The 72,089-nt window shown below is 37.5% G+C and overlaps 4 protein-coding genes and 1 pseudogene across 5 annotated transcripts in view; all 5 read right to left on the bottom strand.

Moving 5' to 3' along the window:
* Positions 1 to 4,514, bottom strand: part of lsp1a (lymphocyte specific protein 1 a) — a 40,605-nt gene extending 36,091 nt beyond the window's left edge. Inside the window, exon 1 of the mRNA XM_042505356.1 lies at positions 4,447 to 4,514. Within this exon, the coding sequence (XP_042361290.1) occupies positions 4,447 to 4,505 (59 nt within the window). The 5' untranslated portion in view covers positions 4,506 to 4,514. The remainder of the gene's footprint in view (positions 1 to 4,446) is intronic.
* Positions 4,515 to 24,364: 19,850 nt separating this feature from the next.
* On the bottom strand, positions 24,365 to 29,845 carry LOC121956914 (troponin I, fast skeletal muscle-like). The gene is made up of 7 exons (XM_042505353.1): positions 29,718 to 29,845; positions 28,481 to 28,511; positions 28,068 to 28,104; positions 27,025 to 27,153; positions 26,024 to 26,113; positions 25,770 to 25,943; positions 24,365 to 24,756 (listed from the first exon to the last, which is right to left on the bottom strand). Exons 2-7 carry the CDS (start codon positions 28,486 to 28,488, stop codon positions 24,679 to 24,681), a joined length of 516 nt encoding a protein of 171 aa, XP_042361287.1. The 5' UTR covers positions 28,489 to 28,511; positions 29,718 to 29,845; the 3' UTR covers positions 24,365 to 24,678.
* A 1,975-nt stretch (positions 29,846 to 31,820) lies between these two features.
* On the bottom strand, positions 31,821 to 41,682 carry LOC121956910 (troponin I, fast skeletal muscle-like). Its single transcript, XM_042505349.1, has 7 exons — positions 41,498 to 41,682; positions 39,952 to 39,984; positions 37,343 to 37,382; positions 37,114 to 37,242; positions 34,011 to 34,100; positions 32,858 to 33,031; positions 31,821 to 32,110 (listed from the first exon to the last, which is right to left on the bottom strand). Exons 2-7 carry the CDS (start codon positions 39,957 to 39,959, stop codon positions 32,033 to 32,035), a joined length of 519 nt encoding a protein of 172 aa, XP_042361283.1. The 5' UTR covers positions 39,960 to 39,984; positions 41,498 to 41,682; the 3' UTR covers positions 31,821 to 32,032.
* A 1,701-nt stretch (positions 41,683 to 43,383) lies between these two features.
* LOC121956909 (troponin I, fast skeletal muscle-like) lies at positions 43,384 to 49,942 on the bottom strand. 2 transcript variants are annotated; one of them, XM_042505347.1, is made up of 8 exons: positions 49,783 to 49,942; positions 48,538 to 48,602; positions 45,870 to 45,902; positions 45,640 to 45,679; positions 45,109 to 45,237; positions 44,907 to 44,996; positions 43,969 to 44,142; positions 43,384 to 43,523 (listed from the first exon to the last, which is right to left on the bottom strand). In XM_042505347.1, exons 3-8 carry the CDS (start codon positions 45,875 to 45,877, stop codon positions 43,446 to 43,448), a joined length of 519 nt encoding a protein of 172 aa, XP_042361281.1. In that variant the 5' UTR covers positions 45,878 to 45,902; positions 48,538 to 48,602; positions 49,783 to 49,942; the 3' UTR covers positions 43,384 to 43,445. The 2 variants fall into 2 exon arrangements, with proteins under 2 accessions (XP_042361281.1, XP_042361282.1); XM_042505348.1 differs by lacking the exons at positions 48,538 to 48,602; positions 49,783 to 49,942 and adding an exon at positions 48,354 to 48,373.
* A 3,665-nt stretch (positions 49,943 to 53,607) lies between these two features.
* LOC121956905 lies at positions 53,608 to 62,081 on the bottom strand (annotated as a pseudogene).
* Positions 62,082 to 72,089: the final 10,008 nt, after the last annotated feature.

Below are 72,089 nucleotides of genomic sequence, written 5' to 3'. Positions count from 1 at the left end.
CTTTCCCTCCGTCCGTTTAATGCAGACAACCTGCGGAGAGAGGGAGAGTTCAGCGCCCCATCACTCATCAGCTAACTCCAGCCCGAAAACATTCCTCAGTCCCTTATCTCTCCGTATCGTAAACAGCGAGGACACCCACCCATGTGTGGGGGATTTGGGGGTCAGAGGTCGCAGCAGTTGGTTTGTTTTGAAGCAGGTATGCCTCCTGGATGACATCACCCGGAGAGAGCTGATTAAAAACAGCCGCGCTGCATGCCTGCCTCGACCCGGCACACAATCTGATAACGGCGTGTTTCTGATGCTGTGATACTGTGAAGATCTGCAGACGGTTATTTCCTCCTCACTGAAAACAGCAGCGTCCGTGCGGAACAAAGTCACAACGCTGCCGTCCGTTAACAAGACCATCTCATGTTACCTGGCAACAATATCTCTTCAAAGCTAAAGGAGAGTCCTGAGACTCTCGAGAAAGCCAGACAGCGTTTTAATGTCAGTATAAAGAGACAAAAGAGATAAATAAACAGGTGCAAACTGAGCACAAATAAAGGAATCAACCACAAACGCTAAGAGCGAAAATCCTGCTGAGCTCAATGATCGATGAGGAGCAGATGGAAACGATACTATTGGCACGGAGGGACTACTGAACAGGCCTACCAGGCACAGGTCCAGGGCCCCAGAGTTTCAGGAGGCCCCCTGACCTTCACCAGCAAAATGTCAAATTAACATGTACCGGGACGAGACTGAGAATGACCACAAACAGACACAAAACCACAAAACCAAAACACCTTAAAGACACAAAACCATAAAACGCATAAGAGACACGACTGTATCGAAAATCCAGATTGTTTAAAAATCCCAGAAACGTGCCAAAATTCTAGAAATGTCCTGAAATCCTAGAAACGTCCTAAGATCTGACAAACTTCATAAAATCTGATAAACATCCTAAAACCCTAGAAATGTCCCAAAACCCGAGAATCGTCCTAAAATTCAAAGGATTTCATAAAATCTGAAAAATGTCCTAAAGTCCAATAAATGTCCTAAATTCCAAAAAACATCCTCAAATCCTAGAAATGTCCTAAAATCTGAAAAAGGTCCTAAAATCCCAGAAACATACTAAAACCCTAGACCTTCCCTTAAATTCTAGGAACATCCCCAAACTCTTGACATGTCCTAAAATCTCAGATATGTCCCCAAATCCGAGAGAAGTCATCATAAAATATCATAAAACCTGTAGGGAGCTGCTGTGACTGGCCCCTGGCCCCTGGCCCCTGGCCCCTGGCCCCTGGCCCCTGGCCCCTGGCCTCCTGTCATTCTGCTAAAGCGGCCCCTTTAGCAGTTCAGGTTGAGTATCACCGTTTAAACCATTTGAACATTTCTGAATCCTTAACTTTGGACTTTTCTGTGGAGAATAAACCAAAATAAACGGGATCGCAGGCAGCGTCCCTCGACCTAAACACGCAGCACGAATCAGTCGGCCTGACGTGGATGATGGATGTAAAACCGTCGAGCTCAGATGCTTACGTCGTTCGTGCGAGTGTTTTCAGGGTGATGTCACCGCCGCTGCTCCTCCACACTGATGCCATCTGCTGAGTGGACTGAATCACAGCTGGACGCCGCCTCCTCCAGCTGTTATCTGCTCCATAAACATCCAGCCCGGCTTCTCCTCTCCTCGCTGTGACTCAGACGTTTACGGCGAGCTCACCGATTACGACACCTCCAGAGACACGAAGACGAGGCGAACTGCTCCATAAGTCAGAGGCTTTATGACAAATCCTGCATCAGCTTTGTACAGAAACCCCTGAGCTGATGGAAAGTCACCACAGAGGGAAAATTTCCTAATTTAACAGTGAAGATTCACACGCTCGCCTCATGAATCGCTCTGACGGGAATTTTGTCTGTGAACTAAATAATCTTTTGATGAGAAAGTTTAGAAGAAAAACAAAGTCATAAATTAATCTCAAAACAAGAGAAACCTGAGGAGACCTGAGGCAAAACACGACCGACCGAAACAAATGGTGACCAGGACTCAAACGTTAAAAAAAAGACAGAATAAAACCACAAAATTAATCAATCAATCTATCAATACATACATGGAGACAAAAATAATGTAGCACAAAACTGACAAACTGAGGAAACACTATCTTAAATCCCTAATGAGGAAACATTGGAGCTTTAGGGTAAAATGTTAAAAATGAAATAAAATGAAAATAATAAAAGATAACTCAGTAAAATGTGCTAAAAAAAAGACTAACACACTAACGAATAAAACTGTAAAATTAGATAAAACACTAAAAGATAAATTAGTTCAATAGATAGCAACACGTAAGTAATTCTAAAACTAAAATAGAATGAGATAATATATTAATTAATTAAAAAGATTAAGAGGAAAAAATAAAATCCAGACTATGAAGGTTAGTCGTGAGTTTTCTTTGCTCAGCCGAAGTATTACAAGTGTCCTGAAGCCCCGACGTGAGAAGTTGTTTTGAAAAACGTCACTGGCGTCGTGTTTTTAGCCTTGTTGTAGCCTGCAGCCCCTAACGGTGGAGCCGCAACAACTTCAGGACACTTTGAGTATTTCTGCTGAGCAGCACGGAGACATTTTGTGATTTTATTATGTATTTTTTTAACATTTGAATATTGGGCACCATTTGCTTCGACTGATTGAGAGACGACTGCAGCGCCTTTTCCCCGTGAACCTTCGGCAGCGTTTAACGGACTATAAAACTTCACCCGACTTTCCATCGGCGTGAGGCTGAGCAGATAATGACTGAATTTTCATTTTGGGGTGAACTATCCTTTCAACCGCGAATGGTGCGTGCCTGTCAAAAAAATAAATAAATAAAAAATAAAGAGCGCATTTTGGTCAAAATCAGTTGCAAGTCTTTTTTTATTTCTTAAGTTGGAAAACTTTTGATTCATGACTCAAGTTTACTTGAGGCAAAGTGACAGTCCGCTCCTGTAGTTGTTGCTGACTCATGCTGGGACCGACTGTATGACATCAGCCCAAAAACGATCCAACTTAACAGACGTGACGTATGTCATGTATGTATGATCCTTTCGTCTGTGCGAGCTCGACGTGTTGAATGATGATGACACAGAAAGCCGAAAAAGCACTGATGTCACGCTGAGACTTAATGACTCTTTAATCGACTGATCTGACACCATCTGACGCCGTCTCTGCAGACAGAAAAATCCCCCGTTACAGCCCGCGCTCATCAGCAGGACGAGCTCTTATCTCCTCCATTAACAACCAACTGGAACCCGACACAGGATGAAAAAGAAGACAGGACGCGTCGCCACCCGAAAAACACAAAAGACTGACTCAGGCGACTTTTCACCTCTGACCCCGGCCACCGACACCACTTCCCCTTTTTCTGTGAGTCAGCCTCGGGCGTCCAGCTCGTCTCAAACCTCCCGGTTAGTCTGAACTCACCAGTTAAATGTGCTGCTGAAAGTGTTTTAAGAGGAAAATAATAAAGATTACTGAGCTGGAACATTTCTAACGCTGTTATTTTGTTGTGATTATTTAATGAGAGTGGAGGTAAGTCGATCCAAAAAACCCCAAATCCCCCCAAAACCCCGCATGACCCAAAACACTCCAATTAATCCCACTGTTCCCATTTAGAGAGACAGACACACACACACACACACACACACACACACACACACACACACACACACACACACAGTTTTAAAGTGGTTCACACATATTTTTTACCAATAAATGACTTTTCCATGACTTTGAGTCAAAGTATCATGACAATACATTTTCAGAAACAACCATCAATACTCCTTGCTGTTTTTGTTGCTTTAAGAAATAATGGCTTTTTAAATATATATATTATTTTAAAAATATAAGGGACAGTTCATCATTTATTAGAGGGGGGTGTGGACTAAGGGGGAGGCAAGATAAAATATCTTTTTAAGAGGGACGGCTCATTCTCAAATTCTAAAGAAGACATGCCAAATGAAAATGTGTTTTCATAAAAAAAAAAATATTTTTTTTCATTTAAAAATACTCAGTAATTTTTTTAAAGAAACCATTTGGGTGATTTTGTTTTCTGTAAAAAAAAATAATAATAATAATAATAATAATAAGTTGGCCATTCTATTTTTTAAAAAAAAATCTGTGGCGATTTTTATTTTGTCTTTAAATAATTTTTCAGCTTTTTTTTCCCTTTAAATTTCACTTTTTGTTTTTTTTCTTTTAAAGGTTTTGGGCAATTTCTTTTTGACACTTTTCAAAGAAAACATTTCAGAATATTTTTTCTTTTAAAAGTTTTTGTGAGTTTTTTCATGAAACTGTAAATTCCATGACTTTTCCAGGTTTTTTAAGAGCATTCACAGTGAGCATGCAGTGGGCATTTTTAAATATTAAACTGAGCTGTTTGTTTCTGTGAGCTCAACAGAAACAAACAAACCAGACACAGAGAGACATCGACCACATACCTCATCAGGTTCTGTAAACCCTGTTTGCTGGAGTTTCTCCTCAGCAGAGCGTTGGACATGTTGGTTGGCTTCTTCTTCTTCTTCTTCTTTCTTCTTCTTCTTCTCTTCTTCTCTCTTTCTGGTAGAAACAAACAGATCACTCAGAAAAACGTCTTCCTTTCAGTTTCCACCTCGACACTGAAGGCAGCTTTCTGTCCTGCAGCCGCAGCGAAGCCCAGAGCTCAGAATGATGTGAGTGTGTGTGTTACACTGTTAAGACTCCTCTGGTGGTTTCACACACACTCTTTCTTGTTGTATGTCACACACACACACTCACTCACACACAGAGTTTTCTCCCCTGCAATACTTGTTGGGAATGTCAGCGGTGCTCAGAGTGACTCCCTCCTCTCTTGGAGGCTGGGTTTTAGTCATTACACCCCCCCTCCCATTCCCTCCCCTAAAGACAGACAGAGACACACACACACACACACACACACACACACACACACACACACACACACACACTTCACCCCCCTTCCTCTGTCCTACATGTGGTTTTCATTGAAGAGCTCAGAGCAGCGGGGCCCAACATCTCTCTCTTTTTTCTTTGCAGCTTCTCTCTGTTATGCCGGGTCATGTGGTCTTCCCTGAGGGGGAATGAAAGAAGATAGCCCCCCCCCCCCCCCCCCCCCCCCCAAAAAATCCACTACTGAACCATCCCCGTCCCCGACTCAACATGTCAACCCACCTCTGACTGCCAACAGTTTATCTCTCTATCTCTCTTTCTCGATATAGGAGGTCCTCTAGAGCGCCTCATGCTGGAGGGGCGATGCTGCTCGCGCTAAAAAAGCAAAAAACCCGACGATAATTTCCCGTTAGCGCCCTTTCTTTGTTCTCGTGCCTGTCCCTGACCAGCCCACACGTGACGGCGCTGCGTGTTTAAAGTGAAAGTCGGGGATGAGTTACTGATGCCGACTGATCCACTCCGGTCTCATTTTCCGCTGGTGTCCCACCAGTGTCTCCTTGCTGATTTCCCTGTCCCTGCTAGTGTGCGTCTCTGCGGTGTCTCCGCCGATGTCTGTAAATCCACTCCGCTCTCATTTTCCGCTGGTGTCCCCGCCTTGCTGTTTCCCCGCCAGTGTCTCTGCTGGTGTCTGCTCAACTCTTTCCCTGCTGGTGTCCCCGCCGGTGTCTCCACCAGTGTCCGCTGCGCTCTCAATTTCTGCCGGTGTCCCCGCTAGTTTGCGCTCCAGTCTCATTCTCTGCCAGTGTCTCCGCCGATGTCTCAGTAAATGAGCGCTCCACTCTCATTCTCTGCCAGTGTCTCCGCTGATGTCTCAGTGAATGTCCGCTCCACTCTCATTCTCCGCTGGTCTCCACCTGTGTCTGCTCCACTCTCATTCTCCACTGGTGTCCCCGCCTGTGTCTCCGCCAGTGTCTGCTCTAATTTCCGCTGGTGTCCCCGCCCAGTGTCTCCGTCGGTGTCTCCGCTCTCAATCTCCGCTGGTGTAACTCCTGGTGTTAACTCCGGTGTCCGCTCCGCTCTCATTCTCCTCTGGTGTCTCTAAATGTCCGCTCTGCTGTCATTGCCCGACAGGTGTCTCAGCAGGTATTTGTCCTACACTGTCTGCTACAGGTTCATGTCTTTGCTTGTGCAGTAATTGGCTAATGTATATTTCTGTCAATTTCATTATATAAATATATTTTATTCTTGGTGGGTTTTTTCTTGTGTTAAATTTCAGGTAATTTTCTTGTAACTCTCAACTTGTGACTTACTTTAATGTTTTTTACGGACCACGAAGGTGGTTTTCTCGTGATAATGGATTAATTTATCTGGTTAACGACATAATTTTCTGGTTATTAAGAAAACTAAAAAAATCAGGCTGGTAAAAAGTTTTGTCGTTATCTCGTCAAAAAGGGCTTTGGTGTGAAACAGATTATTTTTTAACCCTTCAAAACCTGAGCAAACTGGCTTAATTTCTGTCATGAGTAGAAGGACATCTTTCTATACATTTTATTTTCTCTGTTTGTTTCCTGATAACAACACACTTCTGGTTGTTTTCTCATGATAACGATTGATTTTTCTTGTTATTTCTAATAACAAAGCTGGTTTTCTCGTGACTATAAACCCATTTATTATTATTTTTTTACTAGCCTGATGTTTTGTTTTCTTAATCAACAGAAAATTATGTCGTTATCGCGACAAAGTGAGTAAATTAAATTAAATAAATTCAATGTTTTCGCGAGAGAACCAGCTTTGTTTTCCAGAGATAACGGGAAAAATAGGTCCTTTTTATGAGAAAAGGAGCGTCATAATCTCGCGATAACGGCATAAATAAATCATATTCTCGAGAAAACACCGGAAATGTTACAGAAAGATGTCCTTTTACGGCTTCCGTATCTTTGAAAGAAATAAAGCCAGTTTGCTTAGATTTCAAAGAGTTTTAAAAAAACATCTGTGTTTACAGTCACGGAGGGGCTGCTATCAAAGGCGGCTGATGTGAATGTCCCGATCTAGAGAAAATTTTTGGTTTGGCCATTCTGGGCTACCGTAGAAACATGGCGACGTAGAGAGGGGGAGCTGCTCCCTGTGTGGATATAGACGGCTCATTCGGAGGTGACAAAAACACAACGATTATTATCTTCAGGTGATTTTACTCTAAAGAAAACAGATTGATTATATTCTAAATATTATAAATAAATCCAACACACTGGGCCTTTAAGTTTCCAGTGAGGTAAAATATGTCCGACTCAGTTATGTGGACGAATATTTAAAATAATACACAAAAGGAATTTAATGTTTTTCCTTGATGGGGCTGTGAAGCCTCAGTTTTTTCTTGTTTTTTTTTTCTTTTTCTGCAGCACAAATTTATCTTTTAAAAGTTGTAAAAAGACTCATAAAAATCCAGATTTTAAAGTCAACTTTTGTAACTCTGTGATAGTAAAAATCCTCTTTAACTCGTACGTGCAGGTGATATAAGCACGCCTCTCTGCCGCTCACACCAGCAAACTCTGCGTCTTTGATCGCCCACCCCTCCCCAGCACGCTCACTCTCTGCCGCTCACACCAGCAAACTCTGCGTCTTTGTCCTCGCCCACCCCTAACCCACCAAAAAACCCTCACGCTCACATTATCAACACACAACGGTCGCCACGGTAACCCACTCATCACCATTCACCCCTGGAGTGTTGGTAAGTGTTGCTGGGTGGCACGTCAGACAAAAGGGCATTCTGGGAAGTGAATTCACGGCTTGGACGGCGAACCCCTTCATCTCTCGCGCTCATAAAACAGAGCTGCGGTTTCCAACAAAGGCTGGCTGACCTGAACACAACCCCGACACGCAGACGCTCAAAAACAAACAGACGTTAAAGGCTGAGCAGCTTTTTACAGCTCACAAAATACACTGACTGATTCCATCTCATCCACATCCATCTGCAGTCACAGCTCACCTGCCGACAGGTGAAAACTGAAGAGCTGCAAAAAGGATTTTAAGAGTGAAGAAAACAAAAACACTACGAGGGCGTCGCTTTTGGCATTGTGTCATTTCTATTTTCACAATTTTTTTTACAAACACAAAAAAGATTTTAAAAAATAATAAAATAACATTTAAAAAACTTTTAATTTAATTTAATTTTAATTATTTCAAAAATATTAATAAAAATTTTTTAAAAATAAAAATGGATAATCAGCAGATTAATCCATTAAAAAAAAACCAGTTCAAAATTAGCTCCACCTAAACCAACTATAACAGTAAAATCCTGCTTTTACATTAATGCACGAATCAGAATCATACCTCTCTGTCACCTTTGACCTCTTTGACTCCAGGTCGTATCTCTCTTCATCCACTTTGTCGATGAGGGTGTGCAGCTTTTTGCAGGTTTCTTTAAAGACATAAACATCCGTGATGTTATAATTCAAAAATCTTCACTGATGGATATTATACTTCAAGATACTGCTAATATTATATATAAACAATTTTATTTTTGCCATGTTTTCGATGCAGCATAAAGATGGAGAAAGTCTGCCTACTGAAGCCGGAAAAAGAGGAGAACAGGTGAAACAAGCATAGGACTTTGAACCAGGAGACTGGTGTGTGTGTCCCACACTAAGGACACATTTAGATGAGAACAGTCCTACTAAAAAAGTCTTTCCTTTGCCTAAAAAAACTGCATTTGTAGGATAACATTGTGAACACAATTCTCATGCTGGGCCTGTAGTTGGTGATGCCGTTCTCACAGGATCCGGGCATTGCCAGTTTACACGGTGACAGAAGAAAAGGCAAAAGATTTCGCTCTGGAACCCGATTTCAAAAGTTTGCATTTTCAGGCCCCCAAAACGCAGTTTTCGTACGAACGGAACGCCGAATTATAACAAAAAGTTTGACATTTCATGCAAGAACTGTTGCCATGTAAATGACCCTTAAAAGCCAACGCACGTCAGTCATCAGTCACATGAGTACATTTTCGTTCTAACATCAACCACAACTGGCGGGAATTTCTCCAAAAACAAGATAAAATACTGCTGCATGTCAAACAGCTCAGAGCCGACAGCAGCTGAGCCTATTGGAGGAAGGAAAGTCCGTACGAATTCAGTGTGTTTTCCCAACATGACGCAGAGGATTTCCACCTCAGTTTAAAGCGAGACGCATGTTCTCTGCGCTTGTATGTTAGTGCTGGACTGCAGAGTGATGGGGTTTTGTGGTCAGGGCTGCAGATTAACTCTCCCTGTGGTGGAGAAACATGTTAGTCGACCATTTTTCAGTTTTGGCGGAGAAAAAGACGTCTGGCAGGAGGACAAATGTGTTCGCCTCACAGCAGGACGACCGGCTCGACTCTCGAGGTTCCTGTAGATGTAAAAGCTGCTCGTTTGAATGATTTAAAGTGCTGTGGACATCCAGCCACGACGCAGACATTTGCTCTGCAGGTCCGGCTCTGATTAAAGCTCAGCGGGGTGGACCGAACTTAATGACCGGGATCCTCAACTCGCTTTGATTTGGGGGCCACTTTTACAAAATGTCAGGCCAGGGGCCAGTCACAGCAGCCCCATACATGTTTCTGGGTTTTGGGGACATTTCTAGGCTTTTTGGACATTTCTAGGATTTTAACACATTTCTAATGTTTCTAGGATTTAAGGATTTTAAGACGTTTTTAGGATCTTAAGACATTTTTTCTGATTTTAGCACATTTCTAGGATTTTATGAAAGTTTCTATGACTTTAGGAGGTTTTAGGACATTTCTTGGATTTTAGGATGTTTCTAAGATTTCCTTGATTTTTGGACGTTTGTAGGATTTCTGGACATGTCTAGGATAGTGCATATTTCTAAAATTTTAAGACATTTCTAGGAATTTAGGACATTTTTAGGATTTTCTCGTATTTTAGCACATTGCTAGGATTTTAGGATGTTTCTCTGATTTTAAGACGTTCCTGGGATTTTAGGACATTTCTAGGATTTCAACACATTTCTCAGATGTTAAGACATTTCTCAGATATTAGAACACTTTGTGGATTTTAGGACATTAGGGGTCTATCTAGGACCTCTGTCAGGGGGTGCAGCGATTCTCCAGTGGCACATTTTATTGTGAAGCAGAAAATGGTTGGATACCTAAGAAAATAATTGTCTAAAAGTATTTGTATACATGTGGACAAAGCCAAGACATTTCTGTGGACATTTTAATATTTCTTTCTGTGCTGTAACTAGGTTTCATGCGTAACTTATACTTTACGAAAAATGCTGTAATATTATGAAAATAGTCCTAATTTAGCAAAAATTGAACTGAATTGTAATTGCAAAGAGGAAAAAAAAACACATTATAACAATAAAGTCAATAAAGTTTTAGTCAGAAAATAATCATATTTAAATGACAAAAAATCTAAAAATATGTTAGGACTTAGATTACATGTTGAAAACTTATCCTCAAAATAATGGCCTTTTTCTAAAATAATGGGTTCAATCAAAATGTTTCACTATCTATACTCACCACTTATCAGTCACCTAAACAAACACATTCATAGACTTGTTAAAAATCAAAATAATAATTAGTTGCTGCCGCTGAATTTGAAAACACCACAGACATCTGTTTTATCTCGTCCGCCGTCCCTGCTGGAGAACAAACGCGTCCATCCATCAGCAGAGAAACAACACTCACTCTCAGCTCCAAGCAAACAGCCTGTTTGGTGTTCCCGTTTATCTGCTGTCGCCAGGTATCGACGGAAAACACTCGGCGTCCATCACTCCGCTGCTGCTGAAGATTTAAGAGGTTCAAGAGTCTCTTTTTTAACGTCTTTCAGCATTCAGAAGCTGCTTTCACAGCTGTGTTTACAGAGTTCAGCTCACAGCTCGTTCACCCTGAAAGCTTTTGTGGGTTTTACTGCATAATGACGGCGTTTATACATATGTTCTGGTGTTTGCCCTTCTTACACAACTCTTTTAAAAACCCTTCTGAGCTGTTTACATGACTGATGAAAATTAATATCCCACTAATATTCCTGTTTTCATGCAGCCGCACATACTCTGATTAATGTGCCTTTTTATGTTCAACGTTAAGCCTCGTACAGACACCGAGCCTGCCGTCTGTTCATTTCATCTGTATTTTTGCACATTTTCTGAAAGCTTACAGATAAGGATGAAACAGAGCAGTACCATCAGAGACCATGAAGGAAGCGTAGCACGGTTTAAGCGTGATATGAAGTTTTTTAAACGGTGGAACTACACAAATTGATAAAAAAGTGAAAATATTCTCTGTCCACGTTGCCTCAGAGATTTCCGCCATCTAAAACTGTCCTTCATCAAAAGGTACATTATTATAATAACCTCCCCCGTCACACACGTCTGTTGTTGTCAGAAAAGGATGAAGTATGAGGGCTGCGACATTTACAGCTTTAGACACAGACACACGTATGTTTAACACATTTTCATCCTAAGTTTCGCTTTGCAGAGAACGTCCGCGTCTACATATTACGCGTGCGGTATCCTTCTGCATCTGCTGTTGACGTTACGGGATTCTGCTCCCGTGATGTCAACACAAGCACATGGCAACCAACACCAGGACATCAACAAAATCACATGCTAGCACGGCAAAAGAGGCACATGGTAAGGAGTTGAAGAAACAAAACACAATTTAGATCGGAAGTGAACACCGTTCCTGTCCTAAAATCCTAAACATGTCCCAAAATGCTGAAAATGTCCTAAAATCACCATGACGATGACAGTGCAAGCAGATGCAGCATCCAGTAGTGCCTCAAATCCTTGTTTCTTTTTCGCAATATTTTCCTATTTTTTTGACTCCATGGTCCCTTTGGCTGAAGCACGATTTTTCTACGATAGAGAAGCACTTATCAACATTGGGATATCCGCACTTACGGCATACACCGAGCGGCCAGTCAGACCAGAGGAGAGAAACGAAACCGAAAGACGAAGAGAGGGAGGAGAGCTGGCATCAGGGTGAGGCTGACCTGACTTGGACCGAGAGCTGTTCCTCTTCTGAGCCTTCTTCTGGCTAATGTCCAGTTTCAGCAGAATAAAACGGATGAGATGTGATTGAGGCTCACTCAACAAATCAGAGACTGCTCTGTGCACATCTTCACACAGACATGGTTAACCCCAAACATCCCGGATCACGCTGTTGCACTGAATGCTTGGACCTTGTTCAGAGCCGACAGGACACAAGACTCTGATGCAAACTCAAAAAATTTACTGCAGGAATTGTATGATGCCACCAGCAGCAAAATGCCCAAACAACCGGATGGGGATCTTCACAGTAGCTGCTGATTTTAATCAATTCATCCTTCAACTCTAAAGATGTAGCAGGATGTTTAAAAAATGAGTAATAAATCTACCTTGTACCTTAAAATCCAAGAAATGTCCTAAAGTCCAAGAAACCAACTGTACAATCTCTCCATTGCACCTTTTGTACATACATGTTGTGTTCTTTATGTTCTATTTTTTCATTATATATTCTTAAATTGCTTCTATATTTTTACCTTATGTCTTAAACTACTTAAATTCAATATTTTTATTCTTCCTTTATGTTAATTGTTTTGCACCAAAACACCAACTCAAATTCCTTGTATATGTACGTACATGCACACCCACAAAAAAAAAAAACAGATTCTGATTCTGATTCTAAAATGTCAAAAAAAACCATCTGACAAACTTCCTAAAATCTCAGAAACCCTTCTGTCATTTCGTAAAAGCGGCCCCTTTCTCAAAACAACATTCTTGCTTTAAAGCAACAACTGATTGCAAACTTTTCAACGGTTGCCTTGAATGTAATCATGGCGGCTCAGCTTTTCCTGATGAAGTTTTAAAAAAGTCAGTTGTGCTTATTTGGCAGAAGCAGGATTAAAGTTCTTCTGAAACAAAAGAGCGGCTGATCCCGCAGATCTCCTCCCGCCCTGACTCAGAGCGAGGAGTGCTGCTGATCCATTAGAGAGCTCGGGAGCGCTGACCCGCCTCTCCTCTGCTCCATACCAGAGCTGCTCTCATCACCTCCCACTCAGAGAGGCTCCCTCTCAGGGATCTCCTCGCCTGACACCGAGAGCCCGACAACACCGCGCTCTGCCCGGCGGATGAGTTTACACGCTGGCATTCGGTCGCAACTTAGTCCACATTAGGAATTAACCCGTCAGCAGGAGCTTTGGAAGCGATATCGTCACATCTGTCAGTGTTGTATCTTTTAGGGAAGAAAGTAGAACGGCGAACAAGATCCGAACAAAAAAATGTCAAATTTATATTTCGGATTTCACGAGTGGTTCACGTTCAATCTACTTTTTTTTGTATTTGGGGGTAAAAAAACACAAAATTACACTGAACTGCAGAAAAGCTTTTAAAATAACAGACAACAGATGGAGGGTTAAGTGTCTACCTTCAGAGGTCAAAGGTCAAGAGGTTTTCCAGGTTACCTCGCTGTGGAGAAGACAGCGGTGGAAGAAGTTTTAAAATGTCCATCTTACTGTTATTCTTATGTGTATCTCTGCTGTTCACTGTAGCATTGCACACATTTTTATTTTTATTTTTTAAATATATTTTGAACTTACATACATACTTTTATACATTGCAGCATTGCAGCATAAAGCAGCAGCACATTATCCATATTATAATTTAAATGTTTTCACACACATACGCAGCACATTTTCACAAAGTTCAGGGACGAAGCTTTGACAGTCAGGGCTACTGTTTAAACTATTTATTATTTATTTTTTCCTGCTTTATCTTTTTGAGTATGTGGATGTATATTTAATTACGTATAATATAGGTTTGAGTTAATGATTAAAATTCAGTGACTTATGGGGAAGGGTTGGGATCAAATACATTTTTACTTCTCACTTTTTTAAATATGTAAAATAAGTCATTATGTACTTTATCATTTATTTTGCTTTATATTTTTCGTCGTCTGTAATTATTCCATACCACAAGAAGAAATTAAGAGAAGGTGACAAGAAAATGACCTGAAAATTAGTTTTAAAACACAGAGGGAGAGGGAAATTATTCTAAGTTAATAATAGTAATAAAATGGGAAAAGTGTTGAGAAAACAATATTCATTATTATTATTATTATTATATATTTGTTTTAGTTTAATTGTATTTTTATTGGATTTTATTTCTTTAGGTTTTTTTGTTAAATTTTGGGTAATTTTCTTGTAACATCATTTAGTATTTAAAAGAAATTGAGCCACTTTGCTCCGGATTCTAAAGATGCAGGCCGACCCAAAAACATGAATGATTCATTCGATTTATCAACTCATAATCAGTGCGACTATAATGAACCACAATTTCCCTCCCAGGGATCAATAAAGTTTTTCTGATTCTGACTCTGCAACTCACACCAAAAAAAAAAAAAAAAAAAAAAAAAATCTGTGTTTTTGATTTTGGAGTTAACGTCCCTGTAAGTACTGAACTTGGGATTTTATTTGACCTTTTTTGGGTCATGCTGTAACAATGATCTGCTCACTGATTTACTGCAAAACACTGAGGACCAAACGGCCTCACAGAGCATAAATATTCAGCGGGAATCGAACCCGCGACGCTGGCAGAGGAACACACACGCAGCGGCCGCAGCGTCTCATTGTGCGGCTGCATATCTTTCAGAGGGATTCAGTTTCAGATCCTTCAGCTGATTAAAATGTGGAAAAGAAGCTGACGAGGGAAAAGATGATCCGCGTGTGCTGTAAACACAGCGACATTAAGGCTTTTCTCCAGAACATGATCGCATTGTTGTTTTCTGCCTGTGGCGGTAAATAAAGACGGGTCACCATGCCGACGCGGATCTGCTGACACCCATGAAATCTTCCTCAGTTTTTGCATCTGTATTCGCAGTATTACAGTACTTTAACAGTCAGAAATGCTTAAATGTTGTTGAGTTTTTGCTTGAGTAAAAGTACCACAGTGTAGAATAATATAATATATAACATAAGTCTAAAAAGAAAAAGATTGCATAAAATCTACTTCGGTGTGTGAGATTTAGGGGGATTTAGTGGCATCTAGCGGCCACGCTTCTTGCACATAATGTAAACTTTTGTTGCATTTGCAGCGTTTCGGGGCCTTGCAGCTGCTCCCCTGCAGTCCAGCCATAAAGACGAGGCGTTTATCTGGTTAGAGAAACTTTATTATACCAGCGTCCTCATTCAAAACGTGAAGAATAAAAACACACTAAATCAAAGATAAAATGATCGACGCAAAACATCTCACAAAAAACTCCCAACAAATGCGGCGACCTTATTAAGCAGCGTAAATAATGACCCTAAAATCTCTGTAGCTCATTGTGCTGAATCGTTTCAGATTCATGTTTCAGTCAGAATTTAAGGGCGGAAACACCGATTCACATACGAATCTCGATTCTCGTTTTAACGATTCAGAAACGATTCCAAAATCCTAAACATCGATTATAGACTATATTTACTAAACTTACTTAACCGTCTAAAACTTTTATCATTTAGAAAAGTGTTGATAATTTGGAGAGCGTTTGTCGGATCGTCTTACTTTTTTCGGCGGTGAAAGCTGCCGGATGATCCGTCAGAGGGAAACTCCGCTGAATCGTCGCTCTTTTAGGAGCCTCAGCATCCAGACTGGGAACTTTGTTCAATAAATCCATAATGATCGATCCGATATCGGGTGTCTTCCGTCCATATTTTATCCATTTTTCGATGATAGAAGTACATTAGCATCGATGCTAAACGCCATATTGGTTTCCCATGGTTCCTTTGGAGAGGTCAGAGGTTTGTTTTGGTCTTGTCGTCCAATCGGAAGACGAGCCGACGCTTTGTATCCGCTTACGTAGGCTATACGTCATCTAGTGCAAACTGCACTGTGATTGGCCGAATCCTGCTGCATCTATCGCTCAATAATAAATAATAATAATACAATAATAATAATAATAATAAATAATAATAATAATAATAATAAATAATAATAATAACAATAACAATAACAATAATAATAATAATAATAATAATAATAATAATAATAATAATGATGATGAGACACGGGTAGATCAGGAGACAGTGTAACAGGCAGCAGGGCCTCATATGGACGTTAACCCTGTGTTGACTGCAGGCAGAGCAGGCAGGAGGATCGGGGCCCTCTCTGAGGTGTCAGGAGTGTGTTGTGGCCCTCTGCAGCAGCACAGAGAGGAGCTGCTGTGCAGAATGGCACAGATAATGGGACACACAAACAACTGCAAAAAACAATGGGACTTTTTTTGGAAAAGTGTCCACTTTTTGAACTAAAATAATTACAATGTTTATTTTTTCACTTCCTGATTCCCAACACTTGGGAGAAGATCTATTCTGCTCATTTTTAGATTCATACTCGTATTTTGGGATTATACAATAACACATTTACATGTTTTATGTAAAAAAAACACAACCTATTTTTTGCAGCACAAAATGGTGAGGAACTGTGCATTATTTATCAGAGTGGGGTAAAATGCATGACCCTCCCTTCACCATAAATTATAACATTTTACAGTTTCTGCCTGTGATAAATGGTGTGATTTGGGATTTAAAAAAAAAAAAAAAAAAAAAAACACACACACACACACACACACACACACACACACACACCACCAGAAGTTTCCCAGCATGCAGGAGGCGTGATGAGCGTCCTGATGGCGTAATGCAGCCGTGATCCTGCGTTCAGGTGGAGGAATACAGACTCAAACGCAAGAGAGTTTTTGGAACTTAAAAAACTAATGATAATAATAGAGTTTTTTTTGGAACTTAAAAAACTAATGATTAATAATAAGAATTTTCAGGTAATTATTTATTTTTTTTAGTTGTTTTTGTAATTTCTTGGAAATTTTGGGGTCATTTCTTCCTTTGTTGCTCAAACAGCTTTCACACTCTGAACTCCAGATGAAGTCATGACGACTGTGAGACACTCAAATAAAAGTAAAGAAAGAAAAAAGTAAAGAAAAAGAAAAAAATAAGCACACAGAGGCTTTCAGTGCAGAGATAAATTCCCACAATTCACATCAACTCCCCTCGCCCATCCCAGAGGTCAAAGGGCAAATTCCAATGAGAGGAATCCTCTAAATATTAGCTCACATCTTTAATTTATTGAGAGGCTGAAACATTTGTTTTGGAGAGCTCGGTGCTTTTTCTGCCTCTTTGATCCGGAGGATTACATTTTTATCTCTGTCCGAGGTCAGCGCGGTCGCATCATTCACACACCGAAAAAATCTAAAACAAACAAACACGTTTTTGTTTGAGTTTTTAATCTGTGAGAGAGAAACCGCAGAGGAGAGACGCATCATCGGACAACATGAATTCATGATTGTGCTTTATGCTGTAAAAGCAAATGTATTATTGTGTATCAATCAAAGAGATTCTGAAGTTAATGCGAATATTTCTGGTTAAAAAAATAATTTAAAATATATCAATAAATTAATAAAAAATATTTATTTCTTTAAATAAAATAAAATTAAAATAATGCATTCATGGTTGAACTCAGGTTTAAGCTGACATTAAGACGTAGAGGGATTTCTCTTTGTAGACGTCTTTTCCCCTCTCACTTTTTAACCAAATTCAGACGTGGAGGGACCTCATCATTTAGACGTCTTTTCTGCGTTTTCTTTATTTTTTCTGGGTGCGAGCTGGAAGAAAACAGTGTGGAGGGATTCAGACTGTCCCAGATGTTTCCTCACAGCTCCTGGTTCCATAAATAGCTCCAGTTTGTCTTCCAGCTGCAGCACAAATGACTTAAATGACTCTGACACCTACAGACGCGCAGGTTTCACGCTGCTCTGTGTCTGCAGACACCCAGCAGGCGTCCTCAGCGGTTTAGGACGTGAATTCATCTGCAGGTAACCGGATCGGCATTTACCAAGAAAAAGACGACTGACGGTGTGGATTTTGTGGAATCTAATGCAGAAAATTTTCTGTTATTAAATTCATTTAGAAGATTTGTATGAACCCTGACTTCTTTTTTCATCTCGTTCTCATTCCGATATCGTCAAATATCAACGGTTTCGCAGTCATTTTGGCGTAAGATCCCGACGCCGAAAGCCGCCTTTGTGCATCGGCATGATGAGCTGCTGGACGTCGTCAGCTGAGACGCGGCCGTACAGATCAGTTGGTTGTGTTATTATATACTGGCGGACCGCTGGACGGCAGCTGTCGCAGCAGCACGATTTCTGTCGGCGTCAGTTGAGGACGCAGATGAACCGCACCCATCATGTCCTCATGATACGCCACTGAACAGAGTCATGTTAAAACGCTGCAGAAAATTACATTAAATAGGAACACGAATGTACTCATGATGGGCCAAAAGCCACCTTCTGTGTCAAACCCGTAAGCGTCTGGATGGCGTCAGATGAGAGCCAGCGGCGTTGTTATTTTGTGCAGACTGCTTGAAGGCACCGGGCACGTCCACATGCACCGTGCACGAGTGTCACGTGAGAATGCAGCCAGACGAAACCGGCTGCGTGCATATGAAAAATAAACAAAGAAATGACCCAAAAATTTCCAAGAAATATTAAAGTAAATGAAAAAGTTCTAAAAAAATAACAAAGGAAAAGGCCTGTCAAAAGACCTTAGAATTATAATCAAAAATAATAATTCATATTTAATTGATCATTTAATTAGCTAAAATAATTAATAATGTCATAATTTAATCTGCTCTCATTATCCGCCGGTGTCTACTAAAAACTAAAAACTGTAAATATTGAGCAGAAAGTTGGAAGATGAAGAAGAAGAAAAAAATGGGCGTTAACTTGGACCTAATATTTGACTTTTGGTTGAAACTGAGGATAATCAGACCTTAGCTTTTAGCTTTTAGCTTTTTTTTGCAGAAATCTGCAGCTGCACCTCTGTGTTGGAGTCAGTATTGTTTAAAAAAACCTGATGCAGAACCTGCAGGAACCAGATGGGCTGCAGGTCGGGCTGCGGGTCGGGCTGCGGGTCGGGCTGCAGGGCGCCTGGCAGACGGCCGAATCCAAAAAAGAAACAAATCACCATCCAGAGATGACAACAGCCGCCTCTGCGCTCAGAGCGAAACCATCTGCGACAAACGGGAGAAAGTTAATGAGATTTTGAGCAGGCTCTGAATGTAACAGCACTCCCTGAACTTTTACGATGACCTCCGGCAGCCTGGACATAATAACCCTAAACGACTTTACAGCCTGCGCGGTTATTAGACGCGCTCCGGTTACAGTCATGAGGTCTGCGGGGGGACGGAGGACGGAGGACGGAGGGACGGACGCTCTGTCTCTGAGTCAGCATGAGTGAGGACATGGAAAATGAGCCGCGCAGGAAATAAAGAGACAGAAAAGATGAAAAGTACAGCGAGGAGCTTTGGACCATGAAACTGAAATAGATGAAAACGAGAAAAACAATAAGAAAGTTCAGAAAAACTCCCGAATCTGCACAAAAACGCACCACATGTTCCACCCAAACTTTCCCAAAAAACAGGAAGACGTCCACCTTTGTCTCAGGTGTTTCACTCGTGTGCTGCACGTGCACGAGTCATAGTGGGGAAAAATACAAGGAAAAGAATTTAGATAAAATAGATGAAGTTAACCCTTTGAAACCGGGATCGACATCACTTTTGTGATGCTTTCAGATGCCTTTTTCACCCTGTGAACCCTGAGCTTATTAGTTTGATTTCTTTTAAAACACCAAAAAAATAATGAAAAATGTAATGAGCAACTTGGCAAGAAATCATTTAAGGATATTTGGAAATATATTATTTTTAAAAAACTAACAGAAATGTCCCCCAAAACAGCATTTATAATTATTTAAAATTATTGTTATTATTTTTAGGCTTTTTTTCCCAGGCCTTTTCTAAAAAAAAAATTTTAAAAAACCTTTTTCCTTTATTTTGTTTCTAATTTTGGATGATGTTCTTATACTTTTTTTTTTTTTTACTTCTTCTAATGTTTTTCAAAGAAATCACGCCAGAGTTAAAGAGCCAAAATTAGCTTGATTTCTCTCACAAACACGAGAAGAAGGTAATGAGCAACTTAACAAGAAGTGACCAAAAATAATCAAGAAATTGGTTAAACAGCTACAAATTACATTTACATAGTACTTAAAAATAAAATGTATATATATTCTGTATTTTTTTATGTAGCATAATTTTAAATACATATCATGATAAGAATTATAAATACAATTTTTCTTTTTTATAACATCTAATAACATACTGATAGTCACCTTTTTGAGAATTTAGTTTTTCCTTATAAACTAAATATTGAAAAAGTATTTACTTTTTTCTCATAATCTGCTTGGAGGAAAAAATTAATTAATATAAATAAGGAAATAAAAAAATAACGTAAAATTTAACAAAATCATTGAAAAAAAGTGTAAATAGTAAAACATATAAATGACAATTTCATTTATTTTTGGTTTGTTTGTTTTTGTTTTTAAGTTTGCCAGATGGAAGTGAATAACTGAATGAACAGATGACCTGTTTTCTATTTCTTTTTAAGTTTGCGGGACATTTCTTGCCAAGTCGATTATTATGTTTTTTTTTTTTTTTTTTTGAGAAATCAATCCAGTTTTCACAGGTTTGAATTCTAGCCAAAGGTGTAGAAAACTGATGTCAGTCCAGGTATGAGAGGGTTAATTTGCTTGCAGAAAATCATCAGAACTCAAGAGTTTCTGCTCCGAAAACAGACAACAGATCAAACACTCCCCCTACTGACCGAGAATCAGCAGGACGACGTCCGACAGCTGATCTGAGGTCTGTTTCAGCTCTGCAGGAACATCACAAGGCTTCATTTTTTTATTTTTATTTTATTTTATTTTTTTTTTGTTTTATTTTATTTCAATTTTAATTTTTGGATTTAGTTTTTAATTTTTAATTTTTAATTTTTAATTTTTAATTTTTAATTTTTAATTTTTAATTTTTAATTTAAGCATCCCCTGTATTAACTGTGTGTTTGACCTGAAAGTTCCAAACTGGATTTATTTCAAAAACAAAAAAAAATTCCTTCACGATTTGCTTCGAGCGCCACCACAAAATATCATCTTGCAGCATTTTTCATCCAAAAATAACCAGGATCAGTTTTCAGGGAACCAAACTGGTGGCAGTGGGACACCCCTGACCTCTGACCTCTGAGAGCCAACGTCAGCCTGCAGCTCCCTCTGTCTGTCTGCAGGTGTCCTCTGCTGCTGCAGCTACACACCTTTACTGCAGTACAAGTACACAAAACACTCCTCCACAACTACAAGTCCCGCATTCAAATCCTTACTGAAGTACAGGTACGAATCCTTGATGTTTTTGGAGGAATATTTTGTATCAAAATTATCCTTCAGAAAAAAAAAAATATAAATCTGTATCTTTAGCACTTTTTTGACTTAATTTAAATGTTTCTTATTTAGTTGTTCGGGTTTTTTTTTTACTGTTTCATAATTTTCTTTTTCTTTTTAATTTATTTATTTACGAATATATTTTGCTAATTTTCTGAAATTTGTCTTTGTAACTTTTTTAAAAAAAAAAATTTTTTTCACCAATTTTGGGGCCCATCCTTGTTAAATTGCTCTTCACCCTCCCATGATTTTGAACAAAATCAAGCCAATTCACTCAGTTTTCAAAGGGTTAAAGATGGAGGATTTTCTCAACACATAAAGGAGTACTTCATCCTTCATCACAAATATTCGACATCTGGAGATTCGTGGTTTCCACGGGAACCAACGAAAGCTGTCAGATGACCGTAGTGCAGTAAAAAGTGCCATATTTCTATACAAAGTAAAACAAAATGGAAATATTTCAGTACAAGTACCTCAGTTTGTACTTAAGTTCAGTACTTAAAATAATGACCTCCCACCTCTGCTGTCATTGACCGTAAAACATGATTAACTCTTTTACTGCTGGTTTCATACCTGTGAGACTCGCTGGTCTTCGGTCCCGCTGAGCTTTTTGGGGCTCGTTAAATCTGATGACTTCCAGCTGACGGCGCAGCTGTTAATTACAACAAAGTGAAGCAACAACGGTGAAAACCAGCAGGACTGAAAATCAACCCCCAAAACTGCACTCAGATACTTAATGTCGAAGCTTTCTCTACGATTTAACCCTTTGAAACCAGAGCAAAATGGCTTTCTTTCTCACTGAACGACACAATGAGCAACAGAAGAAAAAAAATACCCCAAAAAAATTACCTAGAAATGTAATAATAATAATAATAATAATTATAATAATTATAATAAAATAATAATAAAGGACATAACCTGGAAAAGTGCAAAATGTTATTTTCATTCTGTAATTATTTATAATTATTTTTTATCTTTTAATTTTCTTTAAAAATGTTCACCTCACAGACAGCCTGTGATTCAAAGCAGGCAAAAATAAAAAAGAAATGACGGACAGAAATGAAAAAGAAATAGAAAGTAAAAAAAAAGAACAACATTTAAAAAAAAAATACTTTGGAAAATGTGCATAAAAAAATGATAATAAATCTGATGTGTGTTAAAAGTAGAATTTCTGCCTGATCATTGAACGCCTCCGTGTGTGTTCAAACACGGATGCTTTCACACACGGACGAACTCCGCAAAGACTAAATTTAACCTGCGGCAGTGAGGCCGAGCCCAGCAGACCGGTGACGGAGCGAGAAGAAACGCAGCGTTTTTTAAAGGAGTCTTGGTGAAGTCACATGATCCAAATATAACTCGGAGGCGTCTGCTCACATTCCCCTCGCTGAGCGGCGAGACGAAGTTAGAAACTGAGGAAACTTTAGAGGCCGCGGAGCCTCGGACCCCCAGCAGGCCGCAGGCAGAGCCCAGAGCACCACAAAAGAAAGGAATAGGTGAGGATAGAAGAAGCGATGGCGAGCTCCCTGTAATGTAATGTGTTCTATGATTTCTTGTTGAACAGGAGAAATCAATGCTGTTTTCAAGCTGTGTGTGTGTGTGTGTGTGTGTGTGTGTGAGTGTGTGTATGTGTGCATGTGTGTGAGTGTATGTGTGTGTGTGTATGTGTGTGTGTGTGTGTGTGTGTGTGTATGTGTGTGTCTTGTTTTAACAAGAGACCGTACCAAAGTGTGTTTCTGGTGAGATCAGACTCATTATCCGAACGCCTCGTTTCGATTTAGTTTCCTAAATCACTGCTGTCATTCCTAATTATTTAGGTGACCTCTGACCTTTCCTCCAGCGCCACCATCGGGACAAATGACAAAACGTCTCAAGCCGGCCGCCTGCTCGGTGCGTCAGGGCCGTCCGTCGCTCCGGTTGTTGCGGTGTGACGTTTTTCGTTGGTTTGCAGACTCTCGGCTTGAGTTTGGCATTTTGGCAGTCAGCTTTTTTTTTTCTTTTTGGAGCCAGAAGTGACCATATTTGGGCGAGAGGGTGGCGGAGCGAGGAGGTCAAACTGACTCACGACTGCAGCGGCGCCCGCCACTCAAAGCGGCTCCGCCCTTAACCCTTTCAAAGCTGGGCGAACTGAAGCCAACAAGCAATTTAAGATTATCCCTGAAAAAATAGCAAAAACAAGAAAATGACCTGAAAATTAATTTTTAAAAAATCATTTAATTAAAAAAAATGACAATAAAATGGACAAATAACAGAAATTTAAATAACAACCCTATAAAATGTTGATGAAAACTTTTGAAACTGACTGCAGCATCATAACTGCACGCTTTGATCTCTGACCTTGTTCATTTTTTTGGGATTGTGTTTTTTATGATTGCACTTTTTTCTGCTTTGTTTTGAAAGTGTTGCAACAATTTTTACGATTTAAATCTGGATAAATAAAGTTCCATCTTGTCTCACAGGAAGTTCAGGAGGAATATAAATTACATTTTGTTTGTTGGCACCTTCACTAATAAAAAAATATCACTGAACTGTCTCTTTGTTGAGGTCTGAGTTTTAATGTTTAGTATGGAAGTCAAATGATGCTTATTAAAACAGATTTATTTTTCAGAGAACTAACCCATGAAATAATATCCAGAAAACACAGAATAAAATATTAGCAATTAAAAATTATTTCCAACAAAAATAATGTTTTAGAAATTATATCATTTTTCATAAAACATTTTAATATTAATTTTACAGTTGATTTTAGATTCATTGCATTGATTTTAGGCTAACAAAAATAAACTGATAAATAAATAATAAAAATCCAGTTCCAGTGATGAAATTTTATTTGTATTTAAAACACCCTTTCCTGCAAAAACTAACTTGATTTTGACTTTTTTGGTTGTATCCGAAAATATTTTTAAATTATTTATATATATATATATATACAAGATAAACCAAATTTAAGCTATTTTTAGAAATGTAGTTTTTGATTTTAAGGGCTTTGGAGCAGCCTTAATGTCTGGTTTTACAAAGATTAAATATTATTTTACATGACCAAACATTTTAGAACAGTTATTTTTGGTTTACGGAGGGGAAATTAAAACAAATAAAATTGTGGGTGACGGTGTGCAGTTTTCTGAAATTATGGCTCCAGTGCCGTCCACAGAGACGAGTCAAAAGAAGACACAAAAAGACAAATGGACACTGATTTTCCTTCCACATTTGATTTTATTGTTTCTGACCATCATGGCTCAGCTGGTGTGAATGTTTCCCTGAATGTGTGGAGACTTGGTGTGTTGGTGCGTGAACCTCCTCCTCCTCCCCGCCAGACTAACAAAACGCCAGAAAAAAAAGCCAGCCAAAAAAAACATACAAATAAACACCTTTCAATATCCTGCGCAGCGACTCTCCTCAGACACGCTGCTGTGACTCATCGAGACACCAAACGACCGTCTGGTTCAACCAACACACGTAAGACACGTGGAGTTCATATACACAGAAAGACAAGCAGCGGCGACGCCTTTAGGCGGACTCGAACATCTTCTTCCTGTCGGCCTTGTCCTCGATGTTCTTACGCCAATCACCGGCAGCTTCTACCGGCTGCAGAGGAGAAAAGACAAACAGCAGTTTTTCATCAGGAATCAACTTTAGTTTCAGTTAAACTGACGGACGCTCGGTGAGAAAATCAACATACGTGACATAAGACTGAAAATCGAAACGTTCAAAGAAAGAACAGGGCTGCGGTCGTGTGGACGTCACCGTGGCGTCAACAGCAGACGCAGAAGGACGCCAAGAGCGTATTAAGTCAACGAAGAAGTGGCAACACGTGACGACTTTGCATGAGAACGTGTTTTTTATTTTGCCGTCTCCGAATTCTGCGACGTGTAACGTTTAACCACGTTTTACCGCCAGTAACCACAGGTGTCACCAAAATACACCGCAACTCGAATATTCACGGTTTCACCTGACGATGTGAGGAGCTGCAGCTCGTTTAAGACCATCTGGTCTATCTGTCACAAGTGTTTGGTTTGTCCATTCTGGGCTACTGTAGAAACACGGCGGTGCAACATGGCGATCTCCGAAGACGAGGACCCGCTCCCTATGTAGATATATACGTCTCCTTTTTTTTTTTTTTTTTAAATAGATTTTTGGGGATTTTTTAAATTAACAATGCACTGCTCTCTCCATTCTCAAATAGACAAAAAAATGTAAAAAATTAAATAAAATAATGAAAAAATGAAAATAATATTATCCTCTGTCCCATCTTTTTTTTTCTTTTTTTTTTGTTGGTTAAATAGAGTTTCCATTTCTATTTCTATTTCTGCTCTCCACATTCTCAAAAAGACAAAAATAAAATAAAATAAAATTCAATAAATTGACAATAATTAAAATATAGAGAAAACAAAGGGGAAAAACACTATCTATATCAAAAAACAGCTGATACTTTAAGAAAGGTGACCAAATTCTCCCAAATAGACCATCATCCTTCTTCACTGGTGAAGTACTGTTACTCCTGTTACTCTAATAAATGATAATAATACTTCCTAAACTTCTGGCTAAAATAAATAAATATAATCAAAAATAAAAAAACAAATGAAACCCAGTGTGCTCACCTCTTCTTTGGTCTCCTTCTTCACCTGCTTCAGGTTGGCCCTCAGGTCCATGTTGACGGTGTGTTTGGAGCCCAGCAGAGCCTTCAGCATGCTGTCGGCGGACATACGCACTTTCTTCAGAGCCGGTTTCTTCACTCCTCTCAGATCCACGACTTTGATCTTCAGGTCTTCAATCTGCGAGGCGGGAAAATGTTTTTACTTCACTTTATTCTTCTTAGAAAAAGGCCGTCGTTTGTTGTCAAATGTTCGTTTACCTCTTTGTCGGCCTTCTGCACTTTGGCGTGGATGTCGTACCGCTCCTCGTCCACCGTGTCGATGAGGGCGTGCAGCTTCTTGCAGGTTTCCTGTCGATAAACAGTTCTCATGTTACATACGTGTTCAGCTACAGATGCGTTTGTATGTGTCAAACAGCAACTCTGGTGCTCTGAAAGCCGAAAAGTTTAAACTGCAGCGATTAAAGTTAATATTTTAGGATTCATTTCAGTGGTGGAAACAGTTCAGCAACCCTTTAAACACCACATCAACGTTCAGATGCCTTTCACAGGCATATCGTATCAAATTGTATCGTATCAAATTGTATCGTATCGTATCGTATCGTATCGTATCGTATTGTATCATATCGTAATTGTAAATGGAAACTGAGGTTTGAGTAAAATATATATTATTATTTGTTCATATTTATCATTTTATTAGAGCATTGTTTCTAGTAATTCCAATTTTTTTTTATTCTTTTACTTTGCATTTTTGTAGATTTAAAAAAAAAAAATCAGTTTATTTTCTTGTAACCTTTTACTACTTTTTTGGCTATTTTTTTGGGGTGATCTTTTGTTAAGTTGTTGTCTTCTTCACATGAAAAAAAATCAAACTAGTTTTCTGAGGTTTTAAAGGATTAAACAAAAGCCAAAAACAATGTATATTCAAAACTTCCCCCCAAATCTGTTCATATCAAACCATCACCAGGTGATGGAAAACAGCGTTTCTAATTTTATAATTTTTCCAGGAATTTTATGGCTGTGGGAACTCTGATAAAACACATTTTAATATAAACATGGGATAATTTACAGAATTATTACTTCTATGTATATTTTTTATCTTTTTTTTTTTTTTTTTTTTTTTAACCTGTTTCCAAAATAAAATTTTGCCCTCTAACAGAGTATAAAATTTCTGCTTTTTCTCAGGTAAAAAAATTCATTGCTTCAGGATGAGTGTTTTCACTCGCTCTTTGATTCGGAGGCTCTCATTGGCCGATGCTCACCATCAGGGCGGCCTGGTCTCCGCTCATGTCGGGGGCAGGACAGTGCTCGGCCATGTAGGCCTCCTTCGCAGCTTTGTTGTCTTTTTCCTCCTGCTGGAGCCAGTTCTGAGCGATGGAGAGGATCAGACTCTGCAGGACGAGACAGCCAAAACGTCACTTTTTTGGTTTGTTTACTGCAGTCATATTTGACCAGCATTATTAAGTAATTATTCAGTGAAACGTTTCAAATAAAAGATGATCTGAAATGCAAAAGTATGAGCACTAAATGTGGATTAATCCGCTGCTGAAAATAGTCCCCATCAAATTCAATATTTCCTCCCACGTAGGCGACGTTTGTTCAAGATTTACATCTTCAATCAGCCCGAGAGACTGTTTTTTTATTTATTTTTTATCATGGAGCTAGAAATATTTTTCCTTAAGTGACAGTTCACTAAATATAGCCAAATTTCAGTTTTGGGCTGTGATAAATAGTGTGATTTTTAAAGAAAACACACATTTAAAAACCACTTGCATATGTACAACCATCTAAAGTTTAAAATCTCTCCACTAAGCCAAATCAAAGACCATAACTCCCTCCTCAGTGCTTAAAAATGTATCTAAAGTGCCTCCTCTGATAGATGATAAACAGTCTCTAATATCACCATGAACGACCTATTTATTGGCATTATTAATGACCAGTTATTTAAAAATAATATCATATGTAACTAAAAATATTTTAACCCTTTTCAAGAAACACATTTTAACAATAATCCAGATCACATAACGAGACGTTTTTTTGCAGCCAAATGTGTATTAATCTGCTTCTGAAAATAATCCTAAAAAATGCCAAAAAATGTCATGCATTTTATAAAACTGTTTTAGGAAATTACCCTTTAAGGACATAAAAAATAAAAAGAAATAACAAACAAGTTGTTTTTTTTTAATAGGACTATTTGACACTCTGAAGTAATTTAAAGCTCCAAAATAATATCTGTAGCAAGTGTTATTGGAAAAAGCCTTAAAAATCTTATTTTATTGTCATATTTTAGATATTTTAAAGTTACCTTCAGGTGATGCCTGCGGCTGGAAGTCAACTTTTTCCTGTTGGAGAGAAAATCAGATCAACATGTAAACATAAACATCACGCAGCGCTGAAGTATTTACATCTATTCACTCTGAAAAAATCAGGCATTTCCTGCAAAAAGTGAAATCTTATTTGACACTTGCAATGCACGTTTTGCTTTTTTTTAAAAGTACTTTTATTCATTTATTTATTTTTTTGCATTTTTTTATTTTTTAAATAACTCAAATTTCTGTCCACATATTAGGATAATATTGTTAAAAAACATGTTTGTTTGTTTTTTTTACAAATACACCAATTTTCAGAAAAATACCATCGTTATGAGATGTGCTTGTAAACGTGGATGTTTTTGCACAGACTTTAAACCCGATCAGAAAGAGGGCGGGTCAGACTTACTCAGACATCTTGGCGTTTAGAGGTTCACAACCTGCATGAGGACGCACACACACACACAGACACACACAGACACACACACACACACACACACACACTCAGTGAGTGGAGTAAACATCTGAGAGTTTTTGACCTCTGCTGAACACCGTAGTCGCTCAGATGGGGATGTCAGTGTGAGCTTCTCTGAGATCAGCATGTTCTGCCGCTCTGATGGATGAACCGAATATTTGTGCCGTAACGCGATCTGAGGCCACAGCTGAAGAGCAGCGGACGTCGACTAAAACTAAAACTGGGACCGTCGGGATCCGATGTCGCGTCTTGGCGTTTATGACCAGATCGGGTGAAGGGGTTAATTTAAATTGTCCAGTGAAAGATCATCAAAAAATTTCACTGATACATTTAGATCTAAACTCCAAATTAGCAGAAATTATCTCACAATCATCAATTAAGTTCCAAATTTAGCTTTTTTAAATGAACTTTAATGCTTTATTCATTTTTTTTTGATGTGACGTATCAGAACTGGCAGAGCCAAATTTAACACCTTTAAAAGTCGCACATTTTCAAATTTCAAAGTTTCTTTTACTTAAATGTGACTAATTTAAAGCTCTGATACTCAAAATAAGAATAAAAAAAGCCAAGAAATAAATTCAACCATCAGATTATCAAACTGATTAATCCTGCAGACACAAATAAATACATTTGTTAACCACGATCAATATTTTCAGCCTAATATCCACATTAATGACCAATTAATTGATAATTAATGACCAGTTATTGTCAAACAAATAGTCCTCCGTGTATTAAAATGGCTCAGATTTTAAGGATCAAATCAGCATTTCATTCGTCTCACTCACAAACCTTTTAGAGCGTCACGTTTTCGACACTAATTACATCATCATACTGACAGGATGTTATTTAGTCTAATTCTGGTATTTTAAACTCTGAGCTTCAGCACCATAAAACTCAAACTCAGTGCAGCTCAACAGGTCTCATAAATTCAGGTCTGTCAGGAAAAGGTCAAACGTCGACAGCAAACATGCAGAAAGCGAGCTCGGGATGTCAGCGAGGGTCAAAGGTGCAGAAACAAACGTCTGAGTTCCGCTTTTTAAAAGAGGATATTTTAGAAACGGAGTCCGGTCGATGTTCGGCTGCTCTGAATACAAAATACAAGATGCTGCTCTCAGAGAGGCTGGAGACAAAAAAACACACAGAGAGACAGAATTTAAAGATTATTTCTCACCTGTTGAGAGGAGGAAGACGACCACGACACACCGGGCGGACGAAAAGGACACACTGCCAAACTCACACAGTGTAAAATGAAAAAGGGTATATATGGTGGGTTGCGATACCTCAGCAAAATGCTCAGATCCTCTTTATGGAAATGGATTCCCCGGCAGACCAATGGGCCAACGAGCTCCTGAAATACACCCGACTCAGCCCCGCGCTGCAAACCGCCCCCCTGCCTGCGAGACGACTTTGAGCTTCAGGATGCAGACTCACGCAGGCAGGAGGGGAGGAGATAAAAGCACCATAAAGTAAACAATTTCAGTGATCGGATTTAACCTCCGGAGTTCCTTTAAGTTAAACACGGAGTCCTTAAACAGCTTTTACACGGGCGCCTCTTTCTGTTTTCTACCTTTAAAGCCGTTTTCTGAAGCAAAATCTTCAGCCTCGACACAGTTTTTAAATCATTTTTAACCACTTTCAACTGGAAATATTCATGGATGGATTACTAAAAAACCACAAAGAGACGAAAAAGAACTACAAAGACGGACAAAGAGACATCAAAGAGACACAACATGACCACAATGAGACATAAAACAACAAGAAAGAGATGCAAAGGAACTACAAAGACTCACACAACAATAAAGAAATACACAAATATATCTTCAACAGACAAAAAGAGACACAAAATGACGGCAAAGAGACACAAGACAGCCTAAAAAATTCACAAATATACTTCAAAGAGAGAACAGTTGACCTCAAGGAGACACAAAAAAACAAGAGATTAAAAGTTACTTAAAAGAGACACAAAAAAGCTAAAAAAACCAAACAAATATACCCCAGAGAGACACCAAAGGACAAAAATGAAACACAAGCGAACTAAAAAATCCCAAATATACCTCAAAGAGACAAAAACTGACCTACAGTGAATGAAAAATAACAAAAAAAGACATTAAAAGTTACTCAAAACAGACGAAACGACAACAAAGCGACACAAAGTGATACAAAAATAAATAAATACACCTCAAAAAGACATCAACGGACAACGAAGAGATGCAAAACAACAATAAACAAACGAAGCTAAACTACAAAGAGAAGTAAAATATCGACAAAGAGACAGAAAAACAAACAAGACAGACAAAAACCACAAGGACGAACAAAATTACCACAAATTGAACTTGCAGTTGTTATTATTTTGATGCCGTTATGTTAATTATTCGTTATCAAGTTAATTGTTTTGCTGTAATGAAGCTCATTTTGTCACAATAACAGATTTATTTATGTAATTTAAAAAAGGGAAATATCTCGAGATAATATCACCATTTAACACGAGAAAACAACTTTTGGGATAATTATGGGTGAAAATTAGTGTCCGTCTCATTTGATCACACCTGATTTTCACACTGGCATGACAATCTTCATCTTTAAATAAATATTCAATATTTCAATAATTATTATTAAAAGTAGTTCGAGGAAACAACCTTTTGTTTCTTGTTGTAACTGGTTGATTTATCTGATTAACTTGAATATTAAAACTAGCTCATGTTTTTGAGATAAGAGCATTAAAAAAATAAAAAAATAAATTACAATCAGCCGTTTTTGGCTTCCATAGATGAGAGAAACTGAATTACAGATAACAGCTGATTCAGTTAAATTTATAGTTCAGTGTCTTAAAAAAAACTTTAACTTTATATTTTTTGCATTTTTAATAGATAAAATAAATTCTAGTTGTTGTCTACTATTTGATTAGTTGATCAATTGTTTGCCCATTTTATTGATACTTTAGCAAATAGGAAAAAAATACTTTTATTTAGTAGTTTTTCTCGGAGGCTTTCAGTAAAATTTTACGAATATAAATTTGTATTTTGCTTGAGTAACAGGCTGATGAGTTTCCAGCATCATAATTTGAACAAAAGGTTTAATTTCTCAGCGTAAAGTCTGCTAAAGATTTTAATATTAGGAACACTGTGAAGCGTAAAAACTGTAATCTAAGTTGTCAGTTAGTGAATAAGTGAAGAAATTGCGGATAAAAGTAACAAACAAATTAATTCTTATTTGAAAACGTTTATTTCTAACGACTCCATGAAAAGCTGTACATTTTGAAATGATGTTTTGGGGTTTTGACTGCGTTACATGTTGACGGGACTTCGTGTCGGTTCAGTGTCTGTCGGGGGGGCGGCGGTATCACAAAAACAAAAAAAAGACAACGAAAAAGTGCCTCAAGTGTCGTCCCTGCGAGTCCTGCTGGAACAGGGAGACACTCTGAGTCACTCAGACCTTCGGACGCAGACGTCTCCTCTGCCGTCGTTCCTCGCCACCTCAGGACGGTTTTTAGGAAGTCTCGAACATCTTCTTCCTGTCGGCCTTATCCTCGATGTTCTTACGCCAGTCGCCGAGCGCCTCTGTGGGCTGCACAGAGAAGACACAAAGCTTTTAAAAGCTTTTATCACGTTTATGTCATGAATTCTTCTAATTTGACTTTTAGTTTTTCTTTTAATTTTATATTTTAACTTTTTTTTCTGTCTTGATCCTGTTTATTATTATTCTTTTTCGGTGTTTACTGCCTTTATTTATTGATTATTTTTGCCTCTAAACTCCAGTTTAATTCCACTGTAACTTTTGTCTGGCTTTTGTTTTGGCGTTTTTCATTTAAGACTTAAGACTTTTTAAGACTTTTTAATGCACTTGGGATTTCTTTTTGTCCAAATATTCATTGTAGCACAAAACATAACTTTGAAAAGAGAAAGTTAGAGGATCTATGTTAAATGTTGAAAAAACCCAATAATTTTTAGAACAGAACACAAATGTAAGTGGGTAATATCTGGTATTTCTGGATGTTTTTTTTTGGGCAATTTTATGTTTCTCACTCTGCGTGTGGGATTCCACTCTTTGCATTTTTATCATGACAAGTTTAAGAAAAGAAATTGATTATTTATAATATTATTCAACAAAAAATGGATATTGCAGATCATTTTGAGATTTTACAATTCAACGTAAGTAAATAAATAAATAAAATCCTCCTTCCCATATGTGAGGATTTTTCAGACTTTTTTTTAAGATTAATTTTACCTTTTTTTTTTCCCTATTTCAGGCCTTATTTTTAGATGAATGAAATCAGTGCCGTTAACCCTGGAATCGTGTGAGCTCCCTCCTCACCTCCTCTTTGACCTCCTTCTTGACCTGCTTCAGGTTGGCCCTCAGGTCCATGGTCACCTTGTGTTTTCCTCCCAGCAGAGCCTGCAGCATGGCGTCAGCAGACATACGCACTTTCTTCAGGGCGGGCTTCTTCACTCCGGCCAGCTCCACCACCTTCATCTTCAGATCCTCGATCTGGAGGCAGAAAAGCATCGAAACGTGTCGGCGCAGATGTTACGGAGCTAACCAGTCAGAACACACGGTGCTTTTGCCAAAGGAAACTCTGCAACTCTGGAAGTGGTAAAAACACGTGAAAGTGCTTAAACTATGTCTGTTACAGCATTAACCCTTTAGGGACTGTTTAGTGCATTTTACGTACTATCTATAATCTATATATATATATATATATATATAAAAATCTGTCTACCTAGAATCTATCTCTTTTGCATGTTGTATATTGAAAATAATTATTTTTTGTGTTTTTTTTTCATCTAAAAACATGGTTGCATCATGACAAAAACCTGGCATTGAAAGGGTTAAAATTCAGAAAATTATTTTATTTTTACGATTAGGACTGATGCTGTTTAAAATATTAACTCAATGAAAGTAGAAAATCAAGTAAATGTAGAATATTTTTATAGCTTGATTTTTGCTTTCTGTTGTCAGTATTTGACACGGCACAAAAATAATAATATATAAAAATCAGTGTCGCTGCGAATCATTGACATATCCCAGGCTGTGATAATAAAAAAAAATCTACTCAGCATGTATATTGAAAATAATATTTTTTGTGTTTTTTTCACCTAAAAAAGATACTGGCATCATGACAAAAAACTATTAAAGGGTTAAAATTCTGAAAATTAATGATTACTTGATGTTTATGATTAGGACTGATGTTGGATAAAAACTTAACTCAATAAAGGTGGAAAATAATAATGTCTAATATTTATTTTTTATAGGGTTATCGGAATTAAATATTACATTGGAAATGTTACCAGGATTTCACACGCACATAATACATTTTCAAAATAAATAAATAAATAAATAAATATATTAATAAAAAAAGAAAAAAGAATGGAAAATGAACCGATTAAGGAGCTTTGATGCAAATTGGAAACAGTACATGCCATTCATCATTAACTGTTGAGGTTAATTATGTCAGAGGCTCTTTTACCTCTTTGTCGGCCTTCTGAACTTTGGACTCGGCGTCGTACCTCGCCTCATCGATCTTGTCGATGGCCTGGTGGAGCTTCTTGCAGAGTTCCTGTTGATGCACAAAAACAAACACATTCACAAAAATGCTTGTGACAGTTTTTGGATTTAGATTTATGATTATCTCCTAAAATAAGATACTTTGTTTGATTTAAGTGCAATCATCGATAAAAACACGTTTAAAAAGTTACTTGAGTGAATTTGACAAGACATTGCTGAAAATTAGCAAAAAAAATTGTTATAAAATTACAATTTTTTTTCGAAAATAAGTGGAAAAAAAGTCAAAAACAAACAAGTACATTACCTTAAAAAGAACTGTTAATGAAAATACCATATATATATATATATATATATATATATATATATATGTATTTATTTAAAATATTTTATTACTTTTTGTAATATTATTTAATTTAAATATTTTTGTGATATTTTATTTTTATTTATTTATTATTTATTTGCAATGTTTCTGTTTTTTCCCCCTACGTTTTTAAAAGAAATTGCACCAGTTTTCTCTGACAGGTTTAAATACTTGTGAAAGGCTTTTGTAATTAGCTAAAGAAAAAGTGAAGTTGCTTCAGGTCTCAAAGGGTTAAATCAGCTGGTCCGTTTGTTTCGGAGAGGAGGAGAGAATCCTAATCAGGGGTTTCAGCTGCCTGCAACCTGCCATCCTCACCGCCAGATGACACCAAATCCTCCTAAATCTAACTGTTGGTCTGAAGATCCGTTTCGGAGGATTTATTGGCATCTAGCCGTGAAGCTGCAGACTGCAGCCAACTGAGGAAATATCCACACTAACACGATTTGAAACGGTGCTTTAAAACGATCTCCAGCACACATTTTCAGAAATAATTTCCATCCAAACGTACAGAAAATACTACAGAGATGGTGAAAAGTCAAACCAGATTTCTTGGTTTGGACCTCTGAGAAGGTGAAATGTTAATGAAAGTAACACAAAAGTATGAACCGATTTAGAGGCGTTGCAAACTAAATATGGCGACATATCACAGCGGTAACAGAAGCATTATCCAGCCATGGCGATGGGAGAGAAGTAGTTTGGCGTTTTGGGGGCCAGAAAACACAAACTATTGAAACGGCGTCACTTCTGTGGGATCCTGCGAGAACGCTGACGTCACGGCTGCACTTTGCACAGGCGTGTGGTGGTGTTTTTTTATAGTGTGTCATTACAAAGTCACACCGCCTTTGTGTTTTTTTTAAAACACAAAGGAAAGACTTTTCCATTTTTAGTTGCGCCGGTCTTGTCTAAGCTAAAACTGCATTTCTAAAGGTTTTTCATCTTAGAGGGTCCAAAACCGTGGAGTCACGTGGACGTTCGGTGTAAACGTAGCAGTAGTTTTGTGTCTTACTGTCGATGAAGCCTGTCACTTTTCCCGTGTGCCAACGATGTAAGAGAACTACGGTGACCAACGTGTTTCTAGAGCCATGGTTTGGGTTTTCTGTTCTGGGTTACAGTCAGGACGTTTACAGGATGTTAGAAAAAGGTGATTTATTGCTTTTATCCAACTAAAGCTGGACTTTTAAAATACATGTAAACGTGTTAATCCAACTGAAAGAGTTATTCCGTCATTTAAACACGTCAGTCCGACTCTAACTGGACTCTGCTTTCTGCACATGCAGCTTTCCTCAGTGGTTAGGGATAGGGACTGTTTGTTATTTATTGAGGGGGGAAGAGGTGCTGCAAAACGGGTCAGCCAGTTTTAAGAAAATGTAGGCACTGAAGACAGACTGGTGTTTTTTTTGTCTTCGGTGAGGGACATACACTTTGTAAAGGTCGTATTTTATATTTATTTTAAATAAAAAGGTTGAACCCCAGCCCCCCCCTCTGATAAATAAAGCACAGTCCCACAACACAGAAGCTAAGTGATGTCCTGCTGTGAATGGAGCTGCAGCAAAACATATTTTAACCACCTCAAAAAAACAATATCAGTGTAAATGTTGACTGTATTTGAACGTTGTCTCCTCTTTATCTTCCTCAGCAGCTGATGAAGGCAGCAGTACAGCAGCAGTAGAGCAGCAGAGCAGCAGTAGAGCAGCTGCAGAGCATCAGTAGAGCAGCTGCAGAGCAGCAGTATTGCAGCAGTAGAGCAGCTGCAGAGCAGCAGTAGAGCAGCAGAGCAGCAGTAGAGCAGCTGTAGAGCAACAGTAAAGCAGCAGTAGAGCAGCTGTTGAGCAGCAGTATTGCAGCAGTAGAGCAGCTGCAGAGCATCAGTAGAGCAGCAGTATTGCAGCAGTAGAGCAGCTGCAAAGCAGCTGCAGAGCATCAGTAGAGCAGCAGTATTGCAGCAGTAGAGCAGTGTTAGAGCAGCTGTAGAGGAGCTGCAGAGCATCAGTAGAGCAGCTGTAGAGCAGCTGTAGAGCAGCAGTATTGCAGCAGTAGAGCAGCTGCAGAGCATCAGTAGAGCATCAGTATTGCATCAGTAGAGCAGCAGTAGAGCAGCAGCAGAGCAGCGTTAGAGCAGCAGTAGAGCAGCAGCAGAGCAGCTGTAGAGCAGCCGTAAAGCAGCTGCAGAGCAGCAGTAGAGCAGCTGTAGAGCAGCAGTAGAGCAGCTGTAGAGCAGCAATAGAGCAGCTGCTCCTCCATTCAGTTCAGTTCAGAGTGTTTGTCTCAGTTTGGTGTTTTTGATAAAACGGCCTCGTCAGTAAGAGCTGTCTGACAGCGAGGTGACGCAGAGAAAATATTCTAAATATAGCGTACACTTACACTGATATTGATTTTTTTTGTGGCTTCAAACTAATCAGTGAAGTCAGAGTTTACTCAGTTTGATTATATGTATGTGACGTTTTTCTACCTCAAAGTTACTGTAAATAAAACAGTTATGTTTGTGATTGGGTCGATACCATAGACTGTTTAAATAATAAAGGTTTATAGCAACAAGCTGAAAGATGGACTGTCCCCTGCTGCTTGTTGACTGGGACAAGGACAGGAGACACATTAAATAAACAGGCTGTAACTGTAGCTCGTCTAAACCGTGCACGTAAACAAAGTAACACGAGTACTTGTGTAATACTTCCTCCACCACTGTCTGATAGCATCGTGGTCTCACCATGAGGGCGGCCTGGTCTCCGCTCAGCTCGGGTGCGGGGCAGTTCTCGCCTAAATAGTTCTCCTTTGCCGCCGCAATGTCCTTCTTCTCCTGCTCGAGCCAGCCAGCGGCGATCTGCAAGATCACACTCTGCAGGACGGTAAAAAAAAAGACATGTTCAAGTTAAATTAAAGGGTTAATGACGCTCCACTGATGTCTAACAAGACGGCAGAGATGGATTTATGCTCACCTTCAGATGGTGCCTGCGGCTGGACGTCATTTTCTTTCCCCTGTGAGACAGATTCAGTTTTATCAGTCTTTGTTTTATGTTCCTCAGGATTAATTACAGTTATTTAAGCTCTCAGCACATTAAAACTGAAGCTAAAGCTCACTAATTAACACATTTGATCCAATTAAAAATGACAAAAGGTTCATTATTGAAAAGGGTTTTCTTGTGTTCAGACACCTTTCAGAGGCATTTAAAACCTTTGATTTTAGAAAATATGGAAAGAGAGCAATGAGAAAACCACAAAATGCAAAAATTAATAAAATAATAAAAACCTTAATTAAGGCAACTCATTTTTACTAATCAAATAAATAATGTATTGTTCTTTTTTAAAAAAACAGAAAGAAAATTTATTAGAAACTTAAAAAAGTAGAGAAAATGTAAAGAAGACTATATTTATATTTATAGAGATAAATAATTTTATTATTATTATTTTATTTTTATAATTTTTTTAATTTTTTACTAGTGTTTTGGGTCATTTCTTGAAAAGTTGCTTATTGCTTTTTTTCATATGTTCTTGGAGGGAATCAGGCCAGTTTGCTCAGGTTTCAAAGAGTTAATTATCAAACTTTAGAGGGGCTTGTAATTAGGAGGATAAGGAGCCAGGCTAGCTGTTTCCCCTTGTTTCCAGTCTTTATGCTAAGCTAAGCTAACTGGTTGTACCTACATGCATATTTACTGTACAGACACAGAGTTCCAGAAATAAAACAATAAATTATTCATTTAATTAACTAAATAAATAAATTAACAAAAATGTTGTCTGCGAGGTGAGATTATTTCACTGTTCACTCGTGCGTAGAGAAATTAAATTAATTTGTTTGTTCACTTCAGCTGTTACTTTTTCTATTTTTCCTCACACAATAAATTCATCGTGACGGTCATAAATCGGCGTGGCACATTGTAAATGCGACAACAGTTTAACGAGTCCCTCCTGACATGTTCGAGGAGCTCGTACAGCTGCTGTCATCCGAAGCTGCAGCTTTGACCTTCACACTGAACTGCAGCCTTCACATGTTGGGATCAGTTTAGACACTCAGTCAGTCCGGCGGTGAGACGTCTCAGCAGCCGCCAGCGTGACCGTCCCGATCATTTTGTGTGCAAAGATTAAAGTTCAGCTGAAGTTCAGCGCCGATGAAGCAGCTCAACATTTACGCTTTAGATTCAGAGTCGTCCTGCAATAAAAAAAGACTCAGTGTGCATCAGACTCTGCCGCAACTTTGAGATTAACGCCAGCATGCTGGAACGTTTCTTTAAATACAAATATGAGGTATTTGTACTTTACTTGAAGATGTACAGTTTATGCTATCTTATACTTCTACTCCATCTCAGAGGGACTTTTTCTAAACACTACTTCTTTAAGATATCTTTAGTTACTTTGCAGATTATTAATACAAAATAAAATCAATGAATAAAAAATGAGCTAATGAACTTTTACCAGCTGCAACATTCAAGTAATTTAATGAGACAATAACTATAATCCCATTATATAATGTATAAATATTACTCTGCATAATGAGTACTTTTTAGTCAACTGCAAAGTTTTTCACTAAAATGTTTTTGTTTGTTTTTGTTTTGCTCTTTAGCTCTTATTTTCTGATATTTGTCGATGTAAGACACTGAATGTGTGCATCCGTCTTTATGAAACTCAGAAAACAATCAGATACAAAGACGGAAACAAAGGAAATTTAAACTATGTTGCATTGTTATAAATGACTGAGCACGTTTCCAATAAATCAAACTAAAGTTGAAAACAGAGCGCCGTCGCTTTAAGTGAGATGTAACAATACGTTCTTCAGCTGGTCTGTGAAAACAAATATTTCATATTTTACTAATATTTCTAATTTGCGTTGTAATTTTAGAATTAATGGAGAATGAATGCACATAAATATGCATAAACAACTTTTCTACAAGCAGCAAAAAATTCCATATCAATAAATTATCAAAAACATTATCAATTAATAAATAAATAACTAAAGAATGAATAGGAATCTGCATTTAAATTAAGCTCTTCCTTCACAAAAGCTTATCCTAATCCAACAAAACCAAATAAATGTTGATTAGAGGCACTTGTTTGGACTCAATAAAAGATCATAACTGAATAAAAACAGTCAATAATGATATTTTGGGTCCGCTGGATGTTTGCAGAGTCCAGATCTTGTGCATTAATCTGTGTGCTAATCCCTGAATTACAGACACCATGATGTGACACACTATCTGGTGTTTAAATCCAAGATTTACTTGGAGATTATCAGGAATTTATGGACCTGTAAGCAAAGGCTGAGCCTGACAAGCTGAGATGTCTTAAACTGGCCCCAAAAATGAGATAAAAAAAATAGGAAAATAAATGAATAAAAAACACACAGAGAGCCGTCACGAGTTTTAAAGCAGTAGATTAAAATTAATTGTTTGATAGTTGAGATTTTTAAATCAAATTCAATTAAAGACAGATTCAACATTCCCGTCCTGTTGGTAAGTGTGGCTGTCGTTTGAAAGATTAGTGAGATGAAATCACACGAGAAGAAGAAGAAGCACAACAAAAACAACAACAACACAGAAGAAGAAGAAGTACTCACTCAGACATGTTGGCGGTTCGTGATTTTCACACCCTGTTTAGAGACAGAAATCGGTTAATCACGAGCGGACAGGTAACATAAAGCTGAGCTGAACACGTCTTGTTGCCTCCCCGTTATCGATCGGCGACCCTTTGACCTCCAGCGGGAAACACGATATCACGGAAAACCGGCTGCCACGCCAGCTATCACAAACCGGCTAATTTTGGACGGGCGGGGTCGGTTGCCGGGGCCCTCCGAAGACATTTCTGCCTGGAATTTAACTTCTGAACTGAGCACGAAATGCCACCAGCGGAGGAACCAAATGTGGCGCCAAACACGTGGTGAGAGCCGTTAACACCAACGCTGTTAATTCCAACATCCCGCAGGCATCCGAACCGCCGGCTGACACCAAGGTGTGTCCGAAAACTGACTCAGATCACAACTCAAAGAATCAAAAACACTAAAACTTACTAAAAATTGTAAACGTTGATGCTTTGAGGTCTAAAAGGAGTCGGGTTCCAGACTCAACTAAATCCAAATTTAAAAGAAAAAGATCAAAATCTTCTCGTCAAGACTCAGTTGACAGTTTTAAATCGTCACACTTTGCCAAATCGTCTTATTTTCACATGAATATAAAACACTGACAAACATCCGACTGCAGCCAAAAAGGCGATATTGATTCAATTTACAAATCCTCATCACAAGGAATCAAATTAATTTAATCTTTAATAAAGACATTTTTAGAATGGAAACGCAACTTTTCTCAGTAATTAGAGAATTTGGTACTAATTATATGATGTTCATTTAGTACATTTCTGGTTAATGACTTCAAAATAAGAGCTTTTTAATCAGCTGTACGTGCAAATCCATGAAATTTTGTCAACAGGCAAGCACACAATTCAACAAATACGGAGAGCTTTTCAATAACATCAATAATCAACATTTACGTACGTTTAAATCCATCATGGAAATTCAAATTTTCATCGAAAAAGTTCCAAACTTATTTTTTACACGAGCTTATTATGAAATTGTAAGTATCTGTCAATAATGTAACAAGTTATTAGGCAAAATAACAAGATGACAACATAACTTTACAAAAAAAAATGCTTTAAAAAAATTAGCATCCAGGTGAGTAAAAATGAACCTGAACTTTATAATATTTAAAACATGAAACTTCAAAAATGTCACCAGCATCATGCAGCCTCAACGAAACGTCCAAACATCACCACGATGACATTTTGAATCTACAGACACATCGAAACCCAGCAGGACCACAATAAAACCACAAAATGAAAAATGTGCTTCAAGTCCAGACTTTAACCTGAATGTCCCGAAGTTATTCAGCTCAACGTCCTACAGTGTCCTCCAATAAGTCCAACCAGCCTCTCTGAATCTACGTCTCAACGCAGCCTCAGAGGTCAGAGGTCACACCTGCAGCAGCATGTTCGGGGGGAAAAAACACCTTAAAAACCACCTTTAAGTCCCACCTGTTGACCAGACCTCAGTGTGGCTCTCTGTATTGTCTCCTACCGGAGCGAAAAGGAAGCCGAGCTACGGAGACTCTCACCTACTGAACGTGACGAGGAGGAGGAGGAAGGAGAAGAAGAGGGGGAGACACTGCCAAGTCCTAAACAGTAAAGAATAAACAGGGTATATAGGGTGTGAAGTGCTCACTCAGCAGGAAAGTCAGCCCTCTTTATGGTAGCGGAGCCACCTCAGACCAATGGGCCGGCAGGCTCCAGAAATACCACCCTCAACTCTCCGAGGAACCTCATAAATTTCTGCTGCAGGAAGTCGCCTCCCTGGACTCAACAGACGCTATCAGGTTCCCCTCCCGCAGAGAGCGGCGCTCGCAGGAAGCAATTGTTACACAACAGTCGAGGCGACGGGATTACGCAGATTCACTTTCCTTTAAACCAGCAGCTTAGCAGAGCGGAGGCGAGAACAGTCACACGCAGCACGAGTTATTTCAACTAAAGTTCAAGTTAATCTGAAGCTTCAGCAGCTCGCAGACACAGAAATCAGCTGGAGATCCTCCAGCGATTCTGTTTCCTGGAGAGTCCCCCTAAAACACTGATCACGATCTGACCGCTGAAATCTCACATTAAAGGACTACTTCACCCACAAAATGACTGTTTTAATATTAGCGACTCTCCCCGAATTGTGTTGTATTTCTGAAGAAAACTTTGCTTTGCCTTCAAGGTAAACAAAAAATTAGGGCCACAGCCAACGATTGTTTTGATGATCGATGAATCAGATTTAAAAACATAAAAAAAGAAATAATAAAATAATCAATTTTTTCTCCCATTACTTTGTTCAAAAACAGATTATCATTGACAACAGTGCAGAAAGTGCATGTTCATGATGAATTTTCTCACTTTCTGCAGTCTTCGTTCACCGTGCAAGAAAAACAACGTTTCCTTCACAAATTCAATAAACGCAGAGAGTAACTGATATACAAACGTTCATTTTGTGGGTGAAGTATTCCTTTAAACTCACATAAACAGGATTTCATCCATCATCACAAACAGTTATTACAAATAAAAACTGTCAAAAAAAATCATCTCAGCACTTAAATTAAAAAAGACTGTGAGCTCCAAACTAAGAAAGAAATGTGAAATGATCACTGGCAAAAACAAAAGCAGACTGAGAAAACTAACATTTGCTTTAATTATTAAATTATGAACGCTGAGAATTTAGGTGTGAAACAACAGAGAAAATCTGAGTTTACAGAAGCAGCGGCAGCGGCCGCGAGTTTGATTCCAGCCTCAGCCCTTTGCTGAACGACCCCCCCCCCCCCCCCCTAAATTTAGGGGAGAGGTGATAAAGTTTCAGATGAGTTTACGGTTATGTAAGAGTTTTAGTTATACCAGATATGGATGTTTTTAAAGAAAACTAAAGGAGACATGAACAGTTAAGAGACAAAACTTGATTGCAAGTGAGACAAAGAATTTAAAGTTACTCACCGTTTGTAGATCTTCATGTTGTTGCAGCTTCACTTGTGATTCTGATGCAAATATTTTCATAGTAGAAGAAGAAGAAATGATGTGCAGGAAAGAAAAACCATCTCGAAGAGAAAGAGGGCGAAAAAGGCTCTCTGCTGACATCTGGTGGGTCGTCCTGAACACAACACTGTTTTTCAATTTGTTGAGCCAATTAAATATTTATCAGTTAAATATAAAGTTAAACTGACTTTTGGTTCCTGAAAACAGCTTCTCCTGATTAGGAATTAATCTCTTTTTATACGTAAGACTCTGAGTTTGAGGATTCATATCAATAACTGAAGTGAATTTTAAATAAACTCTTTTTTTAACGTTAATGAAACTAAAATGAAGAAAATCCAACTAAAAAAAACAGCTCTTTTAACTTTTTTTTACTTTTAACTTTCAAAACTTTTGGAAAAAACGGCAGTATGACATCAATGCCTTATTCCAAAAAAATAATTTAATGGCACGTGGCTTTTTTTTCCAGAGATGTAACAAAGAGTTGTAGAAGCCCAGAGGCAGAGAAAGTCTTTAGGAAGTCTCGAACATCTTCTTCCTGTCGGCTTTGTCCTCAACGTTCTTACGCCAGTCGCCGACGCCCTCGCCAGCCTGAAAGACGAACACATCAGCTCAGTCGGTACGCTCACGTGATGATAGAAAAAGTCGAATTTTTGTGTTAGTCGGACTAAAACTGGACTTTTAAAAAACGGAAACATGTTAGACAACTGAAATCTCACTAAACCGAATTTCTCAAAGTTGGACTAAAACCCTCAGATAAAGTGATTTGAAGTAGAGTTATTCTGTCATTTAAACACTTCAGTCGGACTTTAAGTGGGCTTAGAGATAGGGACTGTTCATTATTTATGAGCAGGGAAGAGGTGCTGCAACACGGGTCAGGCAGTAAAAATTTAAGCACTGAGGAGGGACTCGTGTTTCTAATTTAGGCTGAGGTGAGGGAAGAACAACTTGAATAGCTAGTATTTTATATTTATTTTAAATAAAAAAGTCACATCCCAGCCCAATACATGAAGTCAGTGATGTAACAGAGTCTCACCTCCTCTTTGACCTCCTTCTTGACCTGCTTCAGGTTGGCCCTCAGGTCCATGGTCACCTTGTGTTTTCCTCCCAGCAGAGCCTGCAGCATGGTGTCGGCCGACATACGCACTTTCTTCAGGGCGGGTTTCTTCACTCCGGCCAGCTCCACCACCTTCATCTTCAGATCCTCGATCTGCAGAAACACAGAGGAGGAGCTCAAACAGCTGACAGACAAACTGTTGGTCTTATTTTATATATTTAAACAGAACTGTGCAAACAGCGACCTCCAGTCGCCATCCGGGAGAGTTTTAAAGGGTAACATTGTCAGATCGTGGAGTACCAATCCGTTATCAATGCACACTGTACTTCACTCACTGAGGGCTGAAATCAGGTGTGATTAAATGATCCAGACACACATTTTCAAATTCTTCATAATGTCCCGTGATCCCGAAGTAAACATATTTTTTCAAGTGATAAATAAGCTCTTTATTTCTAGAAATTAGAAATTTTTTAATTTAATTGACATAAATCAACCTGCATCAACACCTCAACTTCAGGGCTTTTCTAAAGCATATATGTACAGAATAATGTTGGTAGCCAGTAAAAAGGCGATACCATCACAGTGGTTACATCGAAGATCACCTGCCTTAACGGACTGGTACAATGTGATGCATGACAGATCAGATTTTAGGTAACAAGCGGAAACTGTATTGTGACCCTCCTGGTTTTCTGCTACACACAAATATCACTTTTATGTTTGTTTTTTTCTGTTAAAAAAATCCACATGCATTAAAAGAAAACAGCATTAAAAAAATAAATTACAAATTAGGCCATTCTCAGCTTCCGTACATAAATGCATAATTTGCATGAGCGCTTTTACTTTTTTTTTTAAATTTAGTATAACTGATAATACTTGTGTACTTTTACATGCAGCACCTGTAAGTGAGACACGTCTACCTCTTTGTCTGTCTTTGCCACTTTGGCCTCGGCGTCGTATCTATCCTCATCGATCTTGTCGAGGGCCTGGTGCAGCTTCTTGCAGACTTCCTGTTTGTTTAAAAAGAGAATAAAATCAGCCCCGTTCCTTCTCTCTAACGCACTCAGTGAAGGTTTTTTTTTTTAATGTGTGTGCTTTAAGGTTTGCGTTTTTTTTTTTTACCATCAGAGCCGCCTGGTCTCCGCTCAGGTCGGGGGCGGCGCATTTCTCCGCCATGTAAGCTTCTTTGGCGGCTGCGATTTCGTTGGCTTCCTGCTCCAGCCAGGTGACAGCGATCTGAAGTATCAAACTCTGCAGGACGCACAGACGCTCTGTTAATTTAAGTTTCAGTAAAGCAAAAAGGCTTCTTATTGTTGCTAAAGCTACAGTTCTGCATTTTTTTGGCCACTTGGAAACAGATGTAAGGAAGCCAACAGAGACCATGCTTGCATTTTATTTTATTTTATTTTTGTTATCTCCAGATAACAAAGCTTGATTTGCTGTAATAATGGGTTCATTCATGACGATTCTCGATTTTAAAATAAAGACATAATTAATCATACGAAAAAAAATGTTTTCTTTAGATCAAAGCATCATTAAAAATAAAATAAATGCAAGTACGGCCATTATTGGTTTACAACCCTGTTAAAGTTGTTTTTGTCACTTGATGGACCTGAATTTGATTTATGATCTAATGTGAAAAGAAATTCTTACCTTGAGATGATGCCTGCGGCTCGATGTCATCTTCTTTCCCCTTTAATTAATGAAAAGTAAAATATCAATAACAGCATCCAGAAATTTTACAAAAAAAAAATAAATATGATTTAATGTAAATACATCTTTGTAACAATCAAATGTTGTTGGAATGTTATTTTATGGTGGGAATTAAAAAACTATTGCAGTTGTAAAAGACAACTGACAATATTTTAAGAGAACAAACTTACTCAGACATCTTGGCTTCTTTTTGCTTTCAGACTCTATTAATAATCAGAAAAGGAGACAGTTAGGACACAAATATGAAAACAATTACAACAAAATCTTTATAGGTTACTTGAATAAAATGATTGAATAAAATACTGAATAAAAAAGTCTTTAAATCTGCTTCAGACACGAGTCAATCAAAACTGAACTTTTGATTTAAATGATTAATTTTACAAAAATCCGCGTTTCTTCTTTTGTTTGTTTGCAAACAAAAACTTTGTATTCAAACTTTTAACATCATTATTTGAAAAATAATAATTTTCACTTACAATTAAAAAAATATTTCATTTAATCCCTTTTTATTTAACTTTTCATTTTTTTATTTGAATTTTGATTTTTTGATTTTTTTAAATTATTATAATTATATTTCAAAAAGTTCTTTAAGTCTACTTTTATACTCAGCTTTTCTGTTTTGCTAAATGTTTTATCTTTTTTTGAAAACTTCTAATTTGCCCTTTTATACACTTTATAACAAAATGTTTAGCAATAAATGTTTAGTTAAAATCTTACTATGAATCAGCCCAAAACACAAATGAAAATGATCTAATGCAACGAGTTAATCTTTAAACAACAAAATAAAAAGGTAGCATTAGTTTCAGTATCCGTCAAACTGCGGTCTGAGGGCCTTTCGGGGCCCCTCTGCAGGTTGTAGGTGACTCGTGTCATTTCTCTCTCAGGTCAGAGCTAATTTGGACTCGGGGTCAAAGGTCAGCCGACACACATGCTGATTTATCTGTGAGCGGCGACGTGTAACATAGCTCCTCTGACAGGAGACGCAAGTGTCAACATTCAGTTATGAAATAATAATAATAATAATGATAATAATAATGATACATTTTATTTATAAAGCACTTTTCCCAAACTCAGAGACACTGTACAACAGAGAGCGTTTCAAACGACAACAACAAAAAACCAAAACAAGAAAATAAAGAAAACAGAGCAACATAGCACAAGCATATCAAAAACGAACATTCACAGTCACACTTTAAAAGCTGGTTTAAAAAGATGAGTCCTGAGCAGTGACCTGAACATGGATGGGGCAGTGCAGTCTCGAATATTTTTGGGGAGTGAGTGCCAGAGGGAGGGGGCCGGGATGGAGAAGGCTCTGTCTTCTCCCAAAAACTAAGTCAGTTTAATTTCCAAACCAAACTCCATGAACATTCATATTTTCACTAATTTTATCAAACAGCTTCTGATGTAATTCACCAAACATTCAGTTGTCCAGATTTTAAGAGGCTTTTCAGACATTAACTTTCATTTTTATTGTTATTAGTTTTTGAAGTCAAACTCCCTAATTAAATGAAAAATAATCATCATCAAAGTTGTCTTCTCTTTAACCCTTTCAGTTCTTCAACTCAAATGTGGTTCAGCTTTAAAGCTGCTGACCTGCAGAATCTGTAGTTATGTCACTTGTGTTTCTGAGCTGAGCTCTAACATGTCAGAGGTAATCTGATATTTCGGTTATTTCTCACTCAAAGGTCATTGGATATGTGAGACAGAGAAAAGGGAGAGCTGGAAGGAGCCAAAGACTTTTGAGCAAATGCAAAAGTTTTTGCTCTTGCAAGGAGAAGAAAATACTTTGTATGTTTTTTTGCATGCAAAAGGCAGAATTTCTTTCAGAAAATTGGCTATTAAAAAGGGAACATATAACACATATTACATCCAGACAGGACACGTTAAAATACATTTACATAAAAACATTTGATATTATTGAGGCTATTGAAGTCACAGATACTCAGTGGAGACCTGAATCAAGTTTTGGAGAAGATTGAATAAGGACTTTTTGAAGAGGTTACTGAAGTGGATCCACATTAGTATTAAATATTAGTAAACGTCTGGTTTAGAAATGAGATAAGTGCTTCACTTAAAATTTTTTTTAAAATCCTAAATTTATGGAGGGTATATCTTCAACCTGAATTTAAAAATTGGACTACAGTGTTTCACAGACAAGTTGTTAGGCTGCAACATGGCAAAAATGAATAAAATACAGAAAAATACACGTATATACTTTTATATTAAATAATCAGGTGACTGTGGAATAATCTAAAAAAATAAACTTGGTAAGGTTACTGCCTTAAAATTATGAGTCCACTGAATTTAAGGTGACATGTTAAAATTATTTTGTAATGATTAACTTGTCCTTTAAAATTCAGTCAACTTGAAAATTTAAGGACACTAACTTTTTAAAATGTAAACAAATACTTTAGTGTACTCCCATCATACAAAATGTTTATAAAATGGTTGTTTTTATAATCACTTCATTCAATTTGTGAAAAGGTGATTATTGCTTGAATATTAACAGAAAATAATAAGAATTTCCTCCAAAGCACCCGGTGATATAAGACAATAAGGTGATAATTCTGGTAGAAATCAATAATTTAAGTTTAGATTACGCTGCATAACCTTCACTTTAGCCACTGAACGCACAAAGTAAAAGAGCTTCTCACCTACGGAGTGACGAGGAGGACGAGGGCGGCAGAGACTGACGGGGACACAGACAAAATGTGAAATCTGTGGGGGTATATATGTGCTTGGACGGATATTTGAAGGTTCCTGTTTATGGTCATAAGGACGTCTGAGAGCGACGATGCCAACAAGCTCCTGAAATACCTTCATTCTTTGACCTCTCACCTCGTAACTCCTCCAGCCTCGTCTGTCCCGACAGGTCAACAGTCCTCAGCGGGGCAGGAAGAGAGCTGGACAAAACGAGGCAAGAAAAATATATCAAACTCAGAAACTTTATCCGTTTAATTATCTCAAATATTTAGCTGATATAAGGCGGCTGCTTGTTTTTTTTTTCAGGCACTTTCATGTATTAACCCTTTGAAAGCTGAGCAGATGGCTTGATTTCTTTGAAAAACATGAGGAGAAAGCAATGAGCAACTTTGTAAATTAGTAAAAAAAAAAAAAGTTACAAAAATTATTTACCTGAAAAATTAGAAAGAAAGAAAGCAAAAAAACAAACAAACAAGGAAATTATATTTAAACAGTGTTTAAATAATAAGAATAATAATTCAATAAATCATTTAAAAAATGTAATTATAATTAGAAATATTATTTTCTGGAGCTTTTTCCCTAGCCTTTAAAATAAAATAAAAATTCTCAATCTTCTAAATCTTGCCAAGTTGCTCATTGCCATTTTTTCTACACGTAAAAATTTAAACCAGTTTGCTCGTGTTCAAGGGTTAAACATGAATGTGATGACTCTACACTTGAATACGTATTTCTCTTCTCACATAAAACGTGTCTCTGCAGTAGAAAGACACGAATACTTTTGAGACTGGAGCTACCTGAGCAGAGACAAAAGAGAAGAAGTCTGGTATTCATCTTTTGCTCAAGAGGCAGAAAATCTACAACCTCCAGAATTCACTGTGCAGCATCAGACCAAAGATCAGACCCGCTGGTGGGCGACCCGTCTGATGCAAACCCGTCTCTAACGGTTACCGGACAGTTACAGCTGATAGCCAACGCCATTTTAAATAATGAGCTGCACCCTTTGCACAGTGAGTTTCAGCTTGTCCCCTCAGGGACGAGGTTTTTAGTCCCGAGGTGTAAGACTACAAACTCCAGCTGCCATCACACCGGTGAAGCGGCTGTAGGAAAAACTGCACAAAATTACTGATGGCACAAGATCATTTTGCAGCCTGTATTTATGATTTATTTATTGACAGTTTTTGGATTGTTAACTGGTTATGTTCACCACAGCTTGGCGGCACATGCAGCCCACACTGTGTTGATACAAAGCTGGTTGAAAATAGGCGAATTATCCCAAACCACAACAACACAACAGCACTTCATCGCTCTCAACAACAGACATGCAGAGCGTCATATGAGATATGGAGCAAAGCTACTGTGATACGAGTTTTAAAGACAAACCTCATTTGTTTCCGCTGCGGTTCTTTCTGGATTCAGACGCAGCGACTGAAAACACAACAGAGAAAAACAACAGTAAATAAAAACATCAATAACTGACAGCATGGTGATGTTAATCTGTTAAAATTTCCATAAAAACAATTAAACCAATTTTTTGTTTTTTTAAAACCTCAAAACAAAACAAAAAATATAAACACAACATTACTAAATAAAAACAGAAGTTGCTCACCTTCTGAACAGAATCCACCTCTCATCAATACGCTTGATTAGAAAATATCAATATTTTTACCAGTATAAAAACTACAAAAAAAGATACATTCTAGTAAAACTTTACATACATAAAGACTATTAAAAAAAACAAAAAAAAAAACACTAAGTCAGACATTAGTAATAAACTATAATAAAAAGTACTAATTGGACTGATTGAAATTATAAATTGAAATAAAATGCAAATTATTTGGACAAAATTTGTGTTATAAAGTGTTACAGAGAAATCTCAACCTTACTTCAAAAGCTGTTTAAAGAAAACATTAATAAAAAGTAGTAAAAGTGAAAATACACTAACATTTTCGCAGGATCACCTTTACGACACAAAACTGCTGTAATCTGTTTTTTAACAGGAACTTAAGGCAGAAATTAGTTCAAATATGTTGAGATTTAAAGAAAAAAAGTTTTTTGTCCTCTTCTGTAAAATAGAAACACAATTTGTCCTGAGATGTTTGCAGAAAACAGAAAAAACATTACAGATGAAGGACTGAAGTCCTCTGCTGACACCGTGTGGTCGATGTTGCCAACAACACCTTTAGTGCCCTCATTTCAGGATTTTACCAAATATTCACTACACATTATAATGTTGTTGTAAGCAGATAAAATGTTGAGTCATGTATTCAACAACTTTAACCCCTCCATGAGTGGAAGCTGCTTTACAAACAATTATATTCACAGACAATATAGTAAAACACAGCTGTAAGAACAGATATGTTCTCATCTGAGACTTAACTGCTGACAATCTCTGTAAGCATAAAAACTCTCCAACTCTGAAAAATCTGCTTAAAAATACATCATAATGTCTGATGCTTAAAGGCTGCTCATTAAAGCTAAATGAGGGGACTGAAAGTGTTGCAGGAATAAAAAAATGTTTTTTCCAGATTTGTATGAAAGTCTGATGTTCTAACAAAAAAAGGGAATTATTATAGCACATCGAAAAGTTCAATTATTATTAATAAATGTGTTTTTGTGGTAATAATAATAATAATAATAATAATAATAATAATGAATAAATAAATTGATAATGCAAAAAACCCTAACCCCAACCCTACCCTTAATTACTAATTAAAATCAAAAATAGAAATAATAGAAATTAAATTAATGCATATATTAAAAAGAAACAAATTGAACATTGATTAGAGCAAATCTGTTAAAGTGTATTCTAAACTTAAAGTTCACCTTTTTGCTTTTTCTCCTGGAGCTTTTTTTTAACCAAATTTAAGGCTGATGCTTGCACAAACCATCTCTTTCTTATTTAAGCATTGCAGGTAAGGTGAGGAGCAGAAGTAGTTTTTTTTGTAGAAATGTAGTTATTAGAGTGATTAAGGTTAATTGTGCCAAATGGTAAGCACAAGTTGAAAGTAAAACTACAGTATTAGGTTCAGTGAAGGTTTAAAGATTTGGAAGATAAGAAAGGAAGGATGGATAAATTAAATTAGATTAAATATTTGTGGCAATTAAGACCTAAAATTGAAATTTAACGACTTTTAAGGACCTGCTGACACCGTTTCTAAGGCCCTCTTCAGCAAATATTCAGGTGTTATCACATGATTTAAAACAAGAAGGCATTAGGGTTGGGCCCAAAGCTCTGGAAAGGCTAGTAGGTGAACGTTAAGTTTAGCACATTTTGTAAAAGACAGATACTTTTTTTTGTTGTTTTCTTTCATTATTTCAAATGTTGAAAATCAACATTTTGAACTCTGAAAAAAGGCCAAACATGCTACAAACGACCCAAATTATTTCCAGTAGGAGAAAATGTGCTGGAGCTTTAGAAATACGCCTAATCAAAAGCAATGACGAAAAGCCAAAATAAATACAATGGAAATAAGCTACAAATGAAAAAAAAAACATGATGCGGAAAGCCAAAACAAATACATGAAGAGCAAACAAGCTGCAATCACAGGAAAGATGCAAGGTCACAAAAAATAGGAAACAAATGCAACAGAAAAACAACAAATATCCAGTCAACACAACAAAAGTTCTGCAGGAGGAGCTCTTAGTGGAATAGTTTTATTTTTAACCGGAGAGCGGGTGTGTTTAGTCTTTTTATAGTAGACCGAGGCCAAATGCAAAAGAACACGTTTTTATGTCGCCGCTCCTCCACATTTCTTCCCGCTTTAAAAACAAACAAACACACCTCTCTCGTCTGGTTTCTCTCTGTTGGTCCACTTAGAGCTGAGAGGACTTCTGTGAACATGCAGCATGTTTGCCGTTATTGTTTTGGCAACTCAATCCCCAGAAAAAAAAGTTCACATTTCTGGAAACCACAGATACATTATATCTGCATGGTATTATGCAGCTGATGCACTGAAACTTCATGCTCGACATAAGGTTAGGTCTGACACAAAAAACACCTGGTTATGGTTAGAAAACGATGTTTGGGCATAAAAATGACCAAATTGGATGGCACCACTCCCAGTAAGATGTCTTGATAAATAAATAAATCATGCCTTTACTGAATCCCCATTTTGGTGCCCTAAAAAGCCGCTGAAAATTAGATTAGGTTAGATTAACTTTAATAATCCCAAAGGTAATTGAAAAGCCAAGCAGCTCACAGATAAATAAAAACAAGTCAGAAACAACAGATAAAAAAAGAAATAAAAAATACACAAGCCTAGAAAACATTAAAGGACTAAAACCCAAAAATAAATAAATAAAAATCAGAATCAGCTACTGAAATACTGATGACTCTCCATCAAAGCCAGTTTTGATATTTTTTTGCCATCTCTTCCATCTCCAGATGATAAAATCAGCTCATACACATTTACAAAATGTTACTATGATATGTATGAAACATGCAAATCTAACATCTGTGGTTTGCAAAAATTTACAGTGCTATCATTCTCCCGGTTGATTTTGGCTTTGCTTTTGCAGCACATTTCCGTTAGATTGTTTTTGGATTTTTTGCATGTTTTTAATTTGGCATTGTTTAGAAAGCAGCAGCATGTTTCTTCAAATGGAAATATTTTGGTCTGTTGTAGCAGGTTCGCTCTTATCGAAAACACAGTAGCACTCAGCAGAAAATAATAAAAGCATTTCTGAATGTCTGAAGCCAAAAACTGAACAATGACAGGTCGAATATTCACTTTTCACGGCTCCCTGAACACATAAATAGTTATGAAAGTGTGGATATTGTGTCTCGTCCCTCACTGACATGCACAGCACTACAAAGAGCAGCACAACACAACCTCATTAAAGCTCGAAACCCGCCCTCAAACACAACTCGCAGAAAGTGGTCGCTGGACTTAAAGAACGAGCATGAGTTCTGTTTCAGGGCAGGTTTTGCTTTAACGTTTGGCAAAAACAGACACAGGAAAAACAAGCTAAATGTCAATCGTGTAGACTTTTTCAGATGATTAAAATTCCATCCAGGTGTGTCAAGTGCTTCGTCTGCAGTTGTTGTGCGTCACCGAGTCAAAGACAGAATACCTCATGACGTAGGAAACGAAAACACATTTATTACAAAAAACACACTACGGAGCAGGAAGTTGTCAAAAGTGAACATAAGCACAGAAGGAAACAGGAAGTCACACAAAAGAATAAAAGTATTTGAGAAAGAAATTAAGTGTTGACCAACTGAAACTTACAGATTTAATGAAACAAAAAGGTATTTCAATTCAATTAAAAACTCCAATGATTCCATAAAAAGTGCTAAAAGCCAAAGAATGACCGCAGGAGCAGAGCAAACTCTTTAGGCAGCCTCGAACATCTTCTTCCTGTCCGCTTTGTCCTCGATGTTCTTACGCCAGTCGCCGACCGCCTCTGCAGGCTGCAAGACACAAACAGGTGACGGTCAACAGGTGACAAGTTTATCGATGCGTTTACCTGCGCGGTCGTCCTCCTGCAGAGACTCACCTCCTCTTTCACCTCCTTCTTCACCTGCTTCAGGTTGGCCCTCAGGTCCATGTTGACGGTGTGTGTTTGGAGCCCAGCAGAGCCTTCAGCATGGCGTCAGCCGACATGCGCACTTTCTTCAGGGCGGGTTTCTTCACTCCGGCCAAGTCGATCACTTTGATCTTCAGGTCCTCGATCTGAGAGGAAGAGTCCGATAAAACTCTACATCTTTTTCCTTTTGGTCAACAAAACACATTAAAAGACTCAAACCAAAAGCGAATGTATCGACAGATGGCAAATTTCCACCAGATCCGCGTTCAGTCCGATCCGTAACAGCAGACGGAGATAATAGATTTCACTCTACAGTCCATGTTTACTTCCACCGGCTCCGTCTCAGCTCTGGCAGCTCAGCTCTGGACCCTTGCGGATCAGATACGTAAGGCTTCTTCTCTTGCCGGATGCCGGAGCACTTTGCATCAATTCAGCCGAATTAGAGCACACAGGAAGTCATATAGCGACACAACATTAAAAAATTTGGTTTAATTTTCAGAATAAAACACTCTGTGTTTACGTCATCCGTGAGCAGATCCAGGCCTGGAGTCAACAGGTCCGAGGTTTTCAGAGGTCACTGACATCACGGACGAGGAGAAGGTAATTATGGAAAACCACTAAATGATTTATGACACCTCACAACCATAGAAACGAAATTGTGTGGAACACAATATCGGGAGTTACGGGAGTGGATGGTGAGTTATTACTAATTAGCTTCTGTACTGATGTAATGTGCGTGATTCTGTTATTACTGCAGGATCTCCTCGGTCTCGCCACTCCAGCTGATCTGGCAATGCCGCGGCGTGCTGCTCTCAAAATACAAATGGTAGTAGTTGACGAATGAGGGAGGACGGGGGGTCGAGCTTGGGTCGAGGGAGGACAGAAACTGTGCGGGTGCATGTAGGGTCAGGCCTGACTTTTTGGGCTCGATCAGAGCTCTGACACGTGAGTGTGGGGAATACTGGCACCTTATACCATTATTTTCCTATTATTATCGCTACTAAAATTATCCCAATAATCATTTTATCACGATATTGCTGAAATGTGCTGGAAAATGTTCAAAATTTCGGACCCTGCTGACAGTATTTACAGTGATTTCAAAGCACGATAATCACACACAATATTATGATAGTTAAAATTTGAGCGATGTCACTAACTGTCTGGGAATGATTACGGTGATAACCGGTAATCGTTATGTCCCTGCAGACAGTGCAGGAGAGCAGGTAGAGGAAAATAATAATTTGTTTTACATATTTTCACACATGGAGGAGACGTACCTCTTTGTTAGCTTTGTTCACTTTGACTTCCAGGTCGTACCTGTCTTCATCCACTTTGTCGATGAGGGCGTGCAGCTTTCTGCAGGTGTCCTAAAGACGTGAACAGACATGATGTTTACTCACTAATCACAACCTTCCTTCATGGACGTCAAACTTCCAGATGCTGCTAATGTTACTAACACACATTTGGATTTTTCGCAGTTTGTCACGTTCTCCAGGTGTCTTTATATTGTGCAGAGAAATGCTTTGTTGCCCCTCCAGGACTGTGTTTGGAAGAAACGGTAACAAAAAATGCAATATCTATATTATATTACTATGGTCGTCGTTTGTGTAACAGCCTGCCTTAATAAGACGTGAGGGCCGCAAAAGGGGGTTGATATTTTAAAAGAAAACTCAAGACCTACCTTTTTAGTTTGGCTGTTAATTGAATTTTACCTATTTATTTATTCACTATATATTTATACATTTTAGTCTGTTTTTCTGGATGCTATATAATTTTGTTTTTTTAAACATTTTTATCTATTATTTGTATGTTTTTTATTTTTATTTTATTTTATTTAATTAACTATTTTACTTATGATTAATATTATATTTATGAATTTTTATCTTTTCATCTATTGGTTTTTTCCTGCCTCTGGTGTTTCCTCAGTTCTTGGTTTTAATGAGTACTCTTATTTTAGCTCCTTAATCAATTACAAAGTCTTGATTTTACCCATGTGCCTGTGTACTTGTGTGTAACTGTATGTGCAAATGTAAAAAATAAGATGATAAACTGAAGCGTCTCTCACCATGAGGGTGGCATGGTCTCCGCCCAGATTCGGGGGGGCACAGTGCTCAGCCATGTGCGCCTGTTTGGCTGCTGCGAGGTTTTTTGTCTCCTGCTGAATCCAGTTCGCCGCGATCGTCAGCATCAAACTCTGCAGGAACACAACATGCGACCGTCAACAGAAGAAAAAGAAAGAAAACAACCTGTGCCAATGTTTTTGTTACCGGTTTCATGCAGATATTCATTTAAGTTCTCCTCTCCATCACTGTTGTGATTTTTTTTGCACAATTGATACCACATGCAAAAAGATGAAAACTGGCATCTTTACATTAAAAAAAGTTTCCCTCAAAAAAAAAAACAAAACAACACAAACACAATAAAAGAAACACGATAAAAATCTAATAATACAGGTTACATATTCACCTACTGTTTAATCAAGTTTTATAATATGTTAGTGTTTGATAATAAGATTTTCTGTAATAAAGTCACTTTTCTAACTCTTAAGTTATTTACAAATTAGTACCATTAATAGTGTATATGTAAGATATATATCTCTTCATTTAATGTATATAAGTCAACCACATATTTATATTTTATTTTATATGTATTTTTAGAACCTTTTTTATTTTTCACCAGCAGTGTTTTATATCTTTGACATTTTTACAGTGTTTTTTTTTTTTTTTTTTTTTAAAATACATATTTAATGAGCGTTTTTGGAGTCAATCTGAGGTCTCAGATTTAATTGCCAAAAACTGCTTCTCTGTCGTTGTTGTGAATATGAGCACAAATAACCTGAAACATTAAATTAATTCTGTTTTTGCTGGTCCATCTATTTATAAACCAAAGAAAATTCTACATTGTTTAACTCAAGTCTACTTGTGACTCAACAACACGAGACGCATCAATATGATTGTCTAAAGCACGTATTGTTTAAAATGAATAAATTGTGATCATGGAAAATAATTAAACTATCAGCAAACACCTCATCCACAAAATCATAAAGCCTCCAATTTAAACAATTTTAAAGTCGACAGCTGATGCTTTAACACACAGTGTAAACAACCATTTTTTTTTTTTTTAATTTGTCAATAATTCATATTAAATGTCTCTACTGATAAAGGATATTTTCTGCTTCTAGAGCAGATTCACAGCAGGGCCAGTAAAACGGTAAAAAATGATGAATTTTTTAAACACTATGAAAACACTGAGTGTGTTTGACCGTCTTCACCAGCAGGAGGCGTCTCAGATCATTAAACTGTCTCAGCTGTAATAAACAGAAGCTCACAACAGAAACCAACATGTCTGAACCCGACATCAACCAGATGATTGAAAACTTTCAGCCAAAACACAAACCGAAGACTGGAGCAACAAAAACATGTTTTTTGGTGGTAAAAATGGCTAAACACTGCAGTGTAACAACACTGTGTTCAAAGTCCTGAAAGAAAAAGTTACTAAAACAAAAGAACAAAAGTCATTGTATTGAAGTATTCCTCACATACGCTTTAATGGCTCATTTCAGAATAATATTGATTTTAAGAGCTGATGTTATAATGTGTTCATTTTAGCCGACTCTGCAAAGTGACTAAAACTGCCAAATAAATGTAGTGGAGCAAGAAGTACAATATTTCCCTTTGATGCCAATACTGCTGTACTGTTACACGATATTTTAATGCAAAAGTTAAACCTGTAAAGTATTTTCACCCTGTGGTACTATTATTTTCACTTTAATCACAGATCTGAGTACTTCTGCTGGGTTTCTGTGAATATACCGTAAACAGGAAGATTACTGATTGATTGGCGTCTTTTCAATCATCAGATGTCTTCCAAAATAGTCAGATTTTCTCGACGACAAATGAACATGCGTTTTTTTCATTAAACCTTTGAAACCTGAGAAAATTGGTTTAAAAAAAAATTAGTAACTTAATTTGAACTTATTATATTCATAATGTTTCTTTTTTAAATTGTACTGTTGCTTTCTTTCTTTTAAATATTTATTAGTATGTCTCTGTTTCTTGTTTGTTTTACTCAGTATTGTCTTTTTGCACAAAAGTAATTCCTATGTATCTGTACTGCCTGTGCATGTACAAATGGCAAACAAACAAACAAACAAACAAAAAAAAAAGGCCTAAAAAGTACTGGAAAAAGCATGAATTTAAAGCACATATTCTACTTTTTTTTCGGTTAAATAATTTAAAATATAAAAATAATTTTATAAATATATTTTTTCTGGACATTTTAATCAAATGTTTAATCTATTTTTTTAATTTATTATTATTTTTCTAATAATTATCTCATTTTCAAAACAAATTCTTCGGTAAAAGTTCCGTCAATTTGTGGGAAAGTTTTTGCCAAGATGGTCAATAAATAAGCAACTGAATGGTCCTTAAACATAAATGTGTTAATCTAATAAAAACGATAAAAAAATAACTAAGTTAAATAAGTTCCTGCACTTCTTGTATGAAAACAGTTTACTCACAACATATTAACCAATCAGCAGCTTCAGTATCTGAATAAGCTCCAATCAGTGGAGCTCAGACAGGAAGTGACGAGCGGACTCGGTCGTACCTTCAGCTGATGCTTGCGGCTGGATGTCATCTTCTTTCTGTAAAGAGAAGAAACGTCTCTAAATCAGTTCAGTTCATTAATGACGACCTCAACCACAGATTAGCGTTCATTTAACCCTTTAAAAAAACTGCATCCAAAACCATTTTCTTGCACTGCGTTAAAGATGCTTTTCACAAGCGTTTAAGACCTTTGACACCTGAGGAAACTGCTCTGATTTTCTTTTGAAACAGGAGGAAAAAGACAAAGATGACAATAAAAAAAACTTCTATAGAGATTATTACTAGAAAATGAAATGAAATAGGAAAAGAAATGTCCAGAATAGAAATTATTATATTTATTTAATTATTTGGTTTTTGAAGGTTATTTTTCTTTCCTTTTTGTTTTCACTTTTTTGTGATCCAATTTTTGGGGAAAAATTTCTTCTAACTTTTAATAATTTCATGCTCATTTTGGCAGATATTTCTCATAAAGTAAACGTCCTTTTGTCATCTTTCTCTTCTTTCCTTCCATCCTTACTTTTCATCTTAATTTCTGTTTTCATTCCTCGTCTTTCCATCCTCTCATTTTTTAACTTCATCTGCTCTTCTTTCCTTCTTTCTTCCCTCCTCTGTTCTTTCATTTCTTCTCTCCTCTTTCCATCCTTTCCTTTATTTTGTTGCTTCTTTCTTTACTTCCTTCATCACTCCTTTACCTTTGTACTTCATTCCTCCTTTCTTTCATTTCCTCTCTCCTCTCTATCATCCTTCTTTCCTTCATTTTCTTTCCCCCATTCCTTCTTCTGTCCTCTTTCTATGCCTTTCCCTGTCTTTTCTTTACTTCCTTTGTTCTGTCCACTTTTCATCATTTCCTTTCTCCTTTCCTTTGTCTTCCTCTCTCTCCTCCTTCCGTTTTCCTGGTTCTTTCTTTCACTTTTCATTTTTTTCCATACCTCCTTTAATCCACTATTCTGTCCTTTCTTCCTCCATTCTTTCATTCATCACTGCCGTCCACTTTCTATACTTTATTTTATCTCCTTCCCTTTCCTCCTTCACCTTAATTTCATCCCTCCTTCTTCACTCTTCCTCCTTTCATCATTCCACTTCTCTTTGTTCTTCCTTTCACTCTCTCTTCCTTTCTTTCATTTTCTTATCCAGCTGATGACGTAGAAGCTTTATAATCAAATCTGGAGACACGTTTTCACCCCAAATCTAAACTCAGACTATTTACGAGTCCATTTTTTTTTTACTTTGGATCCTCAAGTATTTGTGGCACTCATCATTTTTTCTGTGACAAAAAGACTAAAAACATTCTTTAAACAACTTAAAATCCAGAAATAATAATCAACACTTACTCAGACATGTTGGCGGTTTCCTTTTCTTCACGTCCTGTTTGAAAAAGCAGAAGAGAAGAAGAAGTGAATTGAGAATAAACGATGTTATCATCTGCGCTCGGCTTAAGTATCAGAGAGCCTCCTCCGAATGAAACGTGATCTATTAAACAGTTGATGAGCAGCTGAGTGGTGACAGAGCTAAGTTTGGAGTTTGGAGTTTGGGTCAAATGTCTGCGCTGACGCCCGCGATAAGCTCCTTTACAGGTGTTCAAAACCGAATATCCTCCGGGAGTTAACACTTCAATTCCTTTCGGGGAGAGGAAATGTGCTGCCGCAGCTTGTTGGCTGCCAACACCGGTCTATCTGTCAATGCACGAACCTTCACACGCTGCAGAAACAAATCAGTCTCAACAAGTGGCTCCGTCCCAGAATCAAATTTCAAGACTTTTTTTTAACCATAAATAATTCAAGGTTTTAGTTTTCCAACTCGTTAATGCATATTTATAAGGCCTAACAAGATTAAGACTTTAAGATTAAGATTTTAAGATACAATACTTGTGCAAAAACATTAAAAACAGTCAATTTTTTTCTTATTCCAAGATCAAACAAATTCTTCACTTTTTCCTCACCAATGCTTCAGAAAAGTTTAAGTACAGCAATCATATTCCAAATTTTCCAAATCAAATCCTTAAAATACAACTAAAATCACTGTAAAAAATGTGCACTGTAAAAATCTTCCTAAAAACAATCACTTTTGCTTCATAAATTGTAATAGTTAAAGAGCAGAAGTCGCATTACTAAACTTTCAGAACCAGCTGAAAGCCATAAATACCAAAAATTAAGAAAAAAACATACTAATCTCAACACAAATAACTGTATCTTTTAATGCTTTTTAAATGGATTGTGCCGAGATTAAGCCTCCAGGAAAGTAAAGCCAAAGTGAGGAAGTAATTTCTCAAAAGAGCAAAAAATTGTGTAAAAAATAACTAAATAAAAATAATAAAATGAAAATCACTATGAAAAATCTTATAAACAAATGTTATCGTTTCAATTTTTTTCCCCTCCTGATCAAATCTCCAGAAAGTCAATTCAACATTCACAATTTCTGTATCTAAACTTTGCTTACCAGCCAAAAGCTTTAAATATCAAAAATTCACTGTGAAAAATCAAAAACTTATTTTTTTATATAAGTCCACTCAAAACGTTCAATTCATACATCTAAACTTTCAAAAACAGCCAAACAAAAAAATAGCCAAAAGTTTTAAAAAATAATTCACTGTGGAAAATCTTCAGTCACAAACAATTTTATCTTTTAATACTTTTCGCTCAAAGGTTTTCTCCTGGATCGAACCTCCAGAAAAGTCCACAAAAGTCACATTAGTACATTTTCCAAAAAGGCCAAAATAATTTTAAAAAATTCACTTTCAATCTAAAATCATGGATGATTTTAATTCTAATGCTTTAAAAAAATTCCAGATAAAATCTCCAGAAAAGTCCAGTCAAACCTATTCCAATGCAATTTTCATGATATTATTTAATTAATCAGCTCTATCTTCTTGTTTTAAGACACTAACTCAAATTTCCACAAAACTCCTGAAAATGCACTGTCAAAAAAGTAAAATATCTCATCCGTTTTTGTGAAGAAAAAAAAGTCTTGATGGTCAAATTTGAATCCAAATAACCTGTTAAGAAAAAAAATTTGCAGCTCACTTATCTTTAAACAATCCTGTTATCTTCTCTCACATCGAAATGATCTCAAGCAACCAAAGATCAGAAACTACATTTCTAAACAACAGTTACTCCAATCTCACAAACAAATGTTTTAACGTGAAATTTAACAATAATAAATGCACAAATACAAATCACGTCAGAAGCAAAGCCATCAGCACGGCACACCCTCGGCTCGTTAAATCTCCCGGCAGCCCTCTCCTTCACCCCGGATCACATTTCCCGTCACTTATTGACAAAGCTCCGAGGTCAGGACTTCATCCCCTTAACGCTCTACCAACAGATCTTCCCGAAAACCCTCCGACTCCACTCAGCTGCTTTGTATCCATCTGCCAGCTTTGTTCAGGCATGCAGAGAGCGAGAGGAGGAAGAGGAGGAGGAAGAAAGACAAACTGGTCTCACCTACGATGAGACAGAGTCGAGGAGGAGGGCAGCAGTGGGAAGAAATCACCCCCGGGGTGTATATATATATATATGGGGGCTCGGACATGGATATGGAGCTCCTGTTTATGGAAATGCAGGATCTTTAGACCAATCGGCCAACAAGCTCCTGAAATATCATCATCCCCTGCCAGCTTCTCCCTGTAAATCAACGAGGCGTCGCTTAGGAGGAGCTCCAGATCGTTTTAGGACTGAGCTCAGTGCCACTGAGATGCTATAAAAGGGGTGAAAAGGGCTATAAAACCATCACAGTCCAAAATGTTTGACCAGATGAAGGTGGGATTCATTAAATAAATGAGGGAGGGGTTGCTTTGAGCTGGTCTGAAACACCTGAAGGGGCTTCAGTGATGATGCAGACACGGCAAATGGGCTCCGGATGGCTTCCAGGTCACAAGTTAAGAGGGTATTTAAGAGAAAATCTTCATATTCTCTGTTGTTAAACCACTTTTAAATGGTCAAACATGCACTGGGAATCATATTCAGACTCTTACGGTTCATTTAAAACTGCAATTAAAACAGAGAAATCTAGATCTGGATCAAAACCTGCTTTAACCCTTTAAAACCTGTGCAAATTTTCAAACACATAGGAAGAAGGCAATGCGCAATTAAAGATGATATCAGCTCATTAGCAAGAAATTCAAAAAAATAAACTGAAATAAAATGAAGTAAAAATATTAATAACGCCACAAAATAAATAAAAAAAATAAGAAAAAAGAACATGAAGTTTTTGAAACAAAATTTTAAATACGTAATCAGGATAAATATAGTTTTACCAAGCCTTTTTTAAAAATATTTTTTTTAAAATAACTTTCTAAAAATCTTCTAATTTCATTCATTTGTGAAAAACATCTTACCAAGAAACTCATAGCCTTTTTCCCCATGTTTAAAAAAAAAGCTCAGGGCTCAAAGGTTTAAATACTTGTGAAATGTGTCTGAAAGTAGCACAAGTAAAGGATGTTGCTCCAGGTTTCAAAGGGTTAAACTTGTCAAAATTGGAGTAAATTATGCAAAGAACCCCAAAAGACAAATACACAAATAAGACATCAACTGCAGCTTGTTGCCAATAATTGGCATCAAATTTCATGATGCCATAGCTTTTTTTGTCCTTTCATGAATGTGTGGAGTTTACTAAAATAAGGTTAACTTCCTGCAGGACTAATGATGCATCAGATCTCAGCCAGCTTACATGAGAAACACCAACGTCTCAGAGCTAATTAGATGTCTCTTGACAGACTCAAATCCCAGCGTGTCTCCGCCTCCACTTACAGATTTCAGCTGCTCAGTTTAAGCTCGCTGCGTCTCCACAGCTGAGCGACCCCTCTGAACACAGGACGAGACTAACGGCCGGCATACTAACAAAGAGCTTTAATGCAGAGTGTAAAATGATTTGATCTATACACAAAACAAAAGCCTCCTAGAGCCTTAATGTATATGAAAAACAACACAATCTAAGTGAAATTAAGGCCTAAATGTGGCTATCCCTCACTTCAGCTCTATTTCAGAAGCCTGTCCCCTGTGATTGGAACATAAGGGGAAAATTAAGTATAAAATTTCAATTTACGGATTCAGACTTTATCTCAAGCTATGTTTAGATAGATTCAAATATGATCAAGGCACTTTTAGGGGTTTTGAAGGCATATTTGGCCCCTGAACAAGAGTACAATAACGATGAACAAAGGAATAAAGGCACCCGAGCACGATATTTACAAAAGTTTAATTTTACAGGACTACCTGAATTTGGAAGACTTTTTACAATTATCAGAGCGTGACCACAATGTTCTCAGAGTCTGCACTCTTACCTGTCTGATCGACAGCTTTTTCCAAATGATTTCTTATTTTTATTGTTTGCTATTTAAGTTCCTACTTGATTATGAAACAGAACATAAAAAGACATTAAAAACAGCAATGAAAAAACAAAACAAAAAATGCCTTGGATCTCTCTGAATATCAAAATGTGATGATCTTGCAGACAACTGTGGAAAACTATTTTAACAGGGTAAAACAACCCAAAAAAGACTTTGATATCACTTTTAATTATTACTCAAAACAATGTGCTTAGCAAGTTCGCATTTCTGCCGTCTATAAATATCCCGTAATTGCGGTTGGCCTGGTTAGCGTTTCATCTTGGATGGCGGAGCCGAGCTGTGGAGCTGCCTCTCAGAGAGGCTTCCAGACTTTTCTCTGGCTGCAGAGGAGCCTCTCATATTAACACTTGCACTATAAAAATATGTGGGCATGATTTCAGGTGGGCTGGCGGGCCGATTTTCCATGTGGATAACATTACATCTTGACTCGCTCATGAAAAGCATTCTTATCACTTCAGATTCTCGTCGGGTGAATTCACCTAAACAGGAACGCTTCCTGCACTGCGTGATAGCACTTGCACAGCAAAACATAACAGTTTAGGATCCAGAGTGGTAAATATCAATCACTTTTTGTAAAACTTTAAAGTTAAGAGTTTGTAAAAGATTGTGGTCGTTATCAAATAATCAGTGCCATGCTGGAATCGTGGATATCTGGATGGAAACGTCGGTCCTCCACTCTGAATTATCTTAACAACTTCTGGTCTGATTGTCCTGAAATCTAACATTGAATCTTAATGACTTTGGTGATCCCCTGATGAATGCTCCAGCCCCAGCATCAGGTCAAAGTTTTATTTATCTTGTACAACATATTAATATCTACATGATGGATTGGTACAAAACATGATACACACATTCATTTTCCCCTAAGGCAGTGATATTCAATTTACGGCCTGCGGGCCAAAGCTGGCCCCCAATAAGGTGCCTGGGGGCACCCGAACCATTTTCTAATTCACACACACAAAAAAGTGATTGACACGGGGGATTGTTTTTGTACTTTTAGTATCCAGAAGGTGTCAGAGTGCATAAAACAGCATCAAAAATAGAGCTTGTTTATCAAAAAAGTGCCAGTGGAGGATCCCCCACACCCCCCGACAGAGGTCCTAGCTAAGGCCCTAATGTCCTAAAATATATGCTAAAATCCTAGAAATGTTCTAAAATCCTAGCAAAGTCCTACAATCCTAAAAATGTCCCAAAATCCTGGGAACATCCTAAAATCCTAAAAACGTCTTGAAATCCTAGAAATGTCTGAAAATCGTGGAAACGCCATATGCCTTTATGGCGTTTCCACGATTGTCCTAGAAAAGTCCTAAAATCCTAGAAATGCCCTGAAATCTTTAAAATTACCTATAATCCTATAAACGTCCTGAAATCAGAGAAAAGTCCCAAAATCCTATAAATGTCCTGAAATCAAAGAAATGTCCCAAAATCCTAGAAACGTCCTAAAAACCACCAAACCATGATGTTTTTTTTCTCAACCCTACAATGTGCTTTTGTTTCTTAAATTAGTATAGTAAACCTTTTTTTGGACAAACAGAAAATTAAATGTCAGAGTCCATCAAATGATGCCATCGGACCCAAAATAACTTTTTCCAAAAGACTTACAAAAGAAAGAGACATCTGTGAATGAGTGGAAGCATTTTTTGGGGTTTATAACCCCTGCAAAATTATTTGACTCACTCTTAGATTTTTATCCATTTGCCCTGATAATATTTTTTAAAAACTCAGTTGAGTGGAAGGCTAATGGGGAAGTTAGCCGCTCAGCTCACAAAAGTCTGCAGTGCTGCTTCTCTGTGCAACTCATGATGTGCAAGATCCAGGTAATTACCCCGCAAATCGAGCTTTTTTGGCTTCATGCAACTCTGAGCAACTTTTATTTCAATGAACGAGGCCTGCCTCCAAGCCTGTATCCAGTTCTCCTTATATATCCATTGCAAATACCTGCAGAAGTAACGCCAAAAACACCAAGCAGCAGTGGACTGCAGCTTGCAGCAACAACTATATTTTTCTGCAGCTGTTGGAAAGTGGAAAGAAATTGTTTTATAGTGTAGGTCAACATGTGACAGGACTTACAGGACTCACTGCGAAAAGTTTAACAAACCCCATTATTTTTATCCATTTTTTAAATTTTTTATTTTAATTTCTAACTTAAAAGGATTTCTAGCGGAAGGGCCACTCGCTGGTAATTTTCTATACAATTTGGCCGCATCTCGTGGCCTCTATCAGTGGATGTAACTTAGCTCAATCGTTTTTAGGGTCTGTCCAATGCTGCGCTAAGATTGGCCAGTCTGCACTGAGGGGTGGGACTTGGCAAAGGGTCAGCATGACATAATGATAATTTGCATGGCAATACTGTTTTGATACACAAAGTTTGGATTATTTTGTTATATAAATTAGTACTACTGCAAATATAAATAAAACTTTTGATAGCCTTCTTAATAATGAATTCAAGTGCTCTTTCAGTCCACTAGTTTAATTTTCTGCAATAAAAACGACTGAAGTGGAATTAACAGATTTAAAACTTTATCTGACGAGATAAAACAAATTATGACAAAGGTTTTCTTTATAATAAAAAAAGGTTAAAAAATAACAGTATATGTTATCACAAGAAGTAGCATTTAAAATCACATTTATATGGTATTAATACTTAAGTATTGGGATAATATCATACTTTGGTGATGTGTATTATTTTATTGGTTGGCTTAGATATTAGATATCAGATATTTGCATAAATCAAAACTGCAGAAAACACTTTAAAAACTTTATTAAATTATGGAAAAATTTTAACTGACATGGTTCATTTACACAAAACATTTAGTCTGAAAAGGTCGTTTTTGAATGGAGGACTTTTAACCATAATTGGGTGTATTTTTTTTTGACTGAGAAAAAGATGTCAATACTAGAAACCAATGATGCGTTTTCTGATCCATTTGTATTTTTTATTTTTAAAAAAAATTAACTTGATGATTTTGTACAACATCACATTTTCATGGAATGGGTGCAGATGTCTGAGAAACACTATTGATCGTGTGAGTATTGGTTATTGGTGAACTTGTTTTAATCAGTATCCACAAGAAGTCGAAACGGCTGCAGAAGAAAAAGCACCGTGAAAAACGAAAGTTACAGATTTGAACTGAACTGGCTCATGGAGATAGATCTCTATTATATTAGGGTTCATATTTTTTAAAGTGTTGTGTGATTTATTTGCACAAATAATTTATGTTTGTCAAAAAAACATTCTTTTTTAATGATTAATTTATTAATTTTGTGCGCCACAAAATGTTTTCATGGAACAGATATGGATGTCTGGGAAACTATTGATTACGTGATCAAAGGTCATTATTTATCGGGTTGCTTTTTTTCACTGGCATCCAAAATTGGTCAAAACAGCCGCAGAAAATAGGCGTTTGATTCATTTGCACAAATTATCCTTGTTCAGTCTAACACAAAAAACTTAAGATTTTGAATGCAGGAGTTTGACCTGTTATTGATTTTTGTTTTGTTTTTTTACTGAGATAGATCTCTACACTTCTTCCATCACTAGAGACAAATCACTAATATACTGTTTTTGATTCATATCTACTTGATGATTTTGTACAAAATGTTTTTTCCTTGTTTTTTTCTTCCACTACATTTCCAATCTTTCAATGAATGCGTCAGTGACAGGCATCAAAACTACGTTGCAGAGATCTGCATGTCAAACGTATAAAATCTGTCTCCATTCACAAAAGCATCTGCGTAATTGATCACCAGCGATCACCTCAGACCCGCCCAACAGTCGAGGGTGTCAGCGGCGTTTTAAGCATTTAGCAGGCCAGACTATAGGAGTGACGGCTGAGGGCGAAAAGGTGGCGACGGGTCTGAGTGAGGCGCAGACAGCGGGGATGATCGAGTTGGTGTCATGCGGGGAATGTAGCGGTGGAGGGCGATGCTGGGGGGCTGCAGAGCGGTGGGAGGTCGGGTTCATGGTTCTGTCAGAGAGACGGGCTGGTGTTTTCTACTCGAGCCTCTGGAATGTTCTAAACGGCAGGTCCGAGAAGCGTGTGGCCTTTCCTCACTATGTGGCAGCATTAATAACTATATGTGTATGTTTACATGGAGTTTGATTCATAATACTGAAGGAGTAGTAGTAGTTTGTGTGGATGGATGCACCATCTGGCTGTGTTTGAAGCGTGGACCGAGTGTCCGTGTCGCCCCCCACAGAGACTGTTTGTGGTAAGATTTACTGCCTGTCACGAAGGTTTGACAGATATAAACATACAGTATGCATTACAATATGCCAAAAGTATTACAGCCATTGCTCTATACTCTTTAAAAATCTGACACTGTTAGCGGTATTTTGAATTATTACACAGAGAGAAATACTGTAACATTCATTAAACCTGTCTAATCAACTGTACCAGTACATTTTTTCAGTTAGTATACTACTGAAGGACACTTTTTTAGATAATTGTACTTCATTTTATGTTACTTTATACATCTACTCTTCTATTGTAGTTTTTACTCCACTACATGTCAATATTTTTCACAGAAACAGAATCTTAGCTTTCTGTGTCCCTCTGTATCATTCTGTGTCCCCTCTCTAAGATTTTTGCAGGTCCATAAACAAAGCGCACAACAAACTGCTACATGATGCAGCTGCAGATGCAAAACTGCAACGGGAAGAGGGAAGGGGGGGGGGGGGGGGGCTTTCATATAGTGACTTTCATATTTCAGTCAAATCAGATCTTCAGCATTGGTTAATGTTACATTTTCAAACTGTAAATGGTCAAAATTAGCTGTTTCCTGATCAGACTAATCATTCACCTCATTAATTATGGCACACTGCATTCCCCTTCATTTAAGTATAAAAGCCATTTTTAATCATTTTAAAAAATCAATACAGGTATCGAAATCGGTGATTCTGGCCCTGCATCACTCTGTATTGGATGGAAACTAAATTCTTTAGTATCGCCGACCCCTCAAAGAAATGTTAATGTCCTAAATCAGCTCACATCTGCAAAAGCAAGGCCGTATTATATATATATACTCCTTTGAATATTTAAGGTGGGTTTATCACTGGTTGTACTATCATGAGGAGAGTCCTTTAGTAAACTCCAGGTCAAGTTGTGTCTTTGTTATTTTAATAAACAAATGACATTACATCTGATAAAAGTTTAGATATGGTCTGCTGGTTCACACCTTTTTCATCCGGACCTTTTATTCTGGGCGTTTGGACTGTAACTGGTTAATTTTACACACAGAGGGTGAAGTGTGTGATTGGCTGAAAGCCCCATCATACTATTTTCTAAATGCAATAAAACCTGCCGTTTTATTTTGGCTTTTGACTGAACTTTATCTTTTTATCTATCGATACATTTTAGTCTGTTTCACTGTTTTACTACTTCATATATGTTTTTAGTAGTGCTGGGCATAGATTAATTTTTTTAATCTAGATTAATCTCACTGCAATCCTGTAGTTAATCTAGATTAAAATTATAGATTTGAATTTTGCCAAAGACATTCAAAATAATATCTATCTATCTAAATGATGAAAATGCATCACAAACTGCTTGAGAAAGCTGTGCTACTATAATATTTGGTAAAGAAAAATAATGTTCCATAAGATTTACTTTGGTGTTTAACTTTTTTTTATTTTGTTAAACACAGACATTTAGGAACACAGGTTCTGTCTCCATGTGGAAAAAGCTTTTTCCTGCTAACTGGAATGAACAGCAGAGGGCGCAGCCTCTGATAACATGACCCTAACTGAACTGTGGGCCTACATTAGAGGTCATGAAGAAGACCATTAACGGTCAGCAGCTTTGTGACACGGCTTGAGCCAATCACTCCGGTCACTCAGGCAGACCAGCTTCCGCCTTGTTCACGCCCCCTCCGCGTAATTCGACCAGGTATACATCCGCGCTTAAACAACAAAGTGAAATTGGTGCCTTGCTCACTGTATAGACCCAACTTAGTGAATAGTTTATCGCGCGATAATTTGCTTATCGCGCGATAAGAATCCCGCGTTAACGCAGCACGTTAACGCCGTTAACGGCCCAGCACTAGTTTTTAGCATTCATCTATTATTTTATATTGTGCTTTACCCTATCATTTACGTTTTATTTACATTTTGAGTATTTTACTTATTTATCTTTTATTATTACTATTATTATTTTTATTTTTATTTATTTATTTGATCTTTTTATTTATAGGTTTTATCTTGCCTCTGGTGTTTCCTCACTTATAGCAGCTTTTCCTCAGCTCCTGGTTTTCAAGAGTACTCATATTTTTAAGTGCTTTACTTGGCACTTTGTGTTACACTCTGTTTATATGAAAAGTCCTGTACAAATAAAGTCTGACTGATTGACAACGAGGATTTCAGAAACACAAAGGCACTAAGTTTAAGTAACCTGTTCAGAGCCAAATGTGCTGAGGGAGGATGAGTGTTGCATTCCTGTTTCAGGAGGGTGAGGTTTTTCACTGTCAGATTTTTGGGAGCTTGTAGTAGCATCTAGTGGCCATGTGAGGAGCTGCAGCTGAAGACAATCACATCGGACTGATGGCTGCTGCTCTGTGTATACATCAGTGCCCACACATTTAATCATGTAAGGAACAACTTTCAAAAAGTAAATGTCTAATAACTGACAGAATTTATAGAAGTATATGAGCTGTGACATTAAATGACACCGACATCCTCATCATGTCCCTCTGAGCGGACTAACATGATATCTTGTTTAGACCAAAAACTTCTCCCAGCAGGTGCTCCCAGTATGTGTCTGATGTCAGTTTCCACCTTCAAAAGAAGACGCTCACCTCTGTTTTAACCTCTGCCAGCCCTCTTAATCGCCTCAGGTTGGTCTTCATAAATTCAGCGCTGCTGAGCAGGAGGATCTGCAGTGTCCTCTGAAATGTAAATAAAAGTGAAATTTATTTAAGCTGTTTTGCCAATTTTAAAGATGTGAGAAATGTTCTTAGTTCTGGCATGTTTCACCAACATAAAACCAGGAACATTACACACCATCAACACAGCAAGAGTCTCAGAACAGAACATTTAAAGCGTGGGAAAAAATGTAATGGAGCATCTAAAATGTCTTTGTGATGGAGGCGCTGGAGTCTTTGTCACATATTTGTCACATTTCACAGTTATTAAACATAACTGTAAAGTAACGCTTTAACGCCAACACTTGTTGCAGCATTACAAGTGTTACAGGATGTGACAATCAGAGCAGCTGATTTCACTGATTAACAGCCGTCTTTCAGACAGGAGGAACTAATCAGGGAAACTGCAGGTTTTTTGTGTTTATTTTCTATTCTGTAGCTCTTTTTTTTTTACTGCATTTAAATGTTATTTTATAATACGTTTCTTTTGCACTTTGTCTTTATGCTGTGTATGCATTTGCATTTCCTACATTTATTGAAATAGCTACATAATGTTAAAATAATGTATTTTATGCCTGAATTCCATCAAGCTCAGAAGGCTGAAGACAGTTTTCAAAAGTCAAACAGGAAAAATAAACTTTATGGCTCTATTAGAGCAGCAAAGTTCCTACAGGGTCACCCTCTCACTGAGAACATAAATGTTTATAACCCCTGAACCCGTGCTCACCACGGCACCCCACATGACCTTGTTTATTGCTGACTTTTGAATGTGCAACCGATTCAAAAAACTGCAGCTGTGCCAGATGCAACCTGAGAGCCGAAATCCTGCTACCTGCTGCACAAATGTGTACTGAGCTTGACCTTTTACATTCAAGATGATTGTCATCTGCACAACACTGACAGAGAGACACGTGTTGGCAACGAAAGTCTCACATCTGTGTCTTCAACAGTATCAGTTCAAGTACAAAAGAGAATCTAAAATCTAAACATAATAATATTGTGCAAAAGTTCAAACAAAGAGATGAAATAAAACATTTGTTAAAAATAAAATAATGTCTATCTTGGTGGATGGTAAATGCAAAGTGAAAGAACGCTTATGTTACAGGGATGTAAATGTATATCTGTAATGAGAAGTTATACAAACAGACATATATGGATCAGCTATGTAAAGAAGACACTGTTCACTATTTCACATAGGTTGACACTGTTTTTTTTCTTGGCAGTGATGGGGAAATTAACAAACAAATATTTTTCAATAACTTCTTATTGGCTGTCTGGCTTTTGGTTGGCCATATATATATGAGTTATGTTTTAAAAAGGGGAACTTTTTTGCATCAGATTTTGTCTTT

Source organism: Plectropomus leopardus, chromosome 17, assembly GCF_008729295.1.
Source record: "Plectropomus leopardus isolate mb chromosome 17, YSFRI_Pleo_2.0, whole genome shotgun sequence".
In the NCBI taxonomy this organism is placed as follows: domain Eukaryota; kingdom Metazoa; phylum Chordata; class Actinopteri; order Perciformes; family Serranidae; genus Plectropomus; species Plectropomus leopardus.
Note: the sequence above shows the minus strand (reverse complement) of the source record. Positions and strands in the feature narration are given on the sequence as shown.

Excerpts from the sequence above, each read along its gene's own strand:
- LOC121956914 (XM_042505353.1), bottom strand. Across the intron at positions 26,114-27,024 it reads GAGACCAGGCCGCCCTGATG|GAAACCTGCAAGAAGCTGCA; the intron begins GTGAGCATCGGC and ends GTTTATCGACAG. Across the intron at positions 25,944-26,023 it reads TGCAGAAGGCCGACAAAGAG|ATTGAAGACCTGAAGATCAA; the intron begins GTAAACGAACAT and ends CCCGCCTCGCAG.
- LOC121956910 (XM_042505349.1), bottom strand. Across the intron at positions 34,101-37,113 it reads GAGACCAGGCCGCCCTCATG|GAACTCTGCAAGAAGCTCCA; the intron begins GTGAGACCACGA and ends GTGCATCAACAG. Across the intron at positions 32,111-32,857 it reads AGAAGGAGGTCAAAGAGGAG|CCCACAGAGGCGCTCGGCGA; the intron begins GTGAGGAGGGAG and ends TTCTCTGTGCAG.
- LOC121956909 (XM_042505347.1), bottom strand. Across the intron at positions 45,238-45,639 it reads GCCGCAGGCATCATCTCAAG|AGTTTGATACTTCAGATCGC; the intron begins GTAAGAATTTCT and ends TGCGTCCTGCAG. Across the intron at positions 44,997-45,108 it reads GAGACCAGGCGGCTCTGATG|GAAGTCTGCAAGAAGCTGCA; the intron begins GTAAAAAAAAAA and ends TTAAACAAACAG.